At 36.2% G+C, this 67127-nt stretch overlaps 4 protein-coding genes and 2 pseudogenes across 4 annotated transcripts; 4 read left to right on the top strand and 2 right to left on the bottom strand.

Annotated features, from left to right (window-relative positions):
* The first annotated feature begins 11162 nt into the window (after positions 1–11162).
* Positions 11163–13041, top strand: LOC104754149 (serpin-Z2 pseudogene; annotated as a pseudogene).
* Positions 13042–13227: 186 nt separating this feature from the next.
* On the bottom strand, positions 13228–16474 carry LOC104729593 (receptor-like protein kinase THESEUS 1). Its single transcript, XM_010448553.2, has one exon. The coding sequence runs from the start codon at positions 16048–16050 to the stop codon at positions 13483–13485; it is 2568 nt and encodes an 855-aa protein (XP_010446855.1). The 5' UTR covers positions 16051–16474; the 3' UTR covers positions 13228–13482.
* A 5721-nt stretch (positions 16475–22195) lies between these two features.
* On the top strand, positions 22196–24689 carry LOC104729599 (3',5'-bisphosphate nucleotidase AHL). Its single transcript, XM_010448565.3, has 3 exons — positions 22196–22816; positions 23293–24324; positions 24442–24689. The coding sequence occupies exons 1-2, from the start codon at positions 22663–22665 to the stop codon at positions 24258–24260; spliced, it is 1122 nt and encodes a 373-aa protein (XP_010446867.2). The 5' UTR covers positions 22196–22662; the 3' UTR covers positions 24261–24324; positions 24442–24689.
* A 7395-nt stretch (positions 24690–32084) lies between these two features.
* On the bottom strand, positions 32085–33236 carry LOC147949129 (uncharacterized). The gene has a single exon (XM_087470131.1). The coding sequence runs from the start codon at positions 33234–33236 to the stop codon at positions 32085–32087; it is 1152 nt and encodes a 383-aa protein (XP_087326257.1).
* A 1235-nt stretch (positions 33237–34471) lies between these two features.
* LOC104729609 (uncharacterized) lies at positions 34472–36455 on the top strand. The gene is made up of 2 exons (XM_087488200.1): positions 34472–35339; positions 36025–36455. Exons 1-2 carry the CDS (start codon positions 34841–34843, stop codon positions 36405–36407), a joined length of 882 nt encoding a protein of 293 aa, XP_087344326.1. The 5' UTR covers positions 34472–34840; the 3' UTR covers positions 36408–36455.
* A 29276-nt stretch (positions 36456–65731) lies between these two features.
* LOC147949130 (uncharacterized) lies at positions 65732–66388 on the top strand (annotated as a pseudogene).
* Positions 66389–67127: the final 739 nt, after the last annotated feature.

The raw sequence follows: 67127 nt of genomic DNA on the forward strand, positions 1-67127 counted from the left end.
TTAAATAAGTATATAACTTATATCCCCTTTATAATAAAACGGAAGTACACAACATTGTTTTGGTAGACTTTATAATTTTAATAAATGATTACAAATATATTATATATAGATTATAAATTAATCCATATATTAATTGTAACAAATAAAACCTTAATTGTAACCAAAAATCTTAAACGGGTTATTATAAATTGATAGTTCATGAATATTACAAACATTATTTTCGGAAGATCACGTATAAAGTTCCAAATATCTAGAATCATAATATTACCAATTTATTTTCCACATATTTTATTGATAAACCACATCAATAAAAATGTTATTAAAAGAATAAAAATATACTTTCAATCATAAAAAGGAATCAAATCTCGCTAATTTAGCAAGATTAATCGTGAACTTTGGATCGTATTTAAAAATTAAAAATTAAACCTTAATGCTAGATTAGGACCCGTACTAAAGCACGGGTTGAAATTTTTATTATTTATATTATAATTTTAGAATAAAATATAATTTATATGATTGATTTTAAAAGTTTTTAAAGTCCTAATCTAGCATTAATCATGATCTTCGGAATCGTATTTTATTCTAAAATTATAATATAGATAAAAAGAATTTCAACTCGTGCTTTAGCACGGGTCCTAATCTAGTACTTATTTAAATAACAAATCTATACTAATAAAAAGTAGGAGCTATAAGCTCTTGAAAGCGTTCACATAGGATTTAAAACCACCAATAGGAATAAAACATGTCACTCATTAACATTTTCTAAAATCTCCAGAATTTTCAATATTAAAAATTATTTTAAACAACCTATAAAGATTTGACATGTCATTCATTAACATTTTTTAAATTTCCAGAATTTTTAGAAAAAGGAAAATTTTTAAATTTATAGAAATAAAAGAACTATGTACAATGTCCCACATCAGCTATAAATCTTTTAGACATTGGTTCAGAACCAGTATAAATAAAGATTAATATGCTTCCAACAGCGAATGAGTAGGAAAGCTTGATTTATCAGGCGTCCAAGTTAAAACGTTTTATTCTTTTGATTCGATTTTTTATTTGATCAAACTAAAACTTTAAAAAGTTTCAAAAAAATATTATAATATTACAAATTTTTAAAAGTTTAAATATTATAAATATTGAAATTTTTAAAAGTTCTTAGCTTTTAAAAAGTTTTTAAAATAGTTTAAAATATTATAAATATTGAACTTTTTAAAAGGTTCAAATATTATATTTTGAAACCTTTTAAAACTTCAAAATCTTATGATCTTTAAATTTTAAAAATTTATTATCTTATAAAAGGTTTCTAAAAAATTATTATTTATAAATTTTAAAAGTTTAAAATATTATAATTATTGAAACTTTTAAAAGGTTCAAATATTAAAAATATTTAAACTTCATAGAATGTTTGAAAATATTACAATTACTTAACCTCCATAGAAATTTTAAAATATTATATATATTAACTAATAAAAAGTTGAAGCTATAAACTCCTAAAGGTGTCCATATAGGATTTAAAACAACCAATAAGAATTATATATTTCACTAATTAACATTTTTGGAAACATAGTAGTAATCTATATTGTTAAGAATTTTTAGAAGAAAAAAATTAAAATTTATAGAAATAAAATGAAACAACCCGACCCCCTTTTTTTTTAATAATTAAAAACAATATATAATTAAGCATGCCATACTACTTAATTAACCAACCCAAACCACAACTCAACAATAAACCAGCAATAACATTAAGCACAGCGGAAACATATCAATAATACAAAACCAACAACATCATCAAGACAATAACATTCCTAACCATTCTATCCGGCAACCTACCATAACACTAACCCAGGTTCCAGCAACATAACCAACAAATCCAATAACACACAAACAAGACCCTAGATCATCCTCCTCCTCATTGCCATGATTCCACGTCACAAACCTGCACACCACAAACAACAATTGAGATGCGTAAGTATTATCACAAATACTTAGTGAGGCAATCCTCCCATCTACTGGGCTATACACACAAGCAACTGAGATTTCAAATGCTTAACAAATGACAACCAAACACAAACAAACCAGGAAAAATCACGAAACAAGCAACTTGGTGTCGACAGACACCAGAGAGGTGTCGATCGACACTGACCAAACATGGTGTCGACCGACACCTAACTGGTGTCGATCGACACTCCCTTCGCAGACGCGAACTGCACGAATCCGAACGACGAACCTCCGTTTCCAATCATCTCCAATCCGTTCCCACCTCACCCAAAACCTTCAGGAACCTATAAGAACCATAACACAACCACCATAAGCAAGAACAACACCACTAACACAACCAATCAAGCAAGAACCACACCACAAAGCACCACCAATCAAGCAAGAACAACAAAGGATTCTCAGGCTTAGTTAAGCCATGGTCATGCACTCACCTTAACAACTGATTATAACAACCAATACAACCAGTTGAGACCCTCCTAACGTCTGAAACAGCCCAGAAACGCCCTACAACAAGCCACACAACCAAAAACGACTTATAACAAAACTGGACAGAAACATCAGAAAAGAACAGTCTCAAAGACGAAACTCTAAAATAAAACCCAACAGTTAACTATCAAATCGCTCCAGTGAAAAGCTACCCCTAGACGTCACGAAGCTTCCCACAAAATTTCAGCACGATCAGGCACCACACGAGACCACGATCTCAGTTACAATCTCCGATGGTCCCAACTCGTGTCTGAGAAAACGTGTCTCACGAAACTGCCAATAACTCATCGAGTTTAAATCCAAATCTACTTCTGTAAAAAGGCGAATGACGATGAAAGACTTGGGAATAAACCTACCAAATTTCATTACCTTTGAGAACGATTTGATATGCCGAAACTGTTTCCTCCCAAACCCTAACGATTCTGATCTTTCTCCTTTAATCTCCTTCACACCACAATAGGCTCTCTCCTCTCTCTCTATCTCTGAAAACGGCGACAAGACACCCTAAACCCTTAATTTGTCGCTTCTCCACTTATAACACGATTTAGGGATTTTCCTTGAACCAAACCGAACTAAACAGCATTTAAAACGAACCGGACCAAACCAGAAAACATGGTGTCGATCGATACACCAAGGGTGTCGATCGACACCCACACCAAAACCTTAAAAATTGGTTCGCGGATGTTACAATTCTCCCCCACCAACAAGGATTCGTCCTCGAATCCCGCAAAACAGTCCAACTGTCAAGGACCTCCGTGCCACCGTCAACACGGCCCGCACGTCCCCGACCGGATTAAATACCGTCAGCCAAGGTTTCCCGTGCACTGTCGCAACAGCCCGCACACCTCCGACTGAACCATGAGGTCTCCCTCTAGCCAATATACTCGCATCAAAGACACTATTTGCTCACAACTCAGTGCTTCCCCCATCCGTGGTCGCAACCAACGAATCATGCCGGCTCGCTATCAGGCCAACCGCCTTAAGCTACGGCATCCAGGAAGTCACTCACACACACTCCCCCCGCTCTCGGGTCGCAACCCTCGAGACATACCGGCTCATATCTGCAGGTCAATTGGTGACAGCTTGTCCTGTGGGAAGGTTGTTAAAGGGTGGGGACCAGGGTTCAAGGAACGTCTGGTACACCAATAACCTACTGTGGATTTGGATGAATAGTTCCATTTGCCCAGTGAGGGGTTAGGATCGATGCCCTGCAGGGCCAGCTTGGGGTCCGTTTGGGCGGCTAGCAGTGAGGCTAGCGGGCTAGCAGTGAGGCTAGCAGGGTCCACGGGACGGGTTGTTACATACGGTATCCAGGGAGTCTCAAATATCCCGCTCATGGATCGTCACCCTCAAGCACGCTCTCAGATTGTCATCCGAAGCCTCATACCACTCCCACTCTCTGGCCACAAAGTCCATCGAGCTATCGGTATCACATGAGTTGGGCCCACACGGCCTTGAGCAAAACAAACCTGATGCCATCAGGTATCTCCCGGCTAGATCTACCTTAACACTTCCCACAAAAATTCCCCTTTTAGAAACTTTCTAATTCTGGAAACTTTCCTTTTGTAGAAACTTTCTATTTATGGAAACTTCCAAAAATAGAAGCCCGAGCTATTTCTCTTTTTCCCATGACGACAACCGTCAAACATAAAGAAAAATACTCATCTTATTAATCTCAAAATGTCATAATCGTTACAACCTCAACGAAAATACAACAGAAACAATAAGATACAACAATCCAATCCATCAACCCGCATTCCGAGCACCACCTCATCTTAGTACTGAGTCGCACAACCAACCACTCCTAAGCGACCAAGTATCAAGAGAGATGGGCTGGAATACTCCGTACCCGCTCCAGCCACGGACTACAACTCAGACCCGGCTAGACAAGCTCAAGTCGCGGCCTGCTTCTCAGACCACTTCTTAAACCTTGCCTTCATCCTCGCCTCAGGCTCTCAAGTCTGCTCCTCTACTCCATCACAGTCCCACAGAACTCTCATCAAAGGAATCTTCTTCTTCCGAAGTTCCTTGACTCTCCTCCCGAGTACCCTCAACGGTCTCGCCTCCAATGTCATGTTGTGCTGAAGATCCTCAAGAATCTTAGGCAACAGCCGGTCACCCTCGTGAAGACACTTCCTCAGCATCGACACATGAAATACCTTGTGGAACGCACGCATAACCTCAGGCAACTCCAGCCGATATGCCACTGGTCCCACCCGCTCAACCACTCTGAACGGACCCATGTACCTCGGACTCAACTTAGTCTCTATCAATGACCTGTTAGGACCCCGCAACATAGCCATCTTGAGGTACACTCTATCGTCAACCTGAAACTCAAGATCCTTTCTCCTCTTATCAGCATAGCTCTTCTACCGATCCTGAGCCTCCCTCATGTTCAGCCTCAGAACCCGAATCTTCTCTGAGGTCTCCTGAACAAAATCCGCACCATATATGCTCCTCTCCCCCACCTGAGTCCAACATAACGGTGTACGACATGGTCTCCCATACAAAGCCTTATAAGGAGCCATCTTAATACTTGCCCGATAACTGTTGTTGTAAGCAACTCTACCAGGTTCAGGTGATCTGCCCAATGGCCACCCCAATCCAACACACAAATCCTCCATCGTCTGGATCGTCCTCTCAGACGGTCCATTTGTCTGGGGATGATAAGCTGTACTCATATGCACCTTAGTGCCCATCTCTGCCTGAAATACCTTCCAGAACACCGAAGTGAACTTAGAATCCTTGTCAAACACAATGCTTGCTGGCACCCCATGCAATCTGACTATCTCTCTCACATACTTCTTAGCCAAGACCGCTGCTCCATCAATCTTCTTAATGGATAGAAAATATGCTGACTTAGTCAACCGGTCCACAATGACCCAAATAACATCAAAAGTTCGTGACACTGGCAATCCTACCACAAAATCCATCGTGATCATATCCCACTTCCACTCTGAAATGGGTAGACTCTTAGTAATCTGCTTGGAACTTGATGCTCAGCCTTCACCAGCTGACACACGTCGCACCTCGCGACCCAACTAGCTACAACCTTCTTCATCTCGACCTAATGATAGTACCTCTTGAGATCACGGTACATCTTAGTCGCTCCTGGATGAATAGAAAAACATGCTCGCATGAGCCTCCCTCAAGATCTCCTATCTCAAATCCTCATCCTTGGGCACACAAATCCGACCGAGCACCAAGATAGTACCATTAGTTGAGACCTGATACTCTGAATCAACATCCTTAGAGACATTCACCAGCCCTAAATCCTTCTCCTGAGCCAACCACACCCTGCTCAGAAGATCCGCTCCATAAGCCGCCTCCTAACCCAATGGTTCTCGAGGAACCACACACAAGCTCAACGCACTGACCTCTCCTACCAGAGACTTCATCTCATGGTCCTGTAGTAACCTGTCAAACCAAGGAAACTCCTGATCTTAGTGACATTCCGATGTCTAGGCCAATCCCTGATAGCCTGAATCTTCTCCGGATCTACAGAAACTCACTATGCAGAAACAATGTGACCCAGAAAGCCCATCTCACGCTGCTAAAAACTGTATTTGCTCCACTTAGCAAACAACTTCTACTCTCGCAGCTTCTCCATAACTGCCCTCAAATGCACTGCATGCACCTCAGGACTCTTAGAATAAACCAGGATATCGTCGATGAAAATGATGACAGATACATCCAGAAACTCCTGAAACACACTATTCATCAATCTCATAAACGCTGCTGGCGCGTTAGTCAATCCGAAAAGCATCACCACAAACTCATAGTGCCCATACCTCGTCCTGAAAGCAGTCTTCCTCACATCTGCCTCATCTATCGGTATCTGATGATAACCCGACGCCAGATCTACCTTAGAGAACCGAGTAGCACCTCCCAGCTGATTCAACAACTCATCAATCCTGGGAAGAGGGTACTTGTTCTTTACAGTGACCCAGTTCAAACCCCATTAGTCAATGCACAAGCGGAAACTCTCATCCTTCTTCTTAATAAATAACACCAGTGCTCTCCACGGTGATACACTAGAACGTATAAATCCCTTGCTCCATAAATCCTCTAGTTGCTTCCTCAGCTCAACTAAACAAATACTCAAGTATGCCGACATCAACTCGCCGCCACCTAAATATCAACCCTCTTGTTCGTCCAAGAACCTCTAGTAACTTGCCACTTAGGGAAACTTCCCCAAGATAACTTATTCCAGAAATAGCTTTTCCACTTGGCAATTCTCCACAGTAAATCATCAATACGAGCGTAATAAAACAAACAAGTACCATACGTTCGCATATTCTGATTCACCGCGTCAAATGCTTTGCAGGCAGCTAACTCAAACCACTTGACTTATTCCCTCCAACAAGTTTACCAAAACCTTGGATCTAGCAACCCTGTCCAACTCCAATGAACTTCATCCAGCATCGTTACAACGATTAGTTTATCCTGCCATGAAGGCTTTTCGTGAACTTATGTATCTGGCAAACATGCCTCTCCCGGCTCAATCCCGCTGTAACTCCCCTTCCCGGGACTCCGGCACAACCGGCCTCACAATCCTGGGGCACAGCCAAACATTCATAACCGCTATGGTCATAAAACCTTGTCCCAAAAGTCAACACATTCAAAACCCGAGATTAAACCACCGTCAATCTCTCAAGGTCTACATCGTTATGTTTATACTCACGTCCTAGGAATTTCTTGCTCCCAACTCTTCCACTCTTAGGTCGCAACCTTCGAGTCATACCGATCTCACTCTCAGACCAGCGTCTTCGAGTTATACCGTTTCACTCTTGGACCACAATCCTCAAGATCTCGGTATCAGGGGAACTACTCATCCCCTCAGGAGAACAACATCCCCTCTGCCACTCTCGGAGCCCTCAGCCCCTCAAGCTCGGTATTCAGGGGAATCACCATCCCCTCAGGAGCAACAATCCTTAACGACTATAAACATTTCTCGACACAACTACCTCCTGTGGTCCGAGTATAACATTGCAATGTTACACCTGCCCACTCAACTTATATCCAACTGGATTAACCACCAAGCAGAGAAATATCTGCTCCAACTGCATATGTCCACCTATCCGCCTCTCTAGGCCCGATACCTCTTGAGAATAATCTCATACCGGTCATCTACAACCGCTCCATCCTCTTAACATAAGGAGGAAAGTCAACACATTCATAACCGCTATGGTCATAAAACCTTGTCCCAAAAGTCAACACATTCAAAACCCGAGATTAAACCACCGTCAATCTCTCAAGGTCTACATCGTTATGTTTATACTCACGTCCTAGGAATTTCTTGCTCCCAACTCTTCCACTCTTAGGTCGCAACCTTCGAGTCATACCGATCTCACTCTCAGACCAGCATCTTCGAGTTATACCGTCTCACTCTTGGACCACAATCCTCAAGATCTCGGTATCAGGGGAACTACTCATCCCCTCAGGAGAACAACATCCCCTCTGCCACTCTCGGAGCCCTCAGCCCCTCGAGCTCGGTATTCAGGGGAATCACCATCCCCTCAGGAGCAACAATCCTTAACGACTATAAACATTTCTCGACACAACTACCTCCTGTGGTCCGAGTATAACATTGCAATGTTACACCTGCCCACTCAACTTATATCCAACTGGATTAACCACCAAGCAGAGAAATATCTGCTCCAACTGCATATGTCCACCTATCCGCCTCTCTAGGCCCGATACCTCTTGAGAATAATCTCATACCGGTCATCTACAACCGCTCCATCCTCTTAACATAAGGTGGAAAGTCCTCAACATCCGCAGCCCTCGACTGCACCCCGCCACATGCGGCACAACTAGAGCCTACACTGGTACCGCTCTCGGTAACCGCTCCAACAGCACGCCAACAGATCCGCCAAGCGATCATCTCGACCCTGGGCTCCACCTGCTGCAACCCCACACCTGGGTTCCCAGCACCCCCGGCACGCTCACCGGCTAATCCCCTCTGGTCCCTCCTGATACGCTTGCGACCCTCTGACGTACCTCCTCATGGAACTCTGGACCACACACTCGCTGGCCTCGGGACCCGCCCGACAATGACCACGACCACGTCCCCATCCACGACCAACTACTCAAACACCTTAACCACTGATCTTCCAAGAACAGAGGCTAACAAGCAGAAAACAAATCAATACCACACAAAGAAACATAACAATAACTCACCGTGGAATCTCATTGAAGGCTCGAAGAGGATGATACTAGGACTCCATATCGCAGACAAATTTACTAACTACTCATAATCAATTCCATCACACAACATCATGCATCAAGCAAAAGGAAAATAATTCACCCAATTAAATTCCTAACCGCTCTAACCATCCATTTAACCATCCTAGAACCGTAAAGGCTCTGATACCAAAATAATACAACCCGACCACCTTTTTTTAATAATTAAAAACAATATATAATTAAGCATCCCATACTACTTAATTAACCAACCCAAACCACAACTCAACAATAAACCAGCAATAACATTAATCACAGCGGAAACATACCAATAATACAAAACCAACAACATCATCAAGACAATAACATTCCTAACCATTCTATCCGGCAACCTACCATAACACTAAACCAGGTTCCAACAACATAACCAACAAATCCAATAACACACAAACGAGACCCTAGATCATCCTCCTCCTCATTGCCATGATTCCACGTCACAAAGCCTGCACACCACAAACAACAATTGAGATGCGTAAGTATTATCACAAATACTTAGTGAGGCAATCCTCCCATCTACTGGGCTATACACACAAGCAACTGAGATTTCCAATGCTTAACAAATGACAACCAAACACAAACAAACCAGGAAAAATCACGAAACAAGCAACTTGGTGTCGACCGACACCAGAGAGGTGTCGATCGACACTGACCAAACATGGTGTCGACCGACACCTAACTGGTGTCGATCGACACTTCCTTCGCAGACGCGAACTGCACGAATCCGAACGACGAACCTCCGTTTCCAATCATCTCCAATCCGTTCCCACCTCACCCAAAACCTTCAGGAACCTATAAGAACCATAACACAACCACCACAAGCAAGAACAACACCACTAACACAACCAATCAAGCAAGAACCACACCACAAAGCACCACCAATCAAGCAAGAACAACAAAGGATTCTCAGGCTTAGATAAGCCATGGTCATGCACTCACCTTAACAACTGATTATAACAACCAATACAACCAGTTGAGACCCTCCTAACGTCTGAAACAGCCCAGAAACGCCCTACAACAAGCCACACAACCAAAAACGACTTATAACAAAACTGGACAGAAACATCAGAAAAGAACAGTCTCAAAGACGAAACTCTAAAATAAAAACCAACCGTTAACTATCAAATCGCTCCGGTGAAAAGCTACCCCTAGACGTCACGAAGCTTCCCACAAAATTTCAGCACGATCAGGCACCACACGAGATTTGATATTCTTGCAGTAAAAATTTTATTTTTAAGTCTAAGAAAGAAGGATTGACGTCGCAAGACCTTGAGTTGATGTTATTTTAGTTTAAAGAAGAAGGATCGACGGAAAGCACAAATATTATTTTAACAATACATGTGTTCATATTACTTTCTTTGCGAATAAGGATTTTGGTTTGAGAAGTTTCAATACATGTGGATCTTAAACTGAATAAGTATATGGATGAAATTATCAATAATTGGATGCATGTGTTGACTATGCTGGTCTTTATAAATTGCACAAATTTTATAAGAAAATAAAAGATTTTGGTCTTGGAGTTTGATGGGTTAACAAGTTGTATGGTAGTCTAAAAAAATATTTTTCAGTGAAAGAAGGTGAAAAAGTTGACGAGGAAAAAGAGAAAAAAAAAAAAAAAAAAGAGTATAATGAAGAACATGATAAAAGTAACGAAGACAATTACCATAAAATTTGACAATAGAAATGACAAGAAAGAATATGAAAAATAAGAAAGTATTGAATAAAAAACACGAAAACATAGGTGGTAGCGATTAATTAAATATGAAAAACAAGATAAATTCAAGATTACAAAATTATTTCGTTTTTCTGGTGGTCAAAGAAATGGTTTAGGATATGTGAGGTCACCAGTTTGATTCGCCTTGTATTGATGTCGGGTTAAATTCATGAATTTTTTGATCTGATTTGAATGTATATCTGAAATTTAAATTTTTATTTAATACTAATATAATTTATTTTTATAAGATAATATTTCATTGCTGTCATCAATCACATACTCCCTGCATTTTATAATATAAGATGTTTTAGAGAAGATTTTTTGTTTCATAAAATAAGATGTTTTCAATTTTATATGCTACTTTTAGATTAGTTTAATATAGTATTTTATTATGCAGTTTAATTTATGATTGGTTGAACTTTAAAAGTGGTCATTTCTTATATTTTGAAACGGATTGAGTATATATAATTTTCATCAAAATATATCAAATAAACCTAGTTCAATAAAAAAAAACCAAGATCCTAGTTATGATTTATGATAAAAGTAAATATACCATAGAAAGATTAATTTTACAAATCTAATAAATGAATATGTTTGTTTTTACATTTATGTTCTCGTAAATATACGATTTATCTTATATTTTATATATATATATATATATATATATATATATATATATTTTTTTTTTATGCTCAGAACCTAAATTAATTGGAAGAACCAAAAACTCAGCACACCAGAAAATAGCATAACCCTCTCTCTCTCAAAGACGAAGGAAAAGCAAAAGATGGATTTACAAGAAGCGATGAAGAAGCAAAACGACGTTGCTCTGTTCCTTGCGCAGAAAGTAATTTCTGCCGAACCTAAAAATTCTAACCTCGTCTTCTCTCCGGCATCTATCAACGCCGTACTCACCATGGCCGCTGCTACCTCCGAAAATGAAACACTAAGATCCTGCATCCTCTCCTTTCTTAGGTCTTCGTCCACCGACGAACTCAACGCCATCTTCCGTAAAATCGCTTCGGACATCCTTGTCGACGGAAGCAAAAGAGGTGGGCCAAAAATCGCGTCGGCTAATGGAGTGTGGATAGAGAAATCACGTCCGTGTAGTCCCGCGTCGAAGGATCTCTTTGAGAAATTCTTCAAGGCTGAGTTTGCTCTAGTTGATTTCCGATCCAAGGTTAGTTTCTCTGATTCCTCTAAGTTTTTATGCAAAAATATAGTATATTTTAGGTTTTGAATTTGCTTTGATTAGATTAGGTCAAGAGCTTGTGTGAAACTGTACTTAGAGAAGCTACATATATGATCTTACTCAATCTTTGGTTCGGTTTGGTTGTGGTTTTGTAACTATGGTTGTTGTTGTTGTTTTGAAGTATGAAGAAGTGCGTAAGGAGGTGAATTCTTGGGCTTTACGTCACACTAATGGTCTTATCAAAGATCTTCTTCCTCGTGGATCCGTTAGAAGCGAAACCCTCTGGATCTATGGAAACGCCTTGTACTTCAAAGGAGCTTGGAAAGACAAATTCGACAAATCAATGACGAAACACAAACCTTTTCACCTTGTTGATGGCAAACAAGTACATGTGCCTTTCATGCAAAGCTATGAAAGACAATATATAGAGGCTTACAACGGTTTCAAGGTCCTTAGACTACCATACCGACAAGGATATAATGATACAAGCCGCCAATTCTCAATGTGTATCTATCTCCCGGACGAGAAAGATGGACTCGATAACCTTGTGGAGAAAATGGCATCTACTGATGGATTCTTGGACAGTCACATTCCGAGTTGGAGAGTTAGAGTTGGTGAATTCAGAATACCAAAGTTTAAGATTGAATTCGGGTTTGAAGTTTCCAGCGTTATTAATGACTTTGCCCTTAATGTGTCATTATACCAAAAAGCTTTCATTGAGATCGATGAAGAAGGTACGGAAGCTGCAGCTGCTACTGCACTACTTTGCGCTTCTGGCTGCAGCGCTTATATACCTCCTCCTCCAATAAATTTTGTGGCCGATCATCCATTTTTTTTCTTGATTAGAGAAGACAAAACCGGAACAGTTTTGTTCGCTGGTCAATCTTCGATCCAGCCTTTGGTAGCTCTGACACTGGAGGTGATTTTAGTGCATCAGACACTCCTGCGTTTGTGCCATCAACTACCCCATATTTTGGCTCTTCCCCAGATTTTGGACGGTATACTTCACAATTTGGTAGCAATTCCTTTGGTTCTACACAATCTCCCTTTGGAGCCCAAGGTTCTCTAGCTAAATCCTTAACAATTACAGATTAAAAGTTGGTTAAGTTCCCACCCATTATTTAACAAATGGTATATAATTAATTATGTTGATATGTTTTGTTTTGCAGGGGCACAGGCTTGGACCCCAGCATTTGGGGGTCAACAAGGGGGTAGAAGTGTAGTCTTCCCTTATGAAGAGTGGGGCACTGGTAACCAGCCTGACGGGATGCTACAATCCATATCTGCCATGCCTGCATACATAGAAAAAAACCATGAGGAGCTTAGGTGGGAGGACTACCAGCGTGGACATAATACCACTCCTGCAAACTTCAAACTCGAAAGGCAGGACTCTGAAGCGAAAGAGTAACTCAGAAGACAGTAAAAGAGACATCGACTCGGGGTCTATTATGTCGTATGTTCAACTTTATATGAGAAATAAAATAAAATAATTTGTTACGACTAAATTTACTCATTGAATATTTGACTTTTCCATGTGAGAAAGTCTCATAATCTGAATCGAGTATTCTAACAATTTTATCAGGAAAAAGGTAAATTGATAAAATGAATTTTTATAAACTTGAATTAGTTAAAAATATAATCACATTCTGATTCTTGATTGCAACATCAGTACTCACTATATTACAAAACAAATACACCGTAAAAAATTCAGACAATGAATCATTTTGTTGTTCCCAACCCAAAAGTGTCTTCAACAAATAATATCTTTTTCTTTCTGTAAATTTTTTCAAAAACAAACAATAATGTCTGTCTCTGTTGTTTTCACCAAATATGTGTTTATCTTCTTCTCCTACCTTCCACGAGGATGAACAAGCTGCGAAAACACAGCACTCGTAGTCGCGTCTTCCGCATCATCATCAGTACCTGTCCCTGAATTTACTCCTCCTCCTCCTCCTCTATCAATTATACTCATACTGTTATCAAACGGCTCCATTGGCGCCATTGGTATCCCTGGAATATGGTTTGTACTATTATCATCAGGCTCCATCAAAGCCGAAGATGTTTCTTCTAGCTGTAACGCGTATTCCAAGTTCCACAGTACATCTCCCATAGAAGGCCTGTCCACGCCGTATTCAGCCAAACATTTCTCAGCGGTTTCTCCAAATTTCTTCAACGACGCTGGATTCACTTTCCCGGTTAAGTTACTGTCCATGATCTGATCGAGCAAACCCTTCTTCTGCCACGCCATTGCCCATTCCGCTATGTTCACTTGTTCCCTCGGTAACACCGGGTTTAAAGCAGGTCTACAACATAGAACTTCCATTAGTACAACACCGAACGAGTACACGTCGGACTTCTCTGTTAACTGCTGTCTCCTGAAGTATTCCGGGTCGAGATAACCGAAGCTTCCTTTAACCGCCGTGCTCACATGGGTTTGATCAAGTGAAGGACCAGTTTTGGATAGTCCAAAGTCAGCTACTTTAGCCACTAGATTCTCATCGAGTAAGATGTTTGTAGTTTTCACGTCACGGTGTATAATGCTCTGCGATGCACCTGTGTGTAGATAATGTAATCCTCTCGCTGCACCAATGCAAATCTCGAGTCTTTGTTTCCATGACAACGGAGGAAGATCAGCTCCATAAAGATGACTCCTCAACGGTCCATTAGCCATGTACTCATAAACCAGAATCATTTCGGATCTCTCATCACAGTAACCGATTAAAGAGACAAGATGTCGATGTCTGAGTTTGGACAACATTTCGATCTCGGTTCTGAACTCAGCCATACCTTGCTCGGATCTTGGATTACCTCTTTTAACCGCGACTTTAGTCCCGTCTTCTAAAGTTCCTTTATAAACTCGTCCGAATCCACCAACACCAAGCAACGAGCTCTCATCGAACTTATTAGTAGCATCCATGATTTCTTGAAACATAAAGCAACGTCCAAGATGCGTAGAAGCTAACGAAATGCAACTAGCTGTAGCACTCTTGTGAGAAGCGGTTGATTTAGTAAGAGTCTGAGACAGTCCATATAAAGGCAACGGCAACCATGGATGTCCATTACCAGCTTCTTGAGGACTCGTTGATCGCTTCTTCCTCGAAGCAACCAAACAGCAATAACAACAAACTGCAATCAACAGAACTACAAAGAACGAACCAACAGCAGAACCAATGATCACAGCTTTCTTCTTTCCCTTATCTGATCCTCCAGGGACAAGTGACTTAACCGAAGAAACACCACTTAAGCTCTTAGCTTCATTACTAATCTTCAAAACCTCTAAACCATTCATAGTTGCGTTAGTGATATCTGCTTGTGAATCAGGCCCAACACTAACGGTTAAAACATTGGGAGACTCAACGGAACCATTGGAGATAAAATCCTTAAAGTAAGGAACTTTAAGACCATTAGTCAACGTAGAGAGATCAAGACTTCCAAGAGCAAGATCATCATTCACATAAAGATTGAAAACAAGCGTGTTCAAAGCTTGGCTCACGACATCACAGAAATGAACACGAACAAAGTACCTGAAGTCTGGATCTACAGGGAGAACCCAAGTGACGTTAAAACTAGGACTCGCTACATTAGCTTCACCCATTGTATCAGCAGTAGCGTAAACCATGTTTGGAGCTGTTTCTTGAGTCACGGAAGCAGAGTACTTAATCGAAGAAGGGTTCGCCGTTACGACAAGAACAGAGCTGTTGACATGAAGATACTCTGCATCGTTATCCCATTGTCTCCCCAACGTATCGTTTTGAGAAGTCAACAATGGTCCTCCCATGTTTAATCTGTAGACTGTTTCAAACGCAAGCTGAGAGAGACCACTGAACGGAGTTGAAGGGTTTAAAGCCAAAGCTTGATCAGGGATAAGACTATCCGGAACAGAGACAACCTCAATCGCGTTGACAAACACCACCGAATCGTTTGATGGAATGAAACTTAACGTCAAGAACTCTGAAGTGACATTGACTGTGTACTCCTTGAAGAGGTAAGAGCCGTTGAAGTTCTTGAAAGAGAAGTCGTTCAAGAGCACGAAGTCGTCTGTGACGACAGTGATTGAAGCAGAGCGTAAGTTCCAAGTAGAGTTCTTGATTGGTGAGAAGTGAAGACGGATCCAATGACGACCCAAAGAAGTGATTTTGAATCTGTAAGAAGCTAAACCGGAGAAAACACGAGCGGTTTGGTAGATCGAAGTGGTTGAATTGGAAGTGGCTGATGTTGAAACTGAAGAGTTTCCGATTTTGAGTACAAGAGATGAGTGGAGTGAATCCGGAACAAAGATTCTGTTTTGATAAGTTATGTTTTGTGATGAGCCACAAGAGATCAAGTAATTGTCTGGAGGATTGAATAAGGCAGATGAAGAAGTTGTATAACAAGAGAGGAACAAAAGAAGAAGAAGTAATGATTTTGTGAACACCATTGTTGTTGTAAGAACCCTAGAAAAAAAACCCAAATTGAAATAAATGAAGAGATGCCCCAGAAGTAGAAAGAAAGAAACAAACAAGCTCAGATTTTTGAGATTGGTCTGAAAAGAAGATGAAGATAGATTGATTGAGAGAAGGTTTGGGTTTGGATTCACATGGCTAAAAGGGAACACCCAATTGGAGAAGAGAATGTGTGTGTTTTGGGAAGGATCAATCAAACTCAAGTGAGCAAAGAAATGGAAGAAGAAAAAGAGAAAAAGGTAGAGACTTTTTTGAAGTGTTACTTTTAGTTATTTCTGCAAAATTTTCTTCTTTTTATGGAATAGCTCTTTCCAGGCTGGTTGGTTTTGATTAGGCTGTCATCTTACATACAGAGGAGGAGAAGCAACTCAAAGGAAGCCTTCACAAAGGGCCTACACACAGAGAGAGAGAAGAAGACTAATTAAATAGACTAAAACAGAATAGGATTAAAGAATTAATTAACAATAAGATTAGTTATTTTACTTTATAAGTTTTTTAATTATAATGATTTTAATTAGTTAGGTGTTAATTTTTTGTCTGTTGTACTAATGAGGATGCATAAAAAATTCGCGGCGGGTATTAGCTGTTAATTTTGAGTTTTTTTTTTGTTTGTAAGGGTCTTTTTCAAAAAGATAAGAAGAATAAGTAAACGTTTGTTTCTTTTGGCTATATATACTGTGTGTCACTGTTTGAGTGTTTATAAAAATCACAAATGTTTCGAGAACATTTTTGTGTGCTTTTTTTATGGACCTATCTTAATCAACTCGTGGTGTTAATTTGCGTTTCTATACAAATATTTTCAATTAACTACATAATAGGTATGTGGACAGCTATATAAATTTACTGTGATTAAAGCATGTACATCAGATAAATACTGGTTTTGGTCTTAACTAAAATGAGGAAACAAGCATATCAAAATGACCAATAAAGTAACCAGTTGATCTCTGTAGTGACTTGATATAGTATCAAAGTCATGATATTTACTACTATCAAGTATCAAGTAATGGAATATTTAGTAAAATAGATTTTGTATACAAAAATATGATTTCAATGATTTTTTGTCAATAAAGTGTGGTAACCGGTGGAAACCTAACCTAACTATATTGTGATCTTGTTGCATTAATGGTGAAAAGAAGTTGTCTTCAGTATATTTCAACCACTAAGTTAATTAAATAGCAGATGCTAAAATAATATACAGAGCCTTTGATTAATTGGTAGCAAGAGGCAGTAGAGGTATAACATATATAGTAACTTATAGAGCTTTACGAATAATAGGTCAAACCAGCCAAGTTCCCAACTAAATCTATTAGTATGGAGACTATGGACTATGGATGAATGAATCAATTAATTCAACTCAACTATTTATGGTTTCAGTTTTTAATTCAAAACCAAACTACACTGGCGTAGAAAATTAATGAGTTACTTGATACTATATGATTTTTAAAATAAAGTATTGATTATATGTGTTAATTGTTAATCTTATTTTTAAGGAATCGGCTAAGCATGAGACAACAAACGGCATAAATATTAACTCATTCGACCACCACTGCGTCAAGTCATAATTCCAAATTTTCACGTTTCAAGCGAAGACAATTACATGTTGATTAGAAGATTTCTGTTCAGTTCGATAATATGCTCTAAGATATGCTAATCTATAATACTAATATAGTTTACATGTTGACAACTTCCGCAGGTGGTGCATAGATACTAAATGTAGCTTTAAAAAAAATATCAAATTGCAACAAAACTCGAAATAAGTAGAACCCCACAAAACGCGGCTTTTGGAAGACGGGAGTGGACAAAGATGACGGCGCCGCAACCGACGGTGCCTTCTCTTCGTTTGCATTTGTGCTAACAACAATACATGATAACACCAAACCAAAACTGTGACGTTGTCTTAACTTGGGAACACACACAGACACACATAGAAGATGTATATAGAACTGATAGAGAAGAGAACAAACACACAACATAACAACACGATTTTTATTTCGCGTCACACGTTGTTTGTTATTTTAAAATAATAGTAATAATATAGTTTTTCAGCTAGAAAAGTTTATCGTGGTTCCGTTTATGATTTCGTTACTCGAATTTCTGTATTTTAAATTTTAAATTCTATTATAAATAGAATATTAATATTTTAAAATTTTGTGTGTATTCTTTGGTGAGGTAAGCTTTTTGTTTGATTACGTACTTTATATCAGATCTTATATTTCAAACATGAAAAAGACTATGGTCTATATAACGTGTTAATATGTCTTCTCGTTATATATATGATGGAGTAAATAAAGTCTATATATTTATTTGAGAATTTGCCAATCATAAGACGACATGAAAATTTCATTCTCACAAGCAAAAACATAATTTTATAGCAGAAAAACAAATAAAAGTAAAATGCAATATTCGAAGAAAAATAATATGATAGTGGAGGATGAAGTCGTTAGGTCACACCATGTGCCTGCACATGCGTTCGCATATCAAACCCACATGATTCCTACAGCTGAATCTTTTATTATTTTACTTAACGAAAATTTAACGTATTTTTTTTAAGTTCAAATGCTGGAATTTAGAAGACGACTATGTATGTAGTAGTATGTACTAACTTATAAGACTTTTTTAGATTTGTTTATTTAATAATTAATGGGACTTAATGGCACCAAAAGTTCATTCATATTCAGATTAACGCGTTGAATTAATTTTTAGGGTCTAATTAAAAAATTCCCATCTATGAAAGATTCATTAATTATGTATCAACTCGATGATAATCACTAATCAGACAATCGTCCAAACGTATTCCGGTAGGATATATTGATTGGAAATTTTTCTAGGGCATATTTATTAAACTATTCGCAGATTATTTTGTATTTAGACACTTAATCCGTATCCACTAAAATAAAGTTGTTAGCAATTAAGTTTTCTGTGACATGTTCTATCTTTCTATTAGTATTTATTTTTGTGGTTGTTAGTTTTTATATAACACAAGTGACAAACATCATAATGTGTCATTTTCGGAGAAAAGACATTACATTAATATATATCCAAATTGTTTAATTAACAATGATTCACTTATATTCACCTAAGACTAGAACATGTTGGACCCAATTCCCAAAAGTCCATTAACCTAACCTAATCACTTAGTCTAATTCTTCAAAATCGCCAACGTGAAAGAATAATACGTCGCCATTACTGAAAATACTTTTAGTCGTGGAAATATTCATTTTTCCTTCCATTGATATACAGATCGATTACCCCACAAAACAGTGATATATCGAGAGAGTTCAGAGTTATATTATCCTGTGATAATTACATGCATAGCCAAAATATAAAAATATGATCCAAACAATATATATACGGTATATAGATTGGATTACATGTACAGTTGAAAAAACAGTTGTACACATAAGTTGGAACTTGGAATACATATACATTACAGTGATAAACGGTAACACATATCCAGAATATATCCATCATGTAATTGACTGCCCAAGTCGGGAAGTGTTCACGTAGGAGTTAATTTATTATTATTATTTTTTTTTTGTTAAAGAGTTTATAATGTTCTTTCAAAAAAAAAGAATTAATTTATTATATGTAGATATTTGGTTACTTTTTTCGTAAACATGTTTGTATATATATATATATATATATAAGTCGTAAACATAATTTCGTAATTATTATTTTTAGCTAAATTAAAAAAAAAAATCTTTTATAATCTTTCTTTTATGACTCCCAGATGTGAATGAAAAAAACTCAAGAAAAAGAGATTATTCTTATTTATAAAAATGAATTGAAATGAAAATGTGGGGAAACAAATGAAATGGAAAACGTTGGTCACGTCGATACCGTCAATCACGACGAGGCCGTGAATACAGCCGAGAGGTGCGTTTCGTTCTTTAGCCTTTTTCTGTGTTTTTTTTTCTTCTAAAAAATGGCTAACGAGTAACGACTCTTTTCTTTGACTAACCCCTCATCTTTCCTCTTTAGGTCCAACCATTTCTTCTTGTATTATCTATCACATATCATCAATTGATCAGATCATATATCAACTTGATTAACTTCCTTACTGGACTAGAGAGACAAATAGAGAATCTACGAACAAGTTGGAACCCTAAAACACATTCATATATGTAAAACCGAAAATGCCATCAATAAAGTAAATTAGTTAGGTGATCTTAACAGTTTGAGATCTCTCTTATTGTAAGTAATATCTTTTCTCACTTTCGGAATGTGAGGTTAATTTCATGTTCATTCAAAATGATGGGACTTTTTAACCCTTTCATTTATACAATGTGGAATTTATAGTAAGTTAAGTTCTGTTCATATTTAAAGTGGAATTTATCTAATGATTTGAACAAATCTTAAATTTTTAAGTACAATATAAATTTTTTTAAGTGAAGATAACTCATTATACATAATAAACCATAATACTACTAAAAACATCACCAAAACAACGATATATCAACAGCGGCATAAATGTTTGCTTGACATATTTTCATACTATTATAAGTACTGTATAAGTCTAAAAACAAAAACATGCGTCAGATGATAAGTTAACGCGTAACCAACTATAGAAGGATCAAGGAAGGAACATTAACTATCGTGTTGGTACAATGATAAGAGACATGATAAGTTATAATTCTTGCCCATTCAATAGACAAACAAGGTACATAACAGCAATAATAAAATGTAAAAAAAAAAATGCTGATTAGAATAAATTAAAAATCAATCTAGCATATCACTTTAAGATAGTTGGCGTCATTATTAAATTTATTGGACACCAATTATGCAAAATTGATGCAATTCATTATATATTTCATTATAAAACAACGCAAATAATACAAAATTACATCATATAAGTATGTTTGATGTATTTCAACAACTTTAAAACAAATGAAAAGTTTACATCAATAAATAAAAAGCTTGGTGCTAACATAGTTTCAGTATCGATGCATATAATAAGCATTCTCAAATCAATAATTTTTTAAAAAGTGTTAGCAAAAACAAAATAGCAAAAACAAAACTGTTTCGAGATAGTAGTAGAATGACTCCTGTATTCAAACGAATTTGGAGTACTTTACTTTTATAAATCATGTCCAAATGCCTAAGTCCATATAGAATCAAAATCATTTTTTGGACTTCATATGGGTATCAGAAGCCAGAAATTTTCCATATAGCCCAACAAAATATGTCATATTGGGCTCAGTTATATTGATATGGTTGGGAGTTTGGTATAAATATAATACAAGCTCGTCTACGTATGTTGGCATTATCTTTGGGCTCGTACGTACATTATTTGTATTTTCGTTATTTACACACACACAAAAATAAACACTCCAAGCACTCGCTGAAATAAAAAAAGATGAACTACCACAATCAGCTACTTTTTGGGTGTTTTAAAATTAAGTAACTAAACCACACAATCAAGAACTAGTATTATTAGTATAATTTATGAACCATTCGTTTCCCGACCTCAACGAGAGAATCCACCGTACGATTACTTTGGTCTTTGGACGGTTAACAAGATAGATTATTACTAGTAATAACATAATTTTAGTCCTAGGCTGATTAATTAAAATAGAATAATTCAATTTAATTATACAGAAGCAAAGGAGCTTTCTGTCCACATGCATGACCATGCACACTTCCACCTTTACGGTCTACATACATTTTGTGATTTTGACCTCTTCATCTATAATTTCATGTTATTTTTTCTAAATTATTTAAGCCGTCCATGTGTATATTTTTTTCCCAAATTTTTTTTAATAATCTTTCTCTGGCTATAAATAAATTATGCAGTTAATATTTCTTAAAGCAAATATATCAGACGAATACGGTCATGTTAAAATAAAAAAGTATAAGTAGTTTATTAACTGAAAAAAAAAGAGTATGATGAAAATTAAAGAGAACTTTTTAATTTAATTCGACCTTTTTTTTTTATTTATTCCGCACGTGTTCCCTTATTCACCTAACTAACTAACAAGTCTACAAAGTACAAAACCAACCCACTTCACACGTTATTATTTTTCTAGTATATACATTATAGTATAATAATTCTAATTATTGTATTTTGGATGCTCTAATAAAATGCTCACTAAGATACCAAAAAGATACTCACCAAGATTGTTTTTTTTTTTTTCCAATATCGTTTTATTAGAAAAAGCGACGAAATAGCTCAATGTGGTATAATATATCAATTAATATGTATTACATTTCTTAAATTAGTGGTACGTTGCCACCCACCAAAAAAGAAAGAAATCTACAAAATCTAGTAGGAGACAATGGAAAAAAAAAAAAGAGAGTATATTTTGAGTAGGGATATTTTTTAAAATCAACGTTTGTTTTTAGGAGAAAAAGTAAAATTTTATTATTTTAATAAAATGCGACAAAAGCCACAAAAGAAGTATGAAAAGTAAAAAGTTAAAATAATAATTAATAATTTTTGCGAATAAAAAGGTTGGAAACAAAGGGAGAGGAGATGATGCAGTGGAGAGAGAGGAGAGCATGTGAAGAAGAAAAACAAAAAAGCGTGAAGCTTTCTTTTTGATATCTCCTCCTCCTCCTCCTTTGTCTCCGATAGATTTCGCCGGGCGATGGCGGTGGAATCCTTAGAAACGGAGATTGACACGGCGGTGCGTGTCGTTCACCTCGCTTCTTCTCTATGTGTTAAAGTTCAAGAGAAGCTTCATCTTCCTAACGGTGGCCACGTCAAGTCTAAAGACGATGATTCCCCTGTCACTGTCGCAGGTTCGATTTCTCTTTTCTCTCTTTCTGGATTGTGTTGTGTTTTTTTGCTCTTAAGGTTTTTTTTTTTTTTTTTTTTTTTCTCGCTTTGAAAATTTCGAATTGTATGAATCTTTTATGTTTTGTAATTGAATTGTATTGCAATTCTGAGATCTGTTTAGGTTTTGAATTGATAGATTTTGATTGTAATTGTGTTATTGGATTGTGTCAATGTTTGGTATTACGAATTGAGGTTAAAATCAAATAATCATAGTTACTCGTGTTCTTACATAATGTGTATAAAAATCCACTTTTTAAAATCTTTTAAATCAATGTTTTTTTCAGTGCTAATCTTTATATTACAGAACCGTGTAACTTCTCTGTATTAGTAGTTTAACACTGTACTTAATTGTACTTGTTTTAGTTTAAGAATGTTGTAGATATTAGTAAGCTCTGTTACAGGCTAATTTACTTATGTGGTTTCACTTAAAAAAAAACAGATTTTGGTGTTCAAGCAATTGTGAGTTGGGTTTTAGCTGAAGTTTTTGGTGATCAAAACCTTTCAATTGTCGCTGAAGAAGACACTGAGGCACTCTCAGAGGCTAGTTCTTTAGGACTATTAGGAGCTGTCTCGAATGCGGTTAACGAAGCGTTGTCTGAAGCTCCCAAATACGGGCTTCCGAAGCCAGTTAAACCATTGGGATCGAGTGAGATTCTCAAGGCTATTAGTAGATGTAACTCTGTTGGAGGTCCTAAAGGAAGGCATTGGGTGCTTGATCCTGTCGATGGAACGTTAGGATTTGTTCGTGGTGATCAGTACGCTGTTGCGTTAGCTTTGATAGAGAATGGTAAAGTTCTGTTAGGTGTTCTTGGATGTCCTAATTATCCGGTTAAGAAAGAATGTTTGAGTAACGGTGGTAACCAAGCTATGAAGACGAAAGCTGTAGCTGGATCGGTATCGAAAGGATGTGTCATGTATGCTAAGAAAGGAAGTGGTCAAGCGTGGATGCAACCGTTAATAGCTGGAGGGTTCCCTGAATCTGCTACACTACTTAAGGTTTCTTCAGTCGATGATCCGGTTTTAGCTACGGTTTGTGAGCCAGTTGAGAGAGCTAACTCAAATCACTTGTTCACTGCGGGACTTGCTAATAGCATGGGAGTTAGAAAACAGCCATTGAGAGTGTATAGCATGGTGAAATACGCAGCGATTGCGCGTGGAGACGCTGAAGTGTTTATGAAGTTTGCACAGTCTAGTTACAAAGAGAAGATATGGGATCACGCAGCTGGAGTTGTTATTGTGGAAGAAGCTGGTGGTGTGGTGACTGATGCGGGAGGGAGAAACTTAGACTTCTCGAAAGGGGTTTACTTGGAAGGTCTTGACCGAGGAATCATCGCGTGTTCTGGTCAAGTTTTACATGAGAAGATCATAGGTGCTGTTTATGCTAGTTGGGAATCTTCCAGTCTTTGAAAAAAGCTTTATCCATAATCCTCACTTGGTGGAGTATCATCGAGCCAACGTTTTAAAAGCAAAGGTAAAGAAGAAAACAAATAGTTATAGCTATTTTGATTGCAAATTTGTGAATTGATAGTGTTCATCTAAAGATTTAGACGAATTCCGGTTTTGAAGCGGTTTATGTTTTCCGGTTTAGGGGAGGAAGGGGCCACGCGGTAAACCACGATTTACAATGTGGAGACGTAAATAGTCGAGTAAGCAGCGGTAAAAGTAAGAATCTATTTATTTAATGGATGATATATAAATTATTTTTATCTTCGTCCTGTAATTTTTCTCCTCTTCGAAACGCCGATTATGCATGTTGTTTTATGACAAAAGACAAATTACTAAACAGACTGTACCTCATGATATTTCAATGGAGATGAACCCAAATTGTCTCTCAAATTAAAGATTTTGAGATGTTCATTATGGTAGATTGGTAATGGTCCATTTATGGACTAATAAATTGTGTTTATTGGGCCGACACGATCGGCTTCTGACCATTTTTGTGTTTTTTCGGGGACCTTTTCCTCTCTATGATTCGTTTTTATTGGCATGGTAATTATTAAACCAGACCAAATTAAAATGCGTTGAACTCGGTTTAGCCGACATGTTTGGCACCCTAATGAGAATAGCTTCAGTCAGTTTTTATGCGTTAGTCTAAAGATTAAAAAGTAAAAAAGTTTGATTCTGCCGACAAGTTCTTGGATTTGGTGCTGTTTAAAAGATTTTCCTCTTTGATTTTAATCAAATTACAACCTTCAAATAGGCTTTTCTCACACATTTATTGAACAATTTATCATTATCATTCACTACATCGTGTCTTCATCTTTGTAAGTACATAATTACTAATAATAATTCAGTTCTACTACTAATAGAGGAGGGCCAAAGTGTCAGTAATGATCCATGAATGGTTAGTTGATAAACATCTCTTTCGTATGAATTCAATTTTTTTTCGTTTTTTTTTTTCTTTCAATTTATCTTTACTTTTGTAAGATTCTAAAATTTTGAATAGTAATTGTAATATATAATATATAATGTACTCAAAGATTAGCTTAAGTAACAATTGGTTTTGACCAAAAAAAAAGAAAAGTAACAATTGGTAAGAAAGTATCATAAAGTAGCAAATGACAAGGATAGTTTCACTATCATATACAGTTCACTACCTACCTATGTCAAAAAGAGAGTCTCATATACAGTAATTACCTTCAAAGTTAAAAAGAAAAAATAAATAGTTAACTTTTCATATGAACATTTTTCTGTGATCTTTTTTTTTGCTCTTTCTTTTGAAGTAACAGAATATATAAAAAAAAAAAGATTTGAAGATTGGTTTCCATCTAAAATTATATATTAAGATTTTGGTTATTTTGTTGACAGTACACATGTAATTTGCTTGCCGACGAAACCATGATAATATATGTTGCAACATATTTGATTTATACATCTATCTATATCTTTGAATTTAATAATTTTGACAAAATTGGACGCACCAGATACATGTTCAATTTATAATAAATAAAATTATGACATGTGTCTTCCCATATTTTTAAACATCCAAACTATAAAGCACATGTACAAGGAATTCAGAATTCGAGTTATACCAATACCACAACCATAGTTGTTTTTTTTTTAACAGCTACCGTCCATAACCAACCATACTTAAACACGATATATTCAAATATAACTTTCACACTTCTCCCATTGATTTATTACCGATGATCATTAGAAATTTAGAATACAAAAAAAGGACGGATTGACAAAACGAATTATAACAATCCAATTTTTTTTTTTTCCTTAAACTTTCATTTTATATATAACATAGTAAGTTACAAGATGAAAGTTGCACAATATACATGAGTGGATAGCTCCACAACCAAACAACTTGAAATTAAAACTGTATCAAACACTAAACTGAAGATTACAACATAAGTACTAAGACATTCAACTTCCAATGCAAATCGATGCAAAATGTTAAGAAACCAGACATCATATCTCTCTCAATAAGACCAAACATCCAATCTGAGATTAGAGTTGAGCTTAGAGCTTCGAACATTAGCTTGGAGTATGATAGGATCTTACTCATCACAGCTGCATCTTTCAGAGAATTAGTGGCTGAATGTCTTCAAAAAGTAGTCAGCAGAAGAACATCATGCTTCCTTTTTGTTCAAACTTCTATCTTTCTTCATGTACAACCAAAAAATTCAAACAGCCCCATATCCATACAATGAACTTTATTCTCTATTTTTTAACAACCAAAAGGTATGAAGGCCTAATCAGAGATCAGAAGCATCTGTCTCTGATGGTTGTCAACAAAATAAGAGATTCAAGGAGGTTCTGAGGGTACCGTGTAAAACTTGACTCCCATCTCTTTCCTGCGAGGGCGAGTATTCCTCTCCTGATCTGAGGCAATTTGTTTGCCTTTCTTTCTCTTAGAGCTCTCTCCCACTTCAAAACGATGATTGACATGGGAATCTCTTACAACGTTGGATCCCGTAGACTCCTGTTTACCCTTAAGGTTTGTGGCCACCATATTGTGAAAAGGTTGCTCTGTATCTGCCTCGAAGTCGTTGTGTAAAGGAGAGGGGTAACGAGGAGGTTGAGAGATAGGGGAGTACGAAGATATATTCGAGCTTTCTGAACTCCGGTTACCCGTTCCTCGACTAGGAGTATGAGACCGTTGTCCTTCCTCCCATACCGGAACCAAAAGTTCCTCATCATCTTCTGCAGGGACAACTGGCAGAGCCAGAAAAGGACAAGATCGAGAGTGGTGGTTTATGCGGCTGCAGTTTCTGCAGATTTTTGTAAGTTTTTCATATTCAAAACCCACCATAGCACGCTCCCCGGACTGAAACCTAACCCTCCTGAGAAGTCTTCCCACCTTTGTAGCGCCACAAACCAATCATTAACCAACCATGGTTGTTGACTCAGCACCGAAACCATATCTTCTTCTTGTTGAAAACGAAACTGCACATAGCTATCTTCCAGTATACGTCCATGAACTTTCTTAGTTAAGCCCCATAGTCGTGGTAGTTCCTGTATCACAAACTTTAGCGGTTGATCGTTCAAGTTAAGGGGTTTGCCAATCAGACTTATTAGATTCCTAGCCAGAACTCCAGCGTAAGCAGTATGTGGTATGAGCAGTTATGGGTCATCTCGACCCAACACCATGTATTGGAGGTCATCCCACAGTTCATGAGCCATGATGGGAGCAAGAGCAATTATAGAAAAAAGAAAAGAGACAGAGGTAAGGGGAAGAAGACACAGAGGACTACTATATATAAGGAGGAAAGAAAGTCTATATCACCATAAGGAAGAAATCAAGGATGACGATAGACGGGAGAGAACCAAGAAATAAAGTTTATAAAATTAATCACCGCTTAAGGTTCAATCAAAAACTTTGTCTTATGTTAAAGGATAATTATTTTATAAACTTTCTTGGTAGCAAGGAAAGGAAAAGAAAATAATTTTAAACAAGGGATAAGAAAGATATTATGGAGAAGTCAAAAAGAAACTTAGTAAACAACCCCAAGGAAGGTGATGATCAAAAAGCATGATCACCACATAAAAACCCAGAAACCAATGACTTTAGATTTTCCTATCTTAAAAAAGACAAATTGCAAAAACTTATCCAGCGTACAAAATAAGAGATAGAAAACTGGAACAGTGAGAACCCAAAATATCTATCTAAGGATGAAAGATTCTCCAATGTAGCGTGTCTCAGTTTCAAAGAAACCTTTTAGCCACACAGGAGAGCCTCTGGCTACATAAGAACTTAACCTGATGTCATTCGTGACACTGTCAGCAATAAAAAAGGCACCAAGGTTGCAGCTCTTTGGTTCAAAGAGAATAAACCAGTGAGGTTTATCAGTGGCTAAAGTCAGGAGAGGAGAAATGTGACTTATAAATGCTGGCCATTGACAAGGTTTGTGAAGAGCTTTGATTATATCCATAGTCGTAGCAGCAAAGGTGACATGATCAAAATGCAGACTACTCATGCTTTCCAGAGCCCAATCCCAACTTTTAATCTTAGCCTCAAAAACGGATCCTACTTGAGCAAAAGATCTTCGACTGTGAAAGAGGACAGTCCCAAGATAATTTCTTACAACCCAAGACGCACCAGAGAGAGCTAACTTTCTGTGCCAAGAGAAACCAATATTGCATTTAACTTCATTGCTGAAGGGAGGTTGCCAAGTTGTTGCCTGCAGAGGTGATGTCAGAGTGCCATTCAGGTTTAAAGATTGTGCCACATTCCACTCTTTGTTCACTTCCCCAGCTTTCTACGCTAACAAATTAGACTCTTGATGAAATCCATTAAAGAGAAATGAATTCCTGTTTTTCCACAAGTACCACAGGATCCAAGCAAAGTCCAATTTAAAGTCATCAGGGAGAGGGACACATCGCTTTAAACTAAGGAGATAATGCAAATTTGTGAATATTGCATTTCCAAAACCCAACACTGGCAATGGTACATTAGATAATGCCCATACCTGTCTTGCAAAAGGACAGAGAAATAATATGTGGTTAATTGACTCACAATCCTCATCACAAAACATACAGCCATCAAAAACTCTGAGTCCTTTAGAACGTAATCTGTCACAAACTGGCAGAGCACCTTTGAGAGCTTTCCATAGAAAGAGTTTAATTTTAGGTACTGTTTATACCTCCCATACAGCTTGAAAGACAGGATTTTTCGATGGCAAAGTATTCTCCTCTTTTAGTCTTATTTTATGCACATGTCGATACATCAGATCATACCCAGATTTAGCAGAGTAGAGGCCATTTTTTGTTTCCCCCCAACAATACGCATCCGAAGAACCTATTCTAGGCTTAATGGCTTTAATGAGATTAATCTCAGAATGATGAAACAAAGATCTTAAGAGATTGTCATCCCACTCTCCAGTCAAACGATTAAAAAGATCAGCCACCTTGAGATTGATGTTCATGAGAGAATGGATACCCATTGGTCGTTTTGGTGAAGATTCATATAACCAGTTGTCTATCCAGACAAGGGTGCTATCTCCATTTCCTATGATTCTCTTGAGTCCTTTGCTAAGCAGATTTTTACCAAACTGCAGGCTTCTCCAAGCATAGGATGGTCTTTTACCTGTTGGAGCTGATAAGTACGAGGATGAAACAAAATATCTGCTCTTGAAGAATCTTGAAAACAGACAATCCGGATCATGTAGAAGGCGCCAAGCCTGATTTGCAAGAAGAGACTGGTTGAAAATTGCTAAATCTTTGAAGCCTAAACCTCCTAAAGCCTTGGGAAGGGTTAGCTGATCATAGCTTATCCAATGAATCTTATTCTGAGACTGAGAATTACTCCACCAATAGTTCATCATTACTGAAATCAATTTAGTAATGGTTCCTTTTGGGAGCTTGAAACACGACATCACATAAACAGGTAAGGCCATAGCTACAGATTTGAGTAAAACATCTTTACCTCCCTGTGATAAATTCTTTGCATACCATCCTGTTAATCTTGATTGAAGTCTATCCTTTATGAAGCCTAATAGTTGTTTCTTCGATCCACTTAAACACTCTGGAAGCCCCAAATACTTCCCAGTGCCTCCTTCTAGCTCAATTTCTGTTCGCAGCTTGATCCAATTCCATAAGTTTTTATCTGTTTTGGTTCCAAAGGTGATAGCCGATTTCTGTTTGTTTATCACTTGTCCAGACATCGATTCATATGTCTCTAAACAATTCATCACCTCATCACATTGCTCTTTATTCATTTTGCAGATGAAGAGACTATCATCAGCAAATAATAAATGAGTTATTGCTGGCCCAGAGGGATGGAATTGTATTCCAGAGATTTTACCTTCACTTTCTGCTTGTTTGAAGAGATGGATCAAGGCTTCTGTGCACAAGACAAAAAGAAAGGGAGAAAGAGGGTCACCTTGACGAATGCCTCTATGGGGTTTGAAATCACCAAAAGCCTGTCCATTTATGATCACAGAATAACTCACAGAAGTTACACAACCCATTATCCATGTTATCCAGCTGTTTTGAAATCCTAAAGCTTGAAGCATTTTATGTAGAAAGTTCCATTCGAGTCTATCATACGCTTTAGACATGTCTGTTTTAATTAACATAGCAGACTGAGAGAAGACTGGATGAGTATGGAGACTATGGACAACCTCATGAGCGATCAGAACATTATCTAAAATAGATCTTTCTGCAACAAAGGCAGCCTGGGTTGGAGATACTATGGAAGGTAGATGTTTCTTCAATCTGTTGACCAGGATTTTCGAATCTATCTTATAGATCACTGCACAGAGACTAATCGGCCTAAGATCAGACATCTTGGTAGGAGCTTTACTTTTGGTATTAAACATAAGTGCGTATGATTCCAGTTCTTGGGCATACAACTAGTGTCAAAAAACAATAACACCTCAGAAATCACTTGATCTTTTATAACCGACCAGTACTTTTTGAAGAAAAAGCCTGTAAGACCATCAGGTCCTGGAGCACTTTCACTTTTAATGGAGAAGACAGCATGCCTAATCTCATCAATAGTTACCTGTTTAGAAAGATCTTGGTTCATATTCTCCGTGACTCGAGGCTGGAAATTTCTTAAGTGTATCGGAGTCTGTAGTGGTTGGGAAGACTTGAAGAGATCTATGAAGTAATTCATTGCAATCTCGCCTTTCCTACCGTCTGAACAATGATCTTGTCCTGTTTCATCTACGAGGTAAGGTAATGCATTTTTCACTCTGACAGATTTAACCGATGCTTGAAAAAACTTTGTGTTTCTATCTCCATCAAGGAGCCATTTTTCATGGCTTTTTTGTCTCCAATACACTTCTTCTTCCCTAAATGCAATTGCTAAAGCTCGCTTGATACCATTAATTCTTTGAAAGCAGGGATTGCGAGAGTCAAGCTGAGCAGACAATTCTTGTCTTAGTCTTTTAATTCGATTCTGCGAGCTTGACCAAAACTTCCTTTTCCAAACACTAATGTCTTTGCTGCACTTGTTGACCCTTGTTAGTAAAGAAGATTCACTATCAGAGCTATCTTTATGCCATGCTTTCTGGATAACCGCTAAGAAGGAGGGGTCATCAGCCCAACGTTTATCAAACCAAAACTTTCGAAGGTATAAAGGCTTCTCACTGCTAAATTTGATCAAGACAGGTTTATGATCAGACCCCAGCTTTTCAAGGAACCATTGGTGAATATTCAGGAAACTAGAGAACCAAGCAGGATTACCAAAACCTCTATCCAATTTGCACTGAATCCACTGCTTGTTTCTAACACCCCCCAAGTAAAACCATTGCCTGAACTACCAATCTCTGTCATGTCACAAGTTTTCAGCATAGTTCTAAACGGATGGAATGAACTTAGATCTCGCAAAGGCCCACCCTTCTTTTCATCATTAGACAGAATAGCATTGAAATCCCCTACCATACACCATGCATCTGTCCTTAACATACCAATACTGATAATTTTATCCCAAACAAAAGGTCGCAAGCTAGTATCTGGGTTTCCATATACACAAGAAAGAAACCAAGACTTTGTTCCTGAAGAAATTTTCATATCTACAAGATTTTTATCCACAAAAAGGAAGTCAACCTCTATGGTCTCATCCCAAAAAATTGCTAGACCTCCACTGAGACCTAAAGGTTCCACTGTTCTAAGATGATGATATCCTAACCACCCTTTAACTTTTTTAATATAAGACTCCATGTTCTTTGTCTCCATGAGGAAAAGTATGTCAGGGGAATGTTCTTTTCTCATTTCCCTGAGGTTTGTAATTGTCCAAGGGTTCCTCAGCCCTTGGCAATTCCAGCTAAGGACGCCTTACTGATTCAGCGGCAGTTCACTAGGAACTACCGTAATTGGATGCAGCTGAGAAAGCTTGATCTCTTCCTGCCTTTTGAAATGTTCTGAGATCAGTGGAGCAGCTTCTGAGACAATCACTAAAGACCCTGGGATAATTTTTTTATTTTTTCCTTTTCGATCCTTTGAGTTCTTTAAACTAGACCTTGGCCTTTTACAAGTAACTACAACTGGAGGGGAAGACTTTGAAGAACTAGCCACTAAACTACCACTGTGAAAGGTAGATAAAGGGCTAAAGAGAGATGTACCTGGATCCGACTCCATAGGCAGATTTGCAGAGTTATTTATCACCGAGATTTGATGGTGAAGATTGGTTCGTGGATCCACTAATGCCTGAACTGAAGGGGAATTACCAAGTGAGCCCAGAGGTTCCAAAACCTTGTTGTTTGCAATATCTATATTGGGGGGAACAGAGCTTTCACCAATCGGTTGTAGAAGAAAAGGGCAGTGAGATCTCTCATGCGTCATCCTTTGACAGTGAAAACAACGCTTTCTAATTCTTTCATAATCAATTCCAACAGCAACAATTGATCCATTTGGTAACTGTAGCTCCTTTGAATTTCTAAGTTTCTTGGAGATGTTTAGGAGAACCCTGACCCTAACATAATCATTGCTTTGTGCTTCCTCATCATCAAAAGGGAAATCAAGGATACGACCTACCGATTCAGCAATCGTTGAGATAGTATCTTTTGTATAGTGATTTACCGGGATATTACGGATCCTAATCCATACCGGAAGAAACTTCAAGTAATCCGGGGGAGGATTTTCAACCCATTTTTCCATGACCACTCCCCAATCATCTTGCGTCCAAACTCCTGTTTTCAGAATCGCATCCATATCTTCTTCGTATTTAAAGATAAATTGAAACCGATCCATTGATAAAGCCACCCCTTTAACCCGATCATACAAGCGCCAAATCCTGGGCATCTCTATAATCCACTTGGACATCTTTTGAAATTCAGGATTTAAAAACCTACCGAGAAGGCTTCGTTGATTTCTTGCAGAAGAGCTGAATTTAGGTTGATCAGAGATGACTACAGGATGATCTTCTTTTTCTTCAATTGTCATTTCCTGAAGGCACCTATCCAACTGAAAGTCCTTATCCGAATCCATATACGCAGAGTAGACTTACTAATTGTAATACAGAGGAAAATTTACTGAAACCGGACTGAAAAAATTGAAATCTCCGGTGATGGCTCTGCTCAGATGAACAATCCAAGAGAGAAGTTCTTAAACCCAGAAGGAATTGAGGCTGCAGCGGTGAAACGGCAAGGAAATAAACGGCGAAAGAAACAACGGTCGAAAAAGCAGGTAAGAGAGAGAAGAGAGAGTTTAGATATATTTTTTTTTTTTTGTGAAATGCTAGTCCTTTAAGTTTTGATTATAACAATCCAATTTACATAGATAAAATTTATAAATGTGATAAATTAATTTCTAAGAAAGGAAAAAAATGATAATAAATTCCATGTGCCTAATCAAGTGTCGGAGTCAGATTCCGACCTATTTGAAAGACCTTTGCATGTGCCTACTTCATTCACTAGCACCACAAAATTCAACTCTCTCTTTTTCTTTCATCCTTTTCTAATAAAGGATAATGGTTCTAAATATTGTAGACATGAAAGTTCATATAAGTTCAATCACATAATTGAACTTGTGTGACATATTTCAAAGTTTTAATAGTGATATTTAGGTGGAAATTCTTCATTCTTGTTTAAAGTATAGAAATATTGCACCTAGCTATAATTTCCATTAGTTTGCCAAAAAAAAAAAGAGCTATAATTTCCATTATTAGAGAAAATATGAATATTTTTTAAAAATTTATAATTCGAATTAAGATATGAAAATCATTTATACAATATAACTACTAGAATTGTATTAGTATAGGAGTTTTTTTGAAAACCTAAAAAGTTGAATATAAAATATAAAATATTAATAGAGTAACAGAACAATACAGAAGAAAGTTAACATTACCGAATAAGAATAAAATAGGCAAATATAATGAATAAAGGAGAATTTTTGTTGAAATTATGAATCCTATGTTTTTTTTTTTTAATCTTAAACGATATTTGAAGAGAGTCTAATCATCATGACTCATCATGATTAAGGGAAACATAACAAGTTTAAATATCTTCTAATAACGACAAAACAACACAAAAGGAGAGAAAGCAAATTTTTAAGGGAGGACTTTTAAATTTTCAAATTCATATGAAAGCAAAATACATGAAAGAGTGATATAAAGTGATAACTCACCAAACAAACAAATTTCAATTTTTATTCTTTACATGAAATATTGGCCACTCACCAAACAAACAACCTAAAAAAATTAGATGAAATGCCATTAATAAAACGAAAATTAAATAATTATTACTAGGAACGGTTACACATTCAAAATTTGTGTGTGTTTGACTGTTGAAATCCAAATAACCAAATACATACACACATTATACAAATGTTTATGCATGACACAGTACTATGTGACAGTCATGAATAGAGAAAACTCCACATGAGAAATAAACGTTACTACTCATCATTATATATATAAATGTTACGTCTCTTTATACATTTTTTATAAGCTTCACTGTGATTTAGATTCTGTCAGAGTCTCTCTCTCTCTCTCTCTTTCTCGTTCACCATCTTTCTTATGTTTCATTGATCTTTCAAACCAAGCTTTTGTAACCATACTTGATACTCTGTTTCTTCTTTCACTCTGATCTTTAATGGGGAAGACGAGTACTGGGACGAGAGACTGGGCTCAGATCTACGCTATCTACGGGATCGAGCAGAAACACACACTCTTGTTCCTCGTACTCAACGCTGTTGCTTTCTCTGTACTCTCCGCCGTGTTTTTCATCTACTTCAACCCGATCTGCGTCTTTGTAGAGTCGTTCCTCTTCTTCCCTAACGCCGCCGCGGCTAGATTCTCAGCCGGGTTTTTCGGTGCCGTGACGGCGCTTTCCGCCGTGTGTTTGTTTTACGCGGCGGCGAATTTTTTTTACTCGGCCGTGCCGCTGAGGTACGAGATGGCGCAAAGGATGGTTGGATCTGTTGGAGATTGGTCGAGTGTGAAGACGGCGCTTGATTTGGGATGTGGTCGTGGTGTTTTGCTTAATGCGGTGGCGACGCAGCTCAAGAAAACTGGTAGTTCGGGTCGGGTCGTTGGGTTGGATCGGTCCATGAGTACTACTCTCTCTACTCTTCGTACTGCTCACATCGAAGGTTCGTGAGTTTGTTTGGTTGACTTTTTGACTTTGTCTTTTTGCGTTACAAAAAGGTCGTTTCTCGTTGACCAATATATTATTATTTTGTAGTTTTATGACTATATTTGCGTGATTAACGTTTTTTAAGTAATTATTACATACTGTATGTGATTATATTGATAATACATGTATAAATAACTTATTTATCTAGGGAAAATTTGTGAATTAATTACAAGAATAGAGCATTCTAAATATCAAGAATATTGGATTAGAATTCAAATCTAAACTTTGTTGTAATTGGAACACAAGGCGATGATCAATTGCATTATAATACTGAGTTTGAGTCCTTATAAAATCATAACAAAAGTTTGAGCTTTGGAACCGTCGATTTAGTGTTATTATTAAACATGTCATTACTTTTTTGAGGAGATCCAAATTTTGTATGATTTATATATTTTAGCTTTGGAAAGAAATAGTTTCCGGTCTCTGTCTTGATTTTGGTTAAATATCGGAAAATAGTTCCAAAAAAAAAAATATATATATATATATTTTTGTCATTTGATTTCAAAATTTTGATGTCGTTGTTCATTATTTTATTCAAAAATCAAGTTGTAGTGTATTATGTATATTGTAGTGTACTCTTGTATAAAAATCAAGAATATTGGATTAGAATCCAAATCTAAACTTTGTTGTAATATGTATAGGAGTACAAGAGTACGTGACATGCCGTGAAGCAGACGTAAGACGGCTTCCGTTTAGTGATAATTACTTCGACGTGGTGGTCTCCGCCGTGTTTCTCCATACAGTCGGTAAAGAATACGGTCAGAAGACGGTGGAGGCGGCGGCAGAGAGGACGAGAGTTCTCGGAGAAGCCGTGAGAGTGTTGAAACCTGGCGGAGTTGGAGTGGTGTGGGACTTAGTGCACGTTCCTGAGTATGTTCGGCGGTTACAAGAGCTGAGGATGGAAGAGATTAGGGTTTCGAAGCGAGTCACTGCGTTTATGGTTAAGAGCCATATGGTTTCGTTTAAGAAACCTATTCAGCATTTTGTTGGTTCTGGCGAAGTACGTTTAGATTGGAGATGTTGAATGACGTGAAATTAAAAAATCATAATATAATTTCATACTTTTTTTTAATTAGTCAATCCAAGCAGCCATATATAAGAGATTTTCACCAATCCGCATAGAGTTTACATACTTTGATGTATTTATCAAAGGTTTTTATTAATTAAATCGGTCTTATATTGTCATACTGATTTAGAACCATATAGCAAAATATCGATTATATCTGATTATGAAACTTAGCCTAGCTGCAAGTAACTTGTACATAAATTTTTCTGTTCAAGCATTTTGTACAATTTAATGCGAAACTAATCATAGCTTGATTGAACTAACACTAACCGTTCATAAGACATTTAACAATTTTTGTTTTCTTTCATATTTGAAGTGACGGTTGTTGTTAAATGATAATTGGTATTGGTTTATCTTATGAAATATATGTATGGAATACGATTTGAATGTGATGGAAGCTAGCTTAGAAAATTAGGTTTGGATATTAATGCACTACTAGATTAGGACCCGCGATACACCGCGGGATAAAATTGTTTATAACTAAAATATTTAAATTATATGTTGTTATTTGTTGGTAAAATATGTTATAATTATATAATAATTGTTAAATAAACCATATAATACCGCAATATAATTTATTTTTTACATAATATTTATTTAATCAATTTAATTAGATATGTCTATTCTCTGATACCGGCAGTATTAACAAAATAATGAAATGATGTTTTATCCCTGTAACACCGAATTAATGATATTTTTTAATTTATATAAATATCGATAAAACCCGTCCTGCTATATAACCCCGTCCCGAGATATGTTTACTCACACTATGTCATCTTAACTTTTAATATTTATTATGTATCTACGGTATAATATTTATCATATTTAACTTTTAAAAAGTTTTAAATATTTTTCATACTTAACCTTTTCAAAATCTTTAAAATAAAGAATCGGAATAAACCAAATAAAAGTTTTTAAAGTTTGAATGCCTGATAAATCAAGCTTTCTACTCATTTGTATTCAGAATCATTTTGGTCTCTTTTATAGTATGACTTTGAACCATTGTCTAATTTTTTTAGACGATGTGAGATATTTTACCCGTATTTTTATTCATCTATTGAGTAATATACGTCCGTTTTAAAAATTTTGTATTATATCATATGCAGGAAAAAATCACAATTTTTATTAACTAAAATGTATTATAGAATAATTCAAGATAATTTAAATATAAATTCAAATAAAAAATGAAAGAAAATCATATATTTATGTTTGAATGAGCTAGAAAAATTTCCTTATTTTTTTAAATCTTATCTATAATTAATTTTGAATTTTTGGTAACTAATATTAAAGTCAATGCATTAAATGTAAAAACTTTCCAAAAAGTATTTTTGAGCAAAAACTGCTGCAAAAATACTAGTATAAATTTAGCTATACCAAATATAGACAGTTGATTATGTGGATGCCTTTTTTGTTTGCTTCAAAACGAAGTGATAGTTACTTTAGTTAGTACATAGTGTCACTGTCACTGTGTTCTTTTATTTGTTTTCATTCAATTAATTTATGAATAAAAACTTTAGATTAGATATTTGATATTTCCCCTAATATGAGTAAAATTAGTATTTATATTTTCTTTCAAAATTATAATAATCTGACCCTGTTAGCAATGCCGTTATAGAGACTATAAAATTAACACTACTAATTAAACGTGTAATAGACTAACTATGGAGAGTAGAGAGCCTGTTTTTCACTTGTCCGTTTTCACAACAGGTGTGGGAGGCGCTCGTTAAACGGTTACTAGCGAATAATTTTACGGCCGATTGGAAGGAGGTCATGGTTCTACTAGCTGGCGATACTTTGAACAAGACAACAAGGTTTCTAGTGGGATACACTTTCCAGAACACAATTCATTCTATCTAGAGGGAACAAAATGATCGTCGACATGATGGGCATCCTTCAACAACAGAGCGACTTGTGAAGATCATTGACAAGAATGTCTGAAATCGGTTGAGCACAACAAGGAGGTGGAGATCCTATCATTTAGGCTTGGTTTGCAACTAGATTTTATTAATCAAGTTTTAAAAAACATGTTTGGAAATGACTAAACTAACTTTATAAAACGTTTCTTTTTTTTTAAATAGAATTTAACATTAGATTCAAAAAAGCAATAGACTAACTATTACTAATACTATTGTTTTCTCGTTAAGGAGTGACAAATCAAAGGAAAAGAAAGAGTTAATTAAAAAGTTTGGGCCGGGTCTACAAAATTAAACGGTATGAGGGGATCTAAAAATTCAGGTGTGGGGGCTTTTTCTTTTCATTGTCTCATCTTCTTTTGTCTTCCACTCTTCTTTCGTCTTCTAATTTTTTACCCAACAGTCGTGTTTGAAACGACATGTGGTACTCTTTTACTGTTCTATTCTTTTTATCTACATATACTATATTTTGTTTCTTTTTGGATAAATTTTAGTTTAATGTATCACTTTAGTCCGTTTCTAGAGGAAAATAAACATATTTTCATATCAAAATGCCAAGTTTGAATCTAAAGTTCTCAACTAAACGTATAACTTATGTTATAAGAAAATGTGTTTGAGAATTTCAGTGCCACAACACAGTTACCTGAACCTGTATTGCTAATCTAGAATTAAAAATGGCTAATTTAAGTTTTTTAATTTTTTTTTTTCAAAAAAAGAAGACCATCTTTGTTCATGACGAGTACTTTACTCAACAATTTACGAATTTATTTGTGGAGTAAATTTCGACTCAGTTTATTTATTTCCTTTTTGTTCTATTCATCAGTTTAGTTTAGTGTATGTGATCTTTGTTTGTCTTACGTATATATATTTTTTTTGAACAACAAATGGTTTCATTAATTAAAACTCAACCAGTACAAGAGTTAGGGAACAAAATCCCAAAGATTAAAAGGTTACAAAGAGGCTTTCCTCAAATCCTTAAACAAATACAAATAAGACATCAAGTAATGATCCATCAGAGCTTTGAAACAAGTACTTAGAAGTAGCTTAAAGCATGTGAGGTCATGGTTGCTTGATTGATCATCCTTGAGGGATTCAAAGGACAACATGATTGTCATGGTCGTACGACACTTTGACGTTGAAAGGAGAATCAGAGGCCAAGATCTCACCGGAGTGAGGTGCCATTGCAAAAGCAAAGCATTGACAAAGATTCGGTAGTTAACAGATCGGGTGGTGGTGATGAAGCTGAAGATTGATTGCCTAGCTATGTCGGATAAGGTCATTAACGTACCGGGCGAAAGACCAAGAGCCTGCAAACCAAAATAATCAGACCAAATAGAGGGATCAAAAGCCATATATTGCCAGAAGGATATATCAATCCGTAACGGTGCAGGTGGGTTCTCTTTCAGATGGCGCCCATAGCCAATGAGATAAAGGAGTCCACACAAAGCAGGTAGTCGGGTTGGTATTGAAACATGAGAGGCAGACAAGTACTGATGGGGTGTTGATACCACAGACAGGGTACGGTTCTTGTAGATGGCACTGAAAGCAAGTTGCTTTGCTTCGTCGAGTGAGCACATTGGAGTCCAGGGCAAAAGACCAGGAAGCTGCAAGCCTTGACCATCAAACCACACGAGGGGATAACTCAGAACAAGCCAGAAAAATATGACAAAAAGGAACAATGCAGGTGGGTTCTCTCTCATATGGCGCCCTTTGCCAAAGAGATAAAGAAATCCACACAAAGCATGTAATCAGATTGTCAAGGAAAGTGTTGAAGCAAGCTTTTTCCTATGGGTTCTTGGTAGCAAAAACAGAGTAGGTTAGGAACTGGAGATGTTAAGTGGTTCAGAGTTAACAAGGCCTTGAATCATCCAGTTAGGATACCCAGCAAACAATGACACTAATTGAGCAATAAGCAGGGTTCTAACATGAACTCGGTACATCCAAAACACTCTAGGCAACTGTAGTCTACAATGCAGTCTTCGAACAAAGAGAGCTAACAATGGCCATAGGCAATGTTTTTCAGATAACAAGAGGAAAGTTAGAGATAACTTGGGTTTTTGAGAATTGGGCAGTAACACTTGGGATGCTTGCAGACCGGGAAAAGGATTAGGGTTTGAGCCCACAGATCGGAAAGATACTATGAGAGATCCGGGAGATGTGGAAGCACGGGGACTGCCGGAAGAGAGAGAAAGTAGTTTCAGTCTCTCTTTTAGAAGCATGTTCGGTTCTACGAAGCTCAAAGGGTGACTTGTACTTGAGGCGGGAGTCGAGTAGCGGAGGAGAGTCGTTTCTCTGACGAAGTCATCGAATTCCCTCGACGCCGTCTCCGTCTCGCAAGACTAAGGTGGCGAAGGAAGAGATGGTTCTTCAGAGACGACAAGCATTCCGGATCTAAAGGTGTATGGACAATTGGACTATGATGTTGCCGGCAGAGAGGTTGAGACAGTGGAGCATAGAGTGGAACTCGTCAAACTCGTGCTCATTTTGAAAAAGATGGCAAACGAAGCTTTACTGCGATTTGAGTTCTTTGGACGGGAAGATGAGCAGTTCAAAAGGGAAAATAAAAAGGGGAAAAAGATTGAAACTTTGATCTAGGATAGTACAAAGAGATAGTGAGGGAATTAAAGATCTGAAATTTCCGACGCCGGCGGACGGAAGTCCCACCGGCGTCGGAGATGTGTGGTAGAAACGGCGCCTCGATATTCACGTCTGGGAGAGAATTAGGGCGACACTTTGCGTCATGTTATGATACTTCCTCCGTTTCAAAATATAGGATGTTTTAGAGAAGTTTGTTGTTTCATAATATAAGATGTTTTCAGATTTCAATGCAACTTTTAGATTAGTTTAGTATTTTATATTATGCAGAATTGTTTCTGATTGGTTGAACTTGTTAAAAGTAAAATATTCTTAATCTGCGTGCTTTGCTTAAAACATCCTATATTTTGAAATGGAGAGAATATTATTTTAATTGTCTTACTTATGTTTTGACTCTTTTAGTTTCTGTCTTGCTACAAAAAAGAGAAAAAAAAATTTATGTCTTGCTCACTGCCTCACTATTTGCTTCTAGTTATTATATTTAACTATGATTTTATTTTCCCGAAGTGATCCTATGTTCCTAGGAAGATCAAATGTCTGACTAAATTGAACTAGTTTATTTATAACAGTTAGTGAAATGATATTATAATGAACAATGCTAGTTGTATCTTATATTTCAGATTTTGGTGATTACTAAGTCGGAAGTTATTAAAATCTCATTACATAGAATAAAATATTGCTTTTTGTGAGAATGTTCCTCCTCCTGTACCGCATGGGTACACACGGCTATGCATCACAATCCTTTAGATAAACTTGTGGAGTTTCAATTTACTCATTGCATATAGTTTTTTCTCTTGTTTGTGTTCTTCAATCAACTACTTATTGATAATCTACTTATTGACTGGCTATAACCTAAATTCAATCAAGATATGATATAATACTAGCTATTTAAATTAACACAAAATCATATCAAATTCGAGATATCAAACACTCACACTCACACTCAATTGTATAATGGAATGACACACAATTTCTTGATTTACGTAAAGAAAATTGATTTGCAGATCAGTTCTCTATTTAAGTTAAGCTTAAAGATTTTAATGAGACTAAATATCCACTTTCCAGTGACTTGTAATACAAGGCAAGCATGATTAGTCCAAAGTTGAAAATGTAGTAGTCGTTATTATTAATGAAGGTAACGCTAAATGTGTCAAATATGAGTGAATAGAGTGTGGATTGTATATATATATACACATTTTTGGAGATTTTTATGAAATAAATCCTCAATTTTACAATTATTTTTTATTTTAAATAATATCAAATTCAGAATCTAACTGAAGAAGATTTTCTCCTATTCAAATTTCCAAATATATCGGACCAACACCCATTAGCATTAAATATTTTATATTTAATTAATCTATTTTCTAAAAACAGTACTAAATATTAAACACAACTAGGTTTTAACCCGCGGTACACCGCGGGACGATTTCTATATAATTAAAATTTTGAATTTAAATATATATGTTAATTTTTTTTAGTGTCTAAAATATATAAATGTATTTTGATTATTAAGTTTAGGACTTAACCCGCAACACACCGCTAGATAATTCTTTATTAAATTTTACAATTTAAAAACTAAACAAAATAATAAAAATTGATAAACAAATACAACTTAAAAGTTAATTGTATTTTAATTGATAATTGTAGGATTTAACCAGCATAATACCATATGACAATTTATTTTTTTGTTACAAAATCGTAATTTATGTGTGTAGACAACCTGTTTACAAAAAATATAATTATATTTATATAAACTCAAACCCGCTATATTACATATCCGGCGAGCATTTAAATTTTCTGTTTAAACTATTTTAGAATATTTAAAATTTTCGTTGAAAAATATTTTAATTATGGGATACCAATTTCTTTTTAAAAAAATTTAAGTATATTTTTTGAAAACTAATTTTTAAGTATGATTTAAACCAATTTCGATCGAAAAAAAAACTTTGTTTAAAGCTTGATCTTATATATTAATGTAGAAAATACCAATTTAGGATTTTCAAGAGGATATATATATATATATATATATATATATATATATGTGTTTCTATTGTTTACAAAGTGAAAACTTTCATTTAACTGGTCTAGTTTCTTATTAAAATATTTTGTTTGTTTATTATGGTAGACATGCAACCCATAAAAACTATAAAATCATATTTATCTAAACTCTAACCTGTTCCATCACATGAGCCAATAGCATTTAAATATCTTTTAACAATTAAAAATAGTTAGAATTCTTTAATTTTTATTGAAAATATTTTAGTTATGGAATAAGGAACAGGATACAACATATTAGATTATACAACATTATTCCATTTTTTTTTTTTTTGATATCCATTTCACCAATATATGTGGTTCCTGCGTTATTCTGGTGTTGTATAAAAACAACATGGACTTTATAAAGTTTCTTGTAAAGTAATAAACTGTTTTCTGCAACAAATGAAGTGTGTTATGGTCAAGAGGTTGGATAATTGAATCAGTCTGCTTTAATCCTAGAACATCAACAGAAAATATACAATTTTGACTTAAAATGATTGTTCTACTAAAGAGAATAATTAAATCAAAAGCACACTGGCCCGTTTTTCTCTGGCGAGATAGACATTGATAGAATTTTCCTCTTCCTCATTTAGTCCAGTAGCATTAGACTCCTAATAACAAAAACACAAATATAGAGTACACTAGTAGTACCATGAACCTCGTTATTGGTGTATCATTAATTAGTAATTAATCATGTGAGCTCAATTATAGACGGTGTGAAGATAACATGAACATGTATGTTAATATATAATTATCTAACCTGCTTCGGTAGCTTTCTCAGTCAAATGGCACGTCGTCAACAAAATCCATATAAAAACAAATATTTTCATTCCACAACATTCTCCATGCCTAATCAATATCAGAGCTTTTTCATCGTACCAAAGACATTCCCATAAATGATCATAAACTAATGTTGATTACAAAAATTCAGATTCAAGCTTTCACAAATGAGTATTTACATCAAATCTAGAAAAACTGATAATAAAAGTATTCTTAATTTACGGATGTAAGATGAGTTTACCATGGTGATCCAATTAAGAAATCAAGGCTAGTCTCGTAGTTCTTCCTCTATCCAAGCCAACTGTACCAAAACACAATAAATTAGTCACATAAGGAATTGAAGAATTTCAAATGTCATACGCATACGAACAACAAAGCCATACCAGAGCTACAAACGCAGTAATGCCCTATCAGCCACACACACCGGATTAACAGGTAATATGTTAGCGTTTTTTTTAGATTATAGCTTACAGAATTTTAAAAGAAGTTGATTTTATAGATTTACTATCATTAAATCTTCATCTAAATATAGAAGATCCGAAATTAAAAAAAATCTGGTTATAACACAAGGACCATTTATATAATTATTTACAACTTAAAGGGTAGAACCCAAAATGTACTTCAAAAATGTATATATAGATTAAAAAAAATCCGGTTATAACACAAGGACTATTTATATAATTATTTATAACTTAAAGGGTAGAACCCAAAATGTACTTCAAAAATATATATATAGATTGATTAACCACCATAGACAATAATAACATCCTAGATTTCCGATTAAACTTCTTGATTTAAGAAGACTTTACAAAAAAAAACACTCCACCATCTTAATCGGCTTGCACAACTATAAATACAAAAGTGTTAAATGATATAGAGATAAAACAACAAAAATTACAAAATCAAATTATAGTATACTCATATAATTATAAGAATAGAATATATTATGTAATTTTATTATCTCTACATTGTAAATGAAAAAGAAAAATCACAAAAAGTATATTTGTTGACTAAATTAAATTTAATGAACAATAAGAATATCCTAACTATATAATACACCACTACATGTTGATAATAGAAGTTATACACTACATAATATAGTAGATTTAAAAAATACAAAAGATATTATTTATATATATAATTAATATAATAAATAAATTCTATATTGTTTTTCTAAACAAAAAAATATAGCTCTGCGGTGTACCGCGGGTGAATATCTAATATAACTCAAAAATAGATTTTTCTTCAAACACTAAATAACGAATGTGAATGAAAAGCGAGTGAAAGACTACAGTACTCTTTAGACTTTTAAATGTGAATCAACAAAGTCGTTATGAGAATTTTCAAATATGTAAATATTTTAGACTATATTTTAATAATAAATAAAAAGACAATATTTTACTGTATAATTTAAAATTATTTGAAGTATTTCTAGTTCAGAAAACATGTCATCAACGAACATAACTAGATATAAGATATATATGTATCATAATAGAAAAAAAAAAAAACAGATAAGTTCTTATTAACTGATTAAACAATTTGAAATAGAGAGATTTCAAAAATTGAAATTACTGTTATATTGAATTTTTTTTGTTTACCTTTTTATTGTAAATATGAACTTGATCTCCATGGAAAATTCTACTAATTAAAAATCGATAGGCGTCTTCTATACTCATTACATCTACAATAAAAGTAAATTGGTTGTACAAAACTAATTGTCGGATTCTTGTTTTTTGGAGAGACAAATTAAGCTACGTCACGTTATGAGCCATATTTTGTATGCATTGGGATTTATAGAAAGAATTGGTTTTGGGAGCCTTAAATTTTTGGGTATGTTTTTTACTTTGGTTTTGTTTTATTTTTGTTAAAAATTCTATAAATTAATAAACACTTTAAATTAATAAATTTTATTGGTTCCAAGTCAAGCCATTGTAAAAAATAACAAAATTTGATAAGATAATAAGATAATATTTTTTTTTGAAATCTCAGTGTAAAATATGGTCCCAATAATATCATAAATTAATAATCATGTAAATTTACATATATATATATATTGATATAATAAATGTGCTTCTCCTAAAACTCATATCTATAAAACAAATTTTTATGTTGTATTTTCAAACTATAATGATATAAAATACTCTATAACATGTCATAAAAATAGCTAAAAAATTTCAATTTCTGAATATGAATCATTTACATTTTGATAGGTTGATAGACTATTAAAATAATAATTGATATTATTATTCATAAATTTGAATTTATAGATATCATTTGTATGAATAATTTGAATTTATGGATATCATTTGTATAAATGAATTTGTCTATAGTACTTTAATTTTATTTTCATTAATGTTTTTTAAATATTACAAATTCAGTTGTAAAACTATAAAATTCACAACATCTGAAAGTTTAATCTTATTTTACTCAAATTCTCTCAATTCATAGTTTTTTAAAAAATATATACAATTAAAATGAATCTAATTATTAATTTACCGATAAATTAAATATCACTATAAATTAATAAAATATTATGGTCTCAATACTATTAGCAAAAGCTGAAGCCAAACAACATCAGAAGAAAGGCGCTAAGAAGACCAAAAAAATAGATGTGGAAGCTAAAATGCAAAACGATCCTTGACCCAAAAATACACAAGCCTTTAACAAGGCAAAGAAAGATGCAGCAAAGGTGCAATCTCCTGATCAGACCAAAGCTCCGGCGGCAGCGGCAGAAACAATCTGTAAGTAATATATAAAGAGAACGAAAAAAGTTGATCTTTTTCATTTATTAAAATATTTTACCTAAAGCTTTTCTTTTATTTGGACAGCTCTGACCAAAGCTCCGACAAACGTGGAAGCTCCGGCTCAGACGAAAGCTCCGGCAGCGGCAGAAGCAAGCTCCGGTGGCTGTAAGTAAACGAGGATAAAGTTGATTTTTTTTTCTCATTTTATCATGCATGTTTCAATCAAGGTTTTTTTTTTTTTTAATTTCGACATATCTGGACATGATCTCAGTACTTAATTATGCTTTGGTTATTATGAGACTTTAATTATTATTCTAGTTATATATACGTTGTTTGGAATGGATACCCTAATCTTGTTAATTAAAAGTTCATTTTAAGTTTGTGTGATTATTATTAAGTTTGTGTCTTTATTATTCTAGTTTATATTATATGTTTGGATAACATTAAAGAAACAGACAAAAAGAAAAAGAAAAAAGACTGAACATATAATTTTTAGTTGGAGCTCTGTTGTACTTGTAGTTGTTTCCGTAGATAATTTTTTGAAAGAATTACTCAAATGTTATCCAAAAGTTGGTTTATTACTCAAATCTATAAATCTTTTGAAAATTACTAGAATGTTTAGTGCCCTGGGTGTAATTACAATTTACCCCTTGGGTTTTGTTTTCCGAATTTGAGTAAAAAAAAAAAAAAAAAATACACATCAACAAATTAAAATACACATCAGATATGAATTAACACGTCATTAAGCAGTTTTTTTAAGATCCACAGTTTTGTTTTCTCTCGTTTATATCAAAGAGAGGGAAAGTGAATAGTTTTAACTATTCACAAACCGCGAGAAAAAAAAATTATCGAAACTCTCGTCTCTCGTCGCCGGCGATACTGTCATTGTCCACTCTCTTGCCATCAATCTCCCGCCGTCATCTCTCGCCGTCATCTCTCACTGTCATCTCTCACCGTCTTTCTTCGTCGTCACACTCTCTTTCTTCAATTGGCTCTCTATCTCTCTTCGTCTTCTTCGTCTTCTTCGTCTTCGTCTATCCGGTATGTGTCGACTGTTTAGTTTCGAGTTTTCCGGCTGAATGTGGATTTTTTCGATGATTTACCGCTGATTGTCGCCGTTGTTAATGACGGCTGATTTGTTAGATCTATTCGATTCGATGGCTGATTTACTTTTTGTTTTATGTTGCGGCTCAGTTATTTTAGGGTTTATGGCTGATTTGTTAGATTTATTCGATTCGATGGCTGATTTACTGTTTGTTTTATTTTGCTTACGGATGAGTTGTGACTGAGATATTTTGTGCTTTAGATCTGAGTTATGTGTTTGTGGCTGAGTTATGTTATGCTTTGTGTATGAGTTTGTTTTATGTTATGGCTGATTCATTTTATGATTTACTTATGAACTATAACAGATGTCGATGGTGATTATTTCTTCTGAAGAACAAGCAAGGGATTACCCCCCAAGACTATACGCTAAAATAGAGTCTAGAGATATAAACACAAATTTCAGGATGAAAGAATTCCCTCAGATTAGGGAATCAATAGGACTGGATGCGTGGGAAGAAACGAAGAAAGTACCTATTGGAATAATCTCTAAGCTAGTTGATAGCCAATTCGTCTGGTCTGGTAAGGTTGTTCATTTCCTACTATGTAACCAGTTAAGGGTACATAAGAAGGAGCTTTGGTTTGTGGTCGGCGGTCAACCTATCAGGTTTGGGTTGAATGAGTTTCATTTTCTGACGGGGTTAAACATAGACCCAATGCCTACTGAACGGTTTGAACTTGAAGAGGAACACAAAGATTTCTTCAGACTTTTGAAAGTGCCTGGTGGGGCAGGTCCAACGCTACTTGAACTCAGGGAAGCATTAAGAGTGTGCCGGGGATGGGTTAGCCTTGATCATCGTAAATGGTTGGGGCTGTTGCTTCTTCAACACATTGGACTTTATGGTTTGCATCATAACTCTAGAATTCCATATGAAAGTGCCAAAAGAGTTTTTGATGATGAAGCAATGAAGACGTATCCGTGGGGTCGGTCAGCATTTGAAGCTCTTGTTGATTCCATAAAGATGTTGAACCCTACGGGAAAGTCGTACACCCTCAGTGGGTTTACACCCGTGTTACAGGCTTGGGCGTATGAGTCCATCAAATGCTTTGGAGAACGGTTTGGGAATGCATCAGCTAATGATGGTGGCATACCGATGCTTCAATGGGGTGGAAACCGTACACGTTCATCGCTGGAAACCGCAATTGCTGAAGAGATCAAAGCGCTTGGTGAGGTAAGGTTTATATCTGGTTGAGTGATTGTTTAGTAATGGATGAGTTATGATGTAGTTATGGCTGAGTTATTGTTTAGTAACGGCTGAGTTATGTTTTAGTAATGGATGATTTATGCTTTAGTGTTGGCTGAGTTATGTTTTAGTAATGACTGATTTATGCTTTCATTAGTAATGACTGAGTTAAAACTTACTGATGGGTTTCATAATCTCTTATGTTACAGCTGCGTGTGATTAATATGGTTATGAAGGAAAAGGGCTGCGAGCTATTTCATTCGTGGCCAGAAGAAGAAGACGACCCAGCAATCGATCGCCTGATCGAAGACATACATCTGAATACGTTTGTTAAAGGTTTTTGGGATGTTAAGGGGAGTGATAAGAAGAAAAAGAAAAAGAAAGCTGAAGCAGTTGTTGAGTCTGAATCTCCTCCCGCAAAGAAGCGGAAAGTTCAGAAGATGAAAGTTTCCAACAGTCAGGAAACTAGTGAAGGAGTTGCACAGGAAAGGAATAAGAAAGGAAAAAAGGTAAGTGAGGAGGAAGATGCTGGGGAAGATGATCTCTACGAATTGATCTCTAAGTTATACACAAGGTTTGACACCGTTGATAGGAACATTGAAAATGTATCGGCAAATCTGGAGAAGAAGATGGATGAAAGGATTGAAACCAGGCTTGGATCTTTTGAGACGGACCTCAAACAGATGAAAGAGCTCGTGCTTTCAAAGAGCACGACTGACCAGACTTTAAAAATGGGACAGGAACTAAATAACCTGGGACATGGACAGGAACTTCAGACATCAAAAGGTCCACCAAAAGTTCCGGTAATGTCTGGTTTATCTTTGTTTTATGGCTGATTTTTCAGAATGTTTAGGCTGAGTTATTATAATTTCAATTGTCTTCGCTATGATATACAGGAAAAGAACTCTTTGACTTCTCCTAAGAAGTCTCCAGATGCTAAGAAACCAGCTGATACAAAAACAGGGCCTTCCACGAGGAGAAATGCCAAAGAGTTAGAGGCGTCAGAGAAGGCCAAAGAGTTAGAGGCGGGAGAGCCGGTAATGTCTAGTTTATCTTTGTTTTATGGCTGATGTTTCAGAATGTTTAGGCTGAGTTATTATAATTTTAATTGTCTTCGCTATGATATACAGCAAAAGAACTCTTTGACTTCTCCTAAGAAGTCTCCAGCTGCTAAGAAACCAGCTGATACGAAAACAGGGCCTTCCACGAGGAGAAATGCCAAAGAGTTAGAGGCGTCAGAGAAGGCCAAAGAGTTAGAGGCGGGAGAGAAGGTAATGTCTGATTCATCTTTGTTTTATGGCTGATTTTTCAGAATATTTAGGCTGAGTTATTATAATTTTAATATACAGGAAAAGAACTATTTGACTTCTCCAGATGCTAAGAAGTCTCCAGCTACTAAGAGACCAGCTGATACGAAAAGACGGCCTTCCACAAGGAGAAATGTTAAAGAGTTGGAGGCGGCAGAGGAGGCCAAAGAGTTAGAGGCGGCAGAGAAGGCCAAAGAAGTAGCTGCGTTAAAGAAGCCCAAAGAAGTAGCTGCGGCAAAGCAGGCTAAAGAAGTAGCTGCGGCTGGAGGTAGAGGTGGAGGTAGAGGTAGAGGTAGAGGTAGAGGTACAGGTAGATGTACAGGTAGAGGTAGAGGTAGAGGTAGGGCGCCTACAAATCCTACTGCTGCTGTTGTGGCTGCTGGTGTTAAGCCGTTGAAATTTGTACTACCGCAAGGTTAGAAGCTGGTGCAGAAGCTGGTGCAGAAGATATTACAGACGAGTATTTTGCTGAAGCCGACTCACTTGAACCTGAATCTGAGGATGATGAGGAGGAAAAGATTAGGCTTGATAGAATTAAAGCTTTAAGGCTGGAGAGTGTTAAGCTGTCAGCGGATGGGAGTGCATTGAATACACAACAAGATCATCCAAGCTGGATTTTCCCTAATATTGGAGACAACGGACTGACGTGCATGAGGAAGAACTCACCTGGACCTGGAATATATGATCCTCTGGCACCTGTTGATCCGGTGAAGTTGCAGAAACTTTTGGAGTACCTAAAGAAAGCCGAGTATGACCCTTTAGACCCTTTTGCTTAACAAGTTAATAACAGCTTGTTAACATTATATTAACTTGTGTTTATTTGTTTGTTAGGAATATCCCGTTAGGCAAAGGCGGAATGGAAATTGAATTCTATAGGGTGCTAATGACCAAACGAAAGGAATGGCCAGTGAAGCCAGAAGAATATGGTAAATATGGGTGGGTTACTGATGAAGTAAGTTTATCTTAATGTCTTAGTTATTGTTGTCGTTGTCTGACTTATATTACATTATGGCTGCGTTGTTGTTTACTACTCAGTTTTCTGTTGTACAGCACTTGGGTGCGTTTATGAGAGTCCTTAGGTGTAGGTACAAACGAGATCCCTTCCCATTCCACAACAAACGCATTGCGTTTATAGACCCGTGGTTCACCAGTGAAATGGTTCACCGTCATTATCCGTTGTTCAAGTCCGAACCCAAGTTTTTTACAATGACTGGCAATTGTTATGAAGAATTAGTTAAAGGTTTGATTCCATCAGATGAACAAACTAATTTGAAGTGGATAGAAGATGTGGATCACCTGTATATTGCTCCACAAATTGGAGGCGATCATTGGGTGGCGCTGCACGTGGATCTCAACAGAAGGCATATTGATTGCTATGATAGCATCGTGGGACAAGTAACCGGAGAGAGTGAGCTTAGAATGCTGAATGCTTGTAGGGCGTTTACGCGGATGATTCCAGCAATGATGAACGCGAACGTTCCTCACGAAATTCGTACACCTACTTACAAACAGTTTACCTTCAGGAGGAGGACAGTCTCCAAGGTCCCTCAAAACGTACAGGTTGGTGACTGTGGCGTGTACGCTTTAAAGTTTATAGAATGTCTAGCGCTTGGTGTGTCTTTCGATGGAATCTGTGATCAAAACATCCAGGGTATACGTGTTAAAATGGCAGCAGAAATCTTCGATGAGTCACCTGATTTTATGAATCAGTTCACGTAAAAAACATTTGTATTTCTTTTGGTAGGTAGGAATTGCACTTTGAATATGTAAAAAAACCTTTGGATTTCTTTTGGTAGGAATTGTACTTGGATATGTAAAAAAACATCTGGATTTCTTTTGGTAGGAATTGTACTTGGATAAGAAAGTTCTTTGTTTAGTATCTTTTCAATGTTACGGCTGAGTTATGTACTTCACACGGCTGAGTTATAATTAAATATTGAATAAACATATATGTTATGGCTGAGTTATATATTTCGAACGGCTGAGTTATCTACTTCGTACGGATGAGTGAGTTATGGCTGAGTTATGTACTTGGGACGGCTTCGTTTAGTCTTTCGTGCCGTGCCTCGATATTACTAAAAGTGTTGTTGGGGAAGCCCAAACAATAATTCTATGCCTGCTCAGATCCACACGCGTAATCAATTTATAAAGTTAGTTTTTTCACAATATATTATACAAAATAATTAAAAAATTGAACTCAAAATTCGAATAAAAAATCTTAAAATTCCGACAAAGTGACTAAGTGATGGCTGAGTTATTGACTTACACGGCTGACTTATAAAATATTTGTAAATTTACATTATTATAACTCAACATTTAAATGTAAAATTGAATTATGAATATTACAATTATTATAACCAATAAAAAGTAATAATTATAGAGAAAGATTGATTTTTACACATTCTCACCAAGGATGTGTAAAACATACAACACATGACGTTTAGGGGTTAGGGTTAGGGTTAGGGTTGGGGTTTAGGGTTTGAGATGTAGGGTTCAGATTATTTGATTTTTGGATTTGGTTCTAATGTGTTTTAATGTGTATGGTTTAAGGTGGTAATATGGATATAATAATATTATTACCATTTGAATATTTTTTAAAAAATTAAAAAATCAAAAACATATTTGGTTATTTCCGGTTATGGGTCGGTTATATTAATATCTAACAATAAATAACCCAAATTATATTGTAATTAAGTAGATTAGCCTAATATAACAGAAATTAAGCCGAATATATCCGAAATTAATTAAACATACCAATTCAAAAATATCAAATTGGAAAATTTATTTTATCGGTCGGTTCGGTTTAGTCGGTTATTTAGTCATTCTAATGAATAACCCAAAATATATTGCAATAAAGTAGATTAGCCTAATATAACCGAAATTAAGCCGAATATATCCGAAATAAACCAAACATACCAATTCAAAAATATCAAATTGGAAAATTTATTTTATCGGTCGGTTCGGTTAAGTCGGTTATTTAGTCATTCTAATTTGAGGGTTGGCTGAGATATCGTCTATTGACGGCTGAGTTATAATTAATCAGCGAGATTCTCGGGACGCAGCGAAAATCTCGCTGCACTCTGGTTGGTGGATTCAGCGGCGGTTACTTCCCATAATCCCGTACAAATAGGTTTGAGAGCCTGAGAGATTGAAATATTCCAACCTCCACAACTTTCCAAGATATAGAGAGAAAGAGATGGTGACTACTCGATCTGCGAGGCTGAGACGGGCTCGGGAAAGGATAGCCGCTTCAGCGAGCGGTTCCAGCCGAACTGAAACGTCTAATAATCCCTCCGCCCAAGAGGGCGTGGAAACGTTCCGCGTTCGCGCACCTGTTCCGCATGTCGATATGACGGGTGCAGAAGGGAGCGTCGTATGTCAGGAACTCCGAAGGTATCGAGCACGCCGCTATAGGCTGGGGGCTCACCTTATGGCGAGACGCCGTAGATTGGCCGAAGTCTGTTGGCTTTATCGTTTGGACGGGACTATTCGAGTCCTGAACGAAATAATCGCCGAAGGTTTCTTCTTGGAGAAGTGGCGTATGACCGGGCTGCTCGCCGCGCATGCCGCGTGCCAAGAGCTGGTGGCGAGTATGGAGGTGCCTGTCCTTTTTGAGGCTGACTGTCAACCTCTCGAAGATACCGCGCACCTGTTTACTGTTGATATCTGGGCCTACCGGGCTTCCATAGAGAGATTAAGGCGGTACGCCAATTTCCTGGAGTCTGCCGGTCCAATTTTCCGTGAGAGGCACTTGGTCGAGGGCCCGTGTTCCTTTTTGGAAGACTTGGCATCAAGAGGCATCGAAGTTCCGAGGGAGAGACTGGAGACCCTAAGGCAAGCTCGTCAGTTCTGGCGAACCGAACTGGACAAGAAAACGGTGGAGGAACCGCTGTTAGACGATCTATCAGGTCCACGGCCTCCACTTCGTCTGCAGGACCAACCCAGACGGTGATGGTGAAACCCCGACCCAGACGGTGATCTTGTATTTAGTTTGATGGTTGGCTGAGATATCGTCTATGACGGCTGAGTTATAATTAATCATGACTGAGTTATTAAAATAGATTGATAAAACACCACAACATAGAAAGTTCATATCAATTCCAAAAAAAAAAAAAAAAAAAAAACAACGGAGCTTGACTAATCTCACAGATACTTGTTCAAGCTCTCAAACTTCTTCTCCAGCGCGTCATATTTCTTTTCCAAATACAAGATCATTTCTTCTTGAATCTCGATGCGGTTCTTGGTTGCATCCAAGTCCTGCTTCATCTCATTCTTCTCCTCCTGAGTAACCCTAAACTCTTCGCGCACTGCATCAGTCCACCACTTCCTGAAACCGCAGCCTTGACCGGGACCCTTACAAATAGTACATAATTCATATTAGACTAAAAAAAAAGTCAGAAACAGAACACAAAACTCAACAATAAGAGTACAAAAATCTTTACATCTGTGATGTCATACGGACAACTGAAATAACGTTCTCCTCTCGTGGTAGGATCATTAGAAGTGGCAACGAGAAGCACCGCACCGCAATTACACCCGATTGGAACGCCCTTGTCTCGCCTCCGGATTTTGCCGTACCTCATTTTCATATTTATTTCATTACGATTCAGTTCCTACAGTTCCACAAACACAATATTAAGATAATGCTTTGAGATTTCAGATAGTCTAGAGATCTACCTCAGCTAGTGCTTCAGAAGCAGTTTTCTCATCAGCCCTGGAGTTGCCGCCGTATATATCTCTATTTGCCATCATCTTGACTTGATCTCGATTACTGAAGCAATAAATCACACCAAATCCCTTAATTTATACTAAAACAATATATCGAACGACGTCGTTTGACAGTAATATACTTGAAGGCTGAGTTGTGTTCTTTACACGACTGACTTAGGATAGTCAGTTAAATTAACAACTTTGTTATGGCTGACTTATGCAACGGCCATAATAATGGTTTTACGGCTGAGTTATCCGACGGCCACCCTATTAATTTATTATATACCCGCTCGGGAATGCAAAAAGGGTTGTTGGGGAGACGCAAACAATAATTATGTTTCTTGTTATCATCCATACGCTTAATAAAAATATTTTAAACGATTTATTATTAAAAATAAATTCAAAAATTTGAATTCAAATTTGTCATGTATTTTTATTTATTATTAAAGAAGGGGCCAGTAATTTGACTAAGTAGTGGTTGGGTTATTGACTTAAACGGCTGAGTTATGAGATATTTGTAAAATAAGGTTATTATAACTTAAAATTAAAATTTAGAATGGCAAAATGAATATTACTATTATTATAACCAATAAAAATAATAATTATAGACAAAAAGAGTGATTTTTACACATTCTGATCAAAATGTGTCAAACATACCAAAACATGTTGTTTAGGGGTTAGGGTTAGGGTTAGGGTTTAGGGTTTAGAGTTAGATGAGGTAACATTATTTGTTTTTAATATAACAGTTTGGTTTTGGATATAATGTGTTTGGATTAAGGTGGTAATATGGATATACTTATGGTTGAACCATTTTGAAAATAATTTTTTTTTTAAAATTTTAAAATTTTGAAATTAATTTTTGGTTATTTCCGGTTATTGGTCGGTTAGATGAATATCTAACAATAAATAACCCAAAATATATTGTAATTAGGTAGATTAGCATAATATAACCGAAATAAGCCGAATATAAGAAAACTAGGCAAACATACCAATACAAAAATACCAAATTGGGAAAAATTATTTTTTCGGTTCGGTTCGGTTTAGTCGGTTATTTAATCATTCTAATTTGAGGGTTGGCTGAGATACCGTTTATGACTGCTGAGTTATCTTTCCAGCATCGACAGTTACAATGAGAGGGAAAGTGAACGGTTTTTAAACCGCGGAAAAAAAAAACTCTCTGTCCTTATCGTCGGCGAAATCTAACCCTAATTGCGCCGGCGATAATCTGTCTTTTTCTACTTTCCCGCCGTCATCTCTCGCCGTCCTCGCTCGATATCCTCATTCGCTCTTTCTTCTCTTCGTCGGCGCTGGTCTTGTTCGTTTCCGTCTAAGCCGTCTCGTCTTCGAGTTCCGGTATGTGTCTTCCTATTTATTTTTGAGATACGGGTGATTGTCGCCGTCTTGGATGGCTGAGTTTGGACTGAGTTATCTTATGCTTTACGACTGAGTTATGTATTATGGCGGAGTTATTATATGCCTTGTGTTTGCCATATGTTATGGCTGATTTATTTTATGCTTTACTATCAGATGGCGAAGGATATTTCTGAAGAACAAGCAAGGGATTACCCACCAAGACTATACGCTAAAATAGAGTCTAGAGATATAAACACAAATTTCAGGATGTTAGAATTACCTCAGATTAGGGAATCAATAGGACTGGATGCGTGGGATGAAACGAAGAAAGTACCAATTGGAATAATCTCTAAGCTAGTTGATAGCGAATTCGTCTGGTCTGGTAAGGTTGTTCATTTCCTACTATGTAACCAGTTAAGGGTACATAAGAAGGAGCTTTGGTTTGTGGTCGGCGGTCAACCTATCAGGTTTGGGTTGAATGAATTTCATTATCTGACGGGGTTAAACATAGACCCAATGCCTACTGAACAGTTTGAACTTGAAGAGGAACACAAAAAGTTCTTCCGACTTTTGAAAGTGCCTGGTGGGGCAGGTCCAACGCTACTTGAACTCAGGGAAGCATTAAAAGTGTGCCGGGGATGGGTTAACCTTGATCATCGTAAATGGTTGGGGCTGTTGCTTCTTCAACACATTGGACTTTATGGTTTGCATCATAACTCTAGAATTCCATATGAAAGTGCCAAAAGAGTTTTTGATGATGAAGCAATGAAGACGTATCCGTGGGGTCGGTCAGCATTTGAAGCTCTTGTTGATTCCATAAAGATGCTGAACCCTACGGGAAAGTCGTACACCCTCAGTGGGTTTACACCCGTGTTACAGGCTTGGGCGTATGAGTCCATCAAATGCTTTGGAGAACGGTTTGGGGATGCATCAGCTAATGATGGTGGCATACCGATGCTTCAATGGGGTGGAAACCGTACACGTTCTACGATGGTATCGGTAATTGCTAAAGAGATCAAAGTGCTTGGTGAGGTAAGGCTGAGTTATGGTTTAGTGTTGGCTGAGTTATTGTTTAGTATTGTTTAGTAACGTTCTACGGCTGAGTTATGGTTTAGTGTTGGCTGAGTTATTGTTTAGTGTTGACTGAGTTATTATTCCCTGATGGGTCTCATATTCTCTTATGTTACAGCTGCGTGTGACTAAAATGGTTATGAAGGATGATGTACGGGAGCTATTTCATACGTGGCCAGATCAAAAAGACGACCCAGCAGTTGATCGCCTTATCCAAGACATACATGAGGATAAGTTTGTTAAAGGTTTTTGGGATGTTGATTCTGACTCTCCTCCCGCAAAGAAGCAGAAAGTCAAGAAGGTGGTAGTTTCCAACAGTCAGGGTGGTGGATCTGGTGAAGGAGCTGAACAGAAGGTGGTAGTTTCCAACAGTCAGGGTGGTGGATTTGGTGAAGGAGCTGAACAGAAGGTGGTAGTTTCCAACAGTCAGGGTGGTGAACCGGTTGGAACTCTCATTGAGTTGGTGTCTAATTTAACCTCAAGGTTTGACACCTTTGAAAAAAACATTGGAGATAGAATAGAAGAGAGGATGAATGAAAGGTTTGAAACCAGGTTTCGTTCTGTTGAGAGTGATCTCAAGCAGATGAAACAGCACGTGCTTTCCTTGGGTGTTGGGCAAACTGGCCAAAACAATGTTGAAGACCTTGGGGATGAACTGTTGTCACAAAACACTTGTAAAAATTTCAAAATAAAGAACCTTATTGATGAACTGTTGTCACCAAAAAGTCCACCAGTACCAGCAGTTCCAGGAAAAATGCACCAAAACTACTCTTTCAACAGTCCTCCGGTAATGTCTGAATTATGTTAATCTTATGGCTGAGTTTCCAGATTGTTTAGGTTGAGTTATCATTATCTTTAATTGTCTTCGCTTATGTTATACAGGTAGTTGGCAGTGGTTTGGTTGGGGTCAGTAGGAATCTGAATAAAGAGTTTGATAAAGATGAGTTTGATAAAGATCATCTTCTTAATTTCATTGAGAAGTCTCCAGCTGCTACGAAACCAATTCAACGGACTAACACGAGGAAAAATGCCAATGATGGAAAGAAGGACGAAGAATTAAATGCAAAGAAGGCCAAAGTTGAGGCGGCCGCTGCGAAGAAGAACGAAGAGTTGGCGGCAAAGAAGGCCAAAGATGAGGCGGCGGCTGCGAAGAAGGTCAAAGAGTTTGCGGAAAAGAAGGCAGAAGATGAGGCGGCGGCTGCAAAGAAGGTCAAAGAGTTGGCGGAAGAGAAGGATGGAAATAATCCGCCAAAGAAAAGAGTTAGAAAGACTACTAAGCCTAATTAAATCAATCAATTGGGATCTGATTTGAATGAGGGAGTATCCAAAGCTGGTGCAAACGCTGGTGCCGACGCTGCTGACAGCAGTATATGTGATATGACAGCCAAGATTATGGCTGAATACAATATCCTTGAACCTGAATCTGAGGATGATGAGGAGGAAAAGATTAGGCTTGATAGAATCAAAGCTTTAAGGCTGGAGAATGTTAAGCTGTCCCCGGATGGAAGTTCATTGAATAAACTACAAGCTACACAAGAGAGGACTTTTCCTTATATTGGGGACAACGGACTGACGTGCATGAGGAAGAACTGTTCACCTGGACCTGGAATATATGATCCTCTGGCACCTGTTGATCCGGTCAAGTTGCAGAAACTTTTGGAGTACCTAAAGAAAGTCGAGTATGACCCTTTAGACCCTTGTTAATCACATCTTGTTAAAATTATATTAACCTGTTCTTATTTTTTTCTTAGGGGTACACCATTAGGCAAGTCAACATCAAATATTGAATTCTATAGGACTCTCATCACCGAAAGAAATAACTGGCCATCTGGTACATTTGGGTGGCTGTCTGATAAAGTAAGTTTAACTTGATGTCTGAGTTATTAGGATCTCGTCTGAGTTATTATGTTTACGGCTGAGATATTATAACTTGATTTCTGTTTTACAGCACTTGGGCGCGTTTATGAGACTCCTCAGTATTAGGTACAAACGAGATCCCTTCCCATTCCACAACAAACGCATTGCGTTTATAGACCCGTGGTTCACTAGATCGATGATTGGTGATTATACGATGTTCAATATGAAACCCAAGTTTTTTACAATGACAGGCAATTGTTATGAAGAATTAGTTAAAGGTTTGATTCCATCAGATGAACAAACTAATTTGAAGTGGATAGAAGATGTGGATCACCTGTATATTTGTCCACAAACTGGAGGCAATCACTGGGTGGCGGCACGTGGATCTAAAGAGAAGGCATATTGATTGCTATGATAGCATCGTGGGACAAGTAACCGAAAAGAGTGAGCTTAAAATGCTGAATGATTGTAGGGCGTTTACATGGATGATTCCAGCAATGATGAACGCGAACGTTCCTCACGAAATTCGTACACCTACTGCCAATCAGTTCGGTTTCAGGAGGAAGAGTGCCTCCAAGGTCCCTCAAAACGTACAGGTTGGTGACTGTGGCGTGTATGCTTTAAAGTTTATTGAATGTCTAGCGCTTGGTGTGTCTTTCGATGGAATCAGTGATCAAAATATCCAGGCTATACGGGTTAAAATGGCTGCAGAAATCTACAATGAGGCACCTGGTTTTTTTGATCCAGATTAAATAATGCATTATGTCCTTCCTTCGTTTCGTTTGTTATCTCGTTGTACTTGGATTTGTAAAACTTTGATTTGTCTATTTTCAAAATTATGGCTGGTTTATTACATATACCTTCTCGAGAAGACAAAAAGTGTTGTTGGAAAGACACAAACAATAATTATGTTTACTGTTAAGAACCACACGCGTAATAAGTAAGATTTAGCGATTTTTTATTTAAAAAGAATTTAAAATTTGAATTTGAATTAAAATTTTTTTTTTTTAATAAAAGTATTTCTCAAACATTTGACTGATACGGCTGAGTTGTCGACATAAACGGCTGACTTATGAAATATTTGTAAATCATAATTATTATAACTCAAAATTAAAATATAGAATGAAAAAAGGAATATTACAATCACTATAAGCAATGAAAAGTAATAATTATATACAAAGATTGATTTTTACACATTCTCACCAAGGATGTGTAAAACATACAACACATGACGTTTAGGGGTTAGGGTTAGGGTTAGAGTTAGGGTTAGATATGTATGTTTCATATTTCCAATATTATGGGTTTTAATATAACAGTTTGGTTTTGATTATATTGTGTTTGGTTTAAGGTGGTAATTTGGATATACTAATATGATAACCATTTTTCAAATTTTAAAAAAAAAATCTGAAATTACTTTTCGGTTATTTCCGGTTATGTGTCGGTTAGACGACTATATAACCATAAATAACCTAAATGTTATCCAAATTAGGTCGATTAACTTAATATAACCGATAGCAAGCCGAATATAACCGTAACTAATCGAAAATAATGTAAAAATAGTTTCCGGTTTGGTTCGGTTGGTCGGTTATATAGTCATTCTAATTTGGGGTTGGCTGAGTTATGGTAAAGTTATTGCTGAGTTATCGTTTACGGTATATTAATTTATTATATACCTTCTCGAGAAGACAAAAAGTGTTGTTGGAGAGACACAAACAATAATTATGTTTACTGTTAAGAACCACACGCGTAATAAGTAAGATTTAGCGATTTTTTATTTAAAAAGAATTTAAAATTTGAATTTGAATTAAAAAAAAAAAATTTAATAAAAGTATTTCTCAAACATTTGACTGATACGGCTGAGTTGTCGACATAAACGGCTGACTTATGAAATATTTGTAAATTATAATTATTATAACTCAAAATTAAAATATAGAATGAAAAAAGGAATATTACAATCACTATAAGCAATGAAAAGTAATAATTATAGACAAAGATTGATTTTTACACATTCTCACCAAGGATGTGTAAAACATACAACACATGACGTTTAGGGGTTAGGGTTAGGGTTAGGGTTAGGATTAGATATGTATGTTTCATATTTCTAATATTATGGGTTTTAATATAACAGTTTGGTTTTGGTTATATTGTGTTTGGTTTAAGGTGGTAATTTGGATATACTAATATGATAACCATTTTTCAAATTTTAAAAAAAATTCTGAAATTACTTTTCGGTTATTTCCGGTTATGTGTCGGTTAGATGACTATATAACCATAAATAACCCAAATGTTATCCAAATTAGGTCGATTAACTTAATATAACCGATAGCAAGCCGAATATAACCGTAACTAATCGAAAATAATGTAAAAATAGTTTCCGGTTTGGTTCGGTTGGTCGGTTATTTATTCATTCTAATTTGGGGTTGGCTGAGTTATGGTAAAGTTATTGCTGAGTTATTGTTTACGGTATATTAATTTATTATATACCTTCTCGAGAAGACAAAAAGTGTTGTTGGAGAGACACAAACAATAATTATGTTTACTGTTAAGAACCACACGCATAATAAGTAAGATTTAGCGATTTTTTATTTAAAAAGAATTTAAAATTTGAATTTGAATTAAAAAATTTTTTTTTTAATAAAAGTATTTCTCAAACATTTGACTGATACGGCTGAGTTGTCGACATAAACGGCTGACTTATGAAATATTTGTAAATTATAATTATTATAACTCAAAATTAAAATATAGAATGAAAAAAGGAATATTACAATCACGCGACGAATCGTTTTATTTGATGAAAATAGACTTAATTCAAGTTCTAGTGGTACATCTTCTAGAAATGCGGGTCAATTCACTAACTTTTCGAGTGGTCAAGCGTCCGGTACTCAGGATGCTTTTGCTGGTATTTTTGAAGATCATCCGGGTCTTAATCCTAACGCTGAGCGTGTAGTAGAATAAGCAATGAAAAGTAATAATTATAGACAAAGATTGATTTTTACACATTCTCACCAAGGATGTGTAAAACATACAACACATGACGTTTAGGGGTTAGGGTTAGGGTTAGGGTTAGGGTTAGATATGTATGTTTCATATTTCAATATTATGGGTTTTAATATAACAGTTTGGTTTTGGTTATATTGTGTTTGGTTTAAGGTGGTAATTTGGATATACTAATATGATAACCATTTTTCAAATTTTTAAAAAAATTCTGAAATTACTTTTCGGTTATTTCCGGTTATGTGTCGGTTAGACGACTATATAACCATAAATAACCCAAATGTTATCCAAATTAGGTCGATTAACTTAATATAATCGATAGCAAGCCGAATATAACCGTAATTAACCGAAAATAATGGAAAAATTAGTTTCCGGTTTGGATCGGTTTGGTCGGTTATATAGTCATTCTAAATTGGGGTTGGCTGAGTTATGGTAACGTTATGGCTGAGTTATTGTTTAGGGTCTTCTCAATAATATGAAGATATGAAAACGTATTCTTCTTTCTTTCTTGGGTCTTTTGTTCTGTCAGATTACTAATAAGTATTAAAACATCTCTCGATATTACAAAAAGTGTTGTTAGGGAAGCGTGAAAAATCACTAATTATGTGCCTGCTCAAATCCACACGCATAATAAATTCATAAAGTGAGCTTTTTATCACAAGATATTATTGCAAATAATTAAATAATTATTATTCGAATTTCGAGTTTATTTTTCTTAAAGTATTAAAACGTCTCTCGATATTATTAAAACGTTTCACGCATTTTTATTTTTTGTAAAAGTATTTGTCCGAAAATTTAAATTAAAATTATTATAACTCAAATCTAAATTTAAAATAATTATTCAAAGTGTTACGGTAAAGTGATGTCTGAGTTATTCTATAATGTGGTTGACTTATTGAACTTTATGATTGAGTTATGATTCTGTGATGGCTGAGATATCGTAATAACGACTGATTCCCTTCCCTTATATTAATATGAAAGTACTAACAAAACGAAATAAAAAAAAATAAAAAAACACAAAATCATAGTTCGTAGTTCATAGTTCATTAGTTCATGTAGAAGACGACACAAAAGTACAATGACAATCACTTTTTGAAACCGACGTCATCTGGGCCAAATTCTTCAAACATATCGACCAAATCATTCCAAATTATGCTAGTCAGCATCTTGGGTTTATTGCCACCACTCGCCCATATCCTCCTGAGAGCACGTATCTGGGATCTGAATATCGTTCTAGCCACCAAATTAAACTGCGTCCAGACCGTTAAAGTATGCTTTGGATCCCACGTGTATTTACGCTACAATTGAAGGAAAGGAACGATAAGAGTAAAGAATAATATCAATATGGTTTGTTTTATTGATCTTACCGCGAGGAGGAGAAACCACCGTCTCTTAAAGTGGAAGGGAATCAAGCGGTACGTCGGCCACGCATGGTACGAGTTGTGTTGAAATATTCCTCCGATCGCGATAGAGAGAACGTGAAGGAACTTGAACCACGTAACAGTGGTTTTGTCAACCAAGGAACCCACACCAGGGTTTAGAACCGGAATATTCTCTCGACCAGTGGCGCAGATGATTGCTTCGACATCTCTAAAAAACTGTCCATCGATGTGAGGAACAACTTCCATGTCGATAGGAAGATGTAACAGATAGACAGATCTGTGATTTAAGAGAAGATAAAGAGAAACAATAGAAACGAAGAAGAGATGAAAGAGATGAAAGAGAGTCAGACATATGAATGAGGAAAATATAAAGGAAAAACAATAGGAAAAACGAAAGGTCGCGTTTATTATTAGGTTAACTTATGGTTTCCCGCCAAAATATCGCTTGACGGCTGAGTTATATATATACGGGAAACGAAAGGACATATTATAACTGAGTTATAGAGAGTAATGGCTGGGTTATTAGAAGAAAATTTTTAAAGGTAAATGAATGATATATATGATTTGACGGCTGAGTTATACTATTATTTACGGGAAAACGAAAGGTCATGTTACGACTGAGTTATAGTGAGGTATGGCTGAGTTATCGAAAGAGTAATGGCTGATATATTCACTTTACAGCTGAGTTGTAATATTTACGGGAAAACTTTCTTGTACTCTGATCCAACCAAATAATATAATATTATTCCATCTCTGTATATATACAAGTATTCCCGTTACTTTAGTCTATTACCTCTCAACTACAAACTAGAATAAAATTATTTTTTACAACACTCTGTCCGCTCGAGCACCCAAGATGCCGGATCTCCCCGACGATGTTTTCATACAAATCGTTTCCCTTATTGCAGAAAATGCTGCAGAATATGGTGGATGGTCCTCACTTGGTTCTATTTTAAGGGCTGGTCATAGGGGGAAAAATGCAGTATACAGTGATGAAGTTCTAAAGACAGCTGCTATATATTGGCTTTGTACTGATCCATCAGAAATCAACACATCCAATGCCCCTGATGGTAGCCTCCAAAATGAAGGGCGGCACAGGCCTTTCTTCGTCAAATGCTTTGAGGCCGGCAACCCCATTGCCATTTACTACGAAGGGCTAAGGGTTGTGGCTGAGGATAGAGATATCCAGCGTGGGATTGATATTCTCAGTCGTATTGTACCGGCCGACGGTTATGCCACCTTAGCATGTGGGGTACTAAGTATTTGTCAAGGGAATGAGGATATGGCCGTCCATTACCTCCAGCTGTTTGATGCGAATCATTATCCTCTGAAGTCTTCGGATGCCATGTTAACCGGTAATTATTTTATGTTTGAGTTATCTCGTTATAAGACGGCCCGAAAAAACTCATACACAGTCTCCCTTCGCTATCCTGACAACCCGCTACTCCCTTCACCCGTTTGTGCTGTGATGTGTTATTTAGAAGATGGTCTCCATCATCTCAACGGTCTCCTTCCTCTCCACTGTAGAGACATCTTTGAAATCATGTGCAAAAACTGTTACCTTTGGTGGTTGTCCATCAAAGTCTCTGAGATCCTTTAGGGTTTCCAGCAGTGAATTCCAGTTTTACCTTATCAACTCGCGACTCTAAAGTCTGTTTATTTTAAAATAATTATTTTCCATTTCTTGTATTAAAAGCGAGTATCTTTTTTCATGTATTAAAGGTACCTATTTTCCACAATTTAGTATCTCCTCTCCTCTCATTAATGGCTGAGTTATCACAAGAAACAATATGAAAGTAAATGAGTGATATATATGACTTGACGGCTGAGTTATAATATTTACGGGAAAAAAAAAAGGTCATGTCATGGCTGAGTTATCACAAGAAACAATTTGAAAGTAAATGAGTGATATATATGACTTGACGTCTGAGTTATAATAGTAACGGGAAAACAAAAGGTCATGTGACGGCTGAGTTATAGTGAGTTATGGTTGAGATAGTAACGTTAAGGCTGAGTTATAGTTCGAAACAGCGCTATCAGAGACTTGTAAAACCGTAATTGATTGAAGGCGTAATACGCGAAGCGTCGCTTATGAAGCCGAAGGGGTACTTTTTGTAAACCAAAGCGACGTTTCGCGTATTATAAATACTTTTTGCTATCGGACTTACTCATCAAACATTTGTCTCACGAAAACTCCTAAATCATCTCTCAGATTCGAAAAATCTATTTACATTCTTCCTTCAATCCGTCAGAAATGGCCCGTCGTTCTCCTTCAAGCCTTATAAGGACTGATCTGAGATGTCTGAACAGGGATCTTTCGCCAAACATCACAGCAGGTAAACACATACATCTTCAGAGTAGATTTGTTTTACTGTTAAGGATAAAAGAGATTGAGTGTTTGCCTTTTTTTTAGTAACTGTTGATGACGACATTTTCCGTTGGGAGGCTACTCTAATCGGACCAGTGAATACTCCTTATGAAGGGGGAGTGTTTAAACTTAGGCTTACTTTTCCACCTGATTACCCAAGTAGTCCCCCCAAGGTATCTATTTTTGATTATACTCCTTTTTATTTTAGCAAGCATGATTATTAGTACTTCTTTTTTTGCAGCAACTCAATAGTTTTTTAAATAAAATTTCTTGATTATGCAGGTTGTTTTCATTACAAGAATTTGCCACCCAAATGTAGCAGATAGGGGAGGCATTCACCTAAAACGTTTGAGGCGCGACTGGTGGACTCCCATGTCCATTGTTAAGGTTTTCAAGGAATTAGTGGAGAAGTTAATTGAACCAGAGGTCAATGATGAGGAACAGACCATTGAATACCTTGCTAACCTCTACAAATCTGATAGGAGAAGGTTTGACGCCATGGCTAGAGAGATGACTAATCAATATGCTGGGAGTGGAAACTGAATACTTTAAATAGTTCAAATCTATTTTTAAGAACTCTTGAATAATTTATCTTATATTTGTTCTTTTTAATTAAATATTTCAGTCTCTGCGGTTGTAAACTCCTTTTTTAATTAAATATTTCATTAACGTAATGGCTGAGTTATCACAACAAACAATCTGAAAGCAAATGACTGAGTTATACTAATGTATGGCTGAGCTATGGTATTTAAGGGAAAACGAAAGGTCTCGTCGATTAATATAACGGCTGAGTTATAGTGATTTATAAATCCGCAATGGCTGAGATATCGTAATACAGCTAAAATGGTGTTGTCTAACTGGTGTTAGTTGCCTTGATACCGTAGTACCGCCAAATCATATAACTATTTTTTCCCGCCAAAATATGATTTTATGGCTGAGTTATTGTATTTTCGGGAAAACGAAAGGTCATGTGACGGCTGATTTATTATATTTACGAGAAAACGAAAGGTCTCGTCGATTCATGTGACAGCTGAGTTATGGTTGAGATAGTAACATTATGGCTGAGTAAAGTGATATATATGACTTGACGACTGAGTTATAATATTTACGGTAGAACGAATGGTCATGTGACGTCTGAGTAATGGCTGAGTTATCACAAGAAACAATTTTAAAGTAAATGAGTGATATATATGACTTGACGGGTAAATGAATGATATATTATAACGGCTGAGTTATCAAAGAGTTATATTATTTACCGGAAAACGAAAGGTCAAGTTACGAC

Source organism: Camelina sativa, chromosome 2 (assembly GCF_030686135.1).
Source record: "Camelina sativa cultivar CO46 ecotype springtype chromosome 2, ASM3068613v1".
Classification (NCBI taxonomy): Eukaryota; Viridiplantae; Streptophyta; class Magnoliopsida; order Brassicales; family Brassicaceae; genus Camelina; species Camelina sativa.

Coding starts and splice junctions, on each gene's coding strand:
- LOC104729599 (XM_010448565.3), top strand. CDS start 22,663: ATGGCGGTGGAATCCTTAGAAACGGAGATTGACACGGCGGTGCGTGTC. Junction 22,817..23,292: donor TTCCCCTGTCACTGTCGCAG/GTTCGATTTCTC, acceptor AAAAAAAAACAG/ATTTTGGTGTTCAAGCAATT.
- LOC104729609 (XM_087488200.1), top strand. CDS start 34,841: ATGGGGAAGACGAGTACTGGGACGAGAGACTGGGCTCAGATCTACGCT. Junction 35,340..36,024: donor TCGTACTGCTCACATCGAAG/GTTCGTGAGTTT, acceptor TAATATGTATAG/GAGTACAAGAGTACGTGACA.
- LOC104729593 (XM_010448553.2), bottom strand. CDS start 16,050: ATGGTGTTCACAAAATCATTACTTCTTCTTCTTTTGTTCCTCTCTTGT.
- LOC147949129 (XM_087470131.1), bottom strand. CDS start 33,236: ATGGATTCGGATAAGGACTTTCAGTTGGATAGGTGCCTTCAGGAAATG.